Consider the following 60,948-nt stretch of genomic DNA (forward strand, 5'->3'; position numbering starts at 1 on the left):
ATTAGATCTTAACCTATAGCTATAATTATATTACAGTTTTATAGAACTAATAAAACAAAACTAAAATATTTCAATAAATTGTAAAGTAACTCAGGATATTTTCAAATTTTGTATAAAATCTCTATTGTTTAATAAAACTGAAAAAGAAATTCCTGATATTTAAAACTTGTGTATAGTGAATTGAACTTGTAAACTTCATCCTAAAATTCTGAGTGTCTTCACAGAAAACGAGGAGAATAAATGGGGAGGTAAATATAACAGCCCCATAAGTGCAATTATGTACTATGTATGACAGTCAGGAAATGTACTTATTACAATTAGTATTAAACCGTACTGTCAATTCGGAGGATGGGTTGCACGAGAGAGCAGCAGCTGCTGCTCTCTCGTGAGCTCGAGAGCTCTCACAATCAGTGTAGGCATGTAGACCATGCCTACTCTGAGCTCAGTACATCACCATAGTCATTATAAACAATTGATGCACAGAGCAAGAATTTCACAATTTCCTTTGTATGGTAAACGGCTCACATAAATATTATCCAACAGATGACACACACGAGGCAACTAAAGCTGGATGTAAAAACTTGACTTTGTATCTTCTTGTGTGTGTAATTTTCACATTTTTCACACAAAATGTGTTTTGTGTGAATTTTTTCCAGAATGTTGTTACTCCAGTAGTTGCCTCTCTCCTTATTTACTCGTGCTAAGTGGCCACTACCGAGATTTCTCCGCCCATTGAGAGTAATATATATATTACTGAATTTGACAGAAAGGTTAAGAGCGAATCTTCTCTAATTTTATGTACGTGAGAAAAAAGTTGAAAATGAACTCTCCAAAGTTCATTTTCGTTAACTCTTGTTAAAATTACCAAGGGCAGAGTTCGAATGGTTACAACGTTTCCTGCTGCTGGATGAGGGATGAGGTGAAGGATGAGCCGAGGATGAGGTGAAGGATGAGCCGATGATGAAGTGAAGGATGAGCGGAGGATGAGGTGAAGGATGAGCCGAGGTTGAGGTGAAGGATGTGCAGAGGATGAAGTGAAGGATGAGCCGAAGTTGAGGTGAAGGATGAGGTGAGGGATGAGCCGAGGATGAGGTGAAGGTGAAGCACCTCGCTCATGGGCCAGCAGGTGGTCCATTGCATCTTAACAACCTCCTGTTTGCATGATGGCTAAGGGCCATTATGTTCTATGTTCCTTAGTGTTCTAGTATGTTCTGAAGCTGGCAAAGTGTAATTTGGTGTTAGTTGCCTGTTGATAGATGGCTTGGTTTGTTGGATGTATAATGCAAGGCATGGCAAATTCACGGCTTTGCATCAATGTAAAAATACCAATCTTATGTAATCTCACCAGCCAAGTGTACCTTTTTGCAAATAAATTATTAATAAAACTGGACCTATATATTTAGAAAAGTAATTTGTTACAGTACCGCGAGCAACACCTCGCCCGAGCGGCCGCATAACACACACACTATACAAAGTTTGGACAATTGGTTCGAGATACCAAAGTGGGCTTAAAGTGGATCAGCCTCACATGTGCCAGTAGGCCTATTGTTGTGCTTCTTCATTTGATGTTCTTTTTTTTAAAGATGGCAGAGAAGAGAAAGTCTGGGACAGGACCCAGGGACAAGAGAGCAGGAGTCAGGGACAAGAAGACTGTGGGGTAGGTGTATAATGTGTCATGAATTGAATATAACCTTATTGGTCATGATGGCTTCATGACGTGTCCATCCTCTCTACTACCACCACCACCACCACCACTACCACTACCACTACCACTACCATCACCACCACCATCACCATCACCACCATCACCACCACCACCTTCATCACCGTCACTACCACTATCACGATTATCATCATCACTACTACTCCCACTATCACCGTACCTACCACCATCATCAGGAGGTTTCCAATTGGAGGAATGCAACGAGTGGGGTCCCACAAGGCTCGGCTCTGGTACCGTTGCTGTTCCTAATTTATGTGAATAACCTTCCCAGGGGAGTGAGCTCGTGCGTGTCAACGACTGCACAGAGCGCAAAGTTAATGAGGAATCTAAAAACTGAGAAGTACAGAAAGTTACAGGAAAACCCTTAACAACAACCATAAGTGAACAAACAAATGGTTACTAGAATTCATTCCCAATAAGTGCATGGTAGCGAAGATGGGAAAGTGAGAAAGAAGACTAGGAAGTATCTACACCACAAGGGGAAGGCAACTACAAGAATCAAAAAGAAAAGATCTGGGAGTGAAAATAATTCCAGCCCTTATCGCCAGAGGCACACATAAAGTGGGTAACATCGGCAGCATGTGGAAAGCTGGCAAACATTTAAACGTTACTAAGAACCATAAATAGGAACTCTATCAGGGCAAGCTATACAGCCTATGTTAAATTGTTACTTTAAAATATGCATCAAAAGCCTGGATTCCGCATTTTTATTGGTTTAAAACTAAAACTGAAAAAGGCAGAAGTTTGCAACAAGATTAGTGCCAGATCTAAGAGAACTAGGCTATGAGGACAGATTATGGAAGGGGTTCTTAACCTTTCTAAGATTACAGACCCCAGTGGATTACCCAATGTCCTCAAACCCCTTTCCCCGGAGGGTTGAAATCGTCATCATTATGTCCTATAGGTTACCAAGATGACTTCAGAAGATGCCAATAGCTTGATTTTCCTTATATATGGATAGCCAGGAACAGAACAGCTGAAATAAAATCATAGATTGTTTCATATTTATTTATAGAAAAACGGCAAATCACAAATACACAAGCTACCTACTAGTGAGATTTGTAGATTTTGTGCAATCAAAACATGGAATCGAAGAACAATTACTAACGGTGATAGTTAATTCTAATCTAGCAAACCTTTGGTTAAATTGTTCAGAAATTGAGTCCCATAGCTCCATTTTTCATACGTCCCCATTTATTAAGAACCCATGGGTTAGTGAAACTAAACCTCACAACCATATAAGGGAGAAGAAACAATGGAATTATGATCACAACATAACAGATACTAAGGGGAATAGATATGGACAAGGACAATCTCTTTAAATTGAGAGAAAGTAGGATAAGAGGACATGAGGGAAGCTGGAAATGTAAATGATTCGAAGAAATATAAGGAGATACTCATACCCTGTACTTGTAGTCAACAAGTGGAATCCCCGGAAAGAAGAAGTTGTAGAAGCCACCTCTATCCACAGCTTTAGGGTCATATTCGATACATAATTCGAATGTCAAAATTGTTAAAATATAAAGCAGTAAGTACAACGAGGCGGAGTATTAGGCGGCGTGGTACAGCCAGTATAAGGCAGAGCATAAGAAGCTAGACCACACCTCCTCCGGTCACTGATAAGTAAGCACACTCAGGCAAGTACCACGAGCACCACCGTCAGCACAAGAGCGTGTGCCAGAGCCCACTTCCAAAGCACCTGTAGTGCTTGAGATGCTTCCTGTAACCTCAGACAGGTCCTGGCGCCCCCCTCTCACCCACTCCACCAGGCCTTTGTTTCCTCAAGTTTCTAAACCACGTCCAAAAAGAAGCTTTTTCCTGTCTATACGTGCGAGTGCTTCAAGCTGCTCTTGAAACGGGAATAATGATATCTATGTTGATGTTTATAGTGCTGTCGTTCCTGGGCTATTGACGTCTATTGTATTACCGACCTGGGGATGTTGACGTCGATTATATTACTGTCCTGGTCCAGGACACTACTCAGGACAAGGCCCAGGGTACGATCCAGGACAAGGCGCTAGGCAGACATTGGTTGTGTGAATCCTCAACATCACTAAATAAGTAATATATATATATAAACATTCCCAGTGACTGAACCATGATCGTGGCCGACGTACGAAACCAGGCAGAGACCGTGGAATGTCAGGCATGTACTAACAACGATGGTACAATTACTAATTATTCTTACTGCCAATATAAATTACTTTTTGAAGGCCCGGGGGCGCGGAGCAGCTGTGATAAGCGACATCCCGGCTGCCCGCGCCCTCTGCCCGGGCGTCGTCATGGGCAACCTCACGGACTCGCTGCTGTCGGATCACCACTCTACCCTCTCTATACGCCTCCCGTGTTCTCCCTAGTCCATGTTCTGGACATCACACCAAGAACCAAAGGCATAAATAATGCCGGAGACTGTACATGAAGCGTTCGGTCACGGTCGGTACAATACGCTGACCATAAGGGTATCGTTGCCAACAACTTTGTGGGCAACTCTCAGCCTAACACTGCTCTTCAATAAGTGTTAGAATAACTTCGGCTAATACTTGTAATGTTAGAAGGATAATGTGTTTAACATATATCCTCATCCAACTGCGCTCGCGTTGTGCTTCATGTTTGAAACATTAACATTGTTCCGACTTGCAAGTTGTGTAAATATTGCGAAAACTGGTCCTCAGTTCTTTGAAACGCGGGAGCGGGAGCGGCCTTCACATATATTATTATTACAACCAGGGAGTGTCGGGGGCTGACGGTGTTGTGGTCGGGTGAAGAGGAGTGTCGGGGGCTGACGGTGTTGTGGTCGGGTGAAGAGGAGTGTCCGGGGCTGACGGTGTTGTGGTCGGGTGAAGAGGAGTGTCGGGGGCTGACGGTGTAGTGGTCGGGTGAAGAGGAGTGTCGGGGGCTAACGGTGTAGTGGTCGGGTGAAGAGGAGTGTCGGGGGCTGACGGTGTTGTGGTCGGGTGAAGAGGAGTGTCGGGGGCTGACGGTGTTGTGGTCGGGTCAGCAGTGACCTGGTGATTCCACCACCTGTATATGTCCTGTGGCTGCTTGAAGTTCCTTCATTAAAAATATCATCATATATGGTAAACGTACAAATCCACAAGGGCCGTAACGAGGATTCGAATCTGCGTCCGAGAGCATCCCAGACGCTGCCTTAATCGACTGAGCTACGACATGGTCAAAAGGAGTTGAAACCGAAGTTCTACTGAACTTACTGGATCCTGCAGCCTCTCCGAGGAACAAACCAGGTTTTTACACAACTCCCCCCATGCACTCGAGCTATGTCAATAGGCCGTTCTCCCTCTTCGCCCTTACTTCATTACACACAGAAATCACAATTGCGTGATGCATCAAATGAACAAATCGGCCTATTGACATAGCTCGAGTGCATGGGGGGAGTTGTGTAACAACCCTGGTTTGTCTCGCGGAGAGGCTGCAGGATCCAGTAAGTTCAGTAGAACTTCGGTTTCAACTCCTTTTGACCACGTAGCTCAGTCGATTAAGGCAGCGTCTGGGATGCTCTAGGACGCAGGTTCGAATCCTCGTGACGGCCCTTGTGGATTTGTTCATTTGATGCATCACGCAATTGTGATTTCTGTGGTAAACGTAGTGACATCATAGTTAACACTATCATAGTGTTTGGTGTCATTAAATCTATATACAACTTTGTATCTACTACTAATAAAACTACTATCCAATTTATGCCCACTGTTTCGTGTTCTGTCTTGTGTTGATACTTTTAATTCCCTATTAATATCCTCTTTGTTATGTCCATTCATCCACTTGTAAACCTCAATCATGTCACTTTAACACATTAAAGACTATCAGAACTGCAGACTACTTCCGGTTGGGTTAAAGAATTCATAAGCAGAATTGAACATTCAACTGTACAACGCTTGTATGTCTTACAACTTTACAACGCTCATAAGTTGTATATCTTACAACTGTATAACGCCTATATGTTCTTAGTCCTACAACTGTATAATGCTCATAAGTTGTAAGTCTTACAACCGTATAACGCTCATAAGTGTTGTTAGTCACCTTAGAGTCAAAGGTTAGACACTGAAAACCCAACATAAACAGTTGTTTAAATCAAAATGATATCTTCATGTATGCACATGTTCAATATGATAAGAACATAAAACAGAGCATCTATTCTACCTCATAATGTGGCTAGTCACTGTTATTGTTTCTTCTAGATTTGCAGATATATTATGCCGATCTTAAGGGTAATGAACCTATTTAGGCATAAAAAATGTGAATGTGTGTGTGCTTTTGACAATGCAACATTATGTTAAGTAAAAAGTTAACGATTTCTTCGGTTACTTTCAAGTTAAACACAGAAAAACAAATGTCACAGCAATATAAGTATTAAGGTCTTAAGTTACTAAAAATATTGACTACGTCATAAGAGTGAGGGTGAGAGGACCGGCTGGCCACCTCAGCAAATCTTAAGGGATTATCACCCGGGCCCGGCCACCACTCACTCATATTCGTTCACCTTCAACACGCGGACCCCATGGAGACCAGGTTAACAACACCAGCGACTCTCAAACTTCATTATGAGGTTAACGGCAGTGCTTCTACTAATGCATTATGAGGTGAGGTTAACGGCAGTGCTTCTACTAATGCATTATGAGGTGAGGTTAACGGTAGTGCCTCTACTAATGCATTATGAGGTGAGGTTAACGGCAGTGCCTCTACTAATGCATTATGAGGCGAGGTTAACGGCAGTGTATGGGACGAGGTTAACAATGACTCAACTATTGGTTAATAAGACGAGACTCGCTTAACTACAGTTATAAACCTATGATCAACTTTTTCCTCTCAGAGATACTCTAATTATATAATGGCGTATTATTCTTGACTTAGATTTAAATATTCTTTGAAATGTAATTAGTTTTTTTTACATTTTAGCAATATTTTGTTATATCTGAACTTCAAGTTCAAGTATGTTTATTGAGACAAGAAAGAAATACATCTCAAAGGGATAGAGTAGTTTAGGCTATTTCTACCCCCCTATCTGAACTTAATAGAAGCTGCCTCGTATGGGCCAATAGGCCTTCTGCAGTTGCCTTTGTTCTTATGTTCTTAACTTACCTTACCTTGAGGTTACCTTGAGGTGCTTCCGGGGCTTAGCGTCCCCGCGGCCCGGTCGTCGACCAGGCCTCCTGGTTGCCGGACTGATCAACCAGGCTGTTGGACGCGGCTGACAACTTGACACAAAGTAACGTAGGCATTTTAACCAAGCTATTTTATTTCAACCCATCCTCCTAAAAATTAAAGTACTTATAGTGACTATGTGGACGAAAGTACAAATATGTCGTGATGGACCACCAAAATAGTAGACTTTTTGTATTCTTGAATTTGGACAAAACCGGCAAAATTTATAAATGTACGGTGCTAATAAAACCTAACCCAACCATCCTAGGTCTAATGCACGCTATTTGAGGCCTAATATACAGCCCATCCTCCTGTTTTGGTAGTACTTGTAGTAACCATGAGGACCATCGTTATTCCCATCGTTATGGGAGCCGGTCGGCCGAGCGGACAGCACGCTGGGCTTATGATCCTGTGGTCCTGGGTTCGATCCCAGGCGCCGGCGAGAAACAATGGGCAGAGTCTCTTTCACCCTATGCCCCTATTACCTAGCAGTAAAATAGGTACCTGGGTGTTAGTCAGTTGTCACGGGCTGCTTCCTGGGGGTGGAGGCCTGGTCGAGGACCGGGCCGCGGGGACACTAAAAAAGAAAGCCCCGAAATCATCGCAAGATAACCATAGTATATATATACCGACGTACAACGAAATTAGAGAGTAGAAATCTGAACTATTGAGTTGGACAAACCGGAAAACTATTTTGTACTTGTGTTGCTTTGACAAACTAAACTAGCTTATCCTAACCTCCCTAGGCTTAATAACACGATATCTGAGGCCTAATATAGTACATATGTACATATACTAGGAATATGTAAGTCTGTGTTTAAACTTTATTTTTTCCGGACTTTATAAAAAAATGGTACAAAAAGTGGCTTAGTGGAGCTCCATTACTACATGTTGGTACGATTGACTACATAGTTACAAAAGTAATGTCATTTCCGGAGGATGGGGTGTAGTAATTCTTCAATAAAATAATATATTAAAATGAGTAGTCTGAGGTTATGAATAGTTTGTGAGATCCCTTAGAGGCACCACAAAACACAGAGTTAAGCAAGAAGGGCTCCAAGAAGGTAAGAATATCCCGGCCAGCTCTTGGGCTTGTGATGCTCCAGCAGCAAATGTCAGCAGCCAGTTTATGGCTCTTGTATCAACCTAGTTATGCTTTCTCTGTATCTTCCTGTTCGCCGCCCTCTTGTCTGTCTCTCTTCTGACCTATATCTTACTACTACTTAAGCTTAGATGTCATTATCCTTGACCCTTTACAGACATTTACTGCAATACTTGGGTCTGGGGTACATCAGGTGCTGCTAGTGGTGCAGCCCATCCTCCTGAGCGTTCCTAACCTCAATAAACTATATGAACATAGAACATAAGAACAAAGGCAACTGCAAAAGGCCTATTGGCCCATACGAGGCAGCTCCTATCTATAACCACCCAATCCCACTCATATACATGTCCAACCCGCGCTTTAAACAATCGAGGGACCCCACCTCCACCACGTTACGCGGTAATTGGTTTCACAAATCAACAACCTTGTTACCGAACCAGTATTTACCCAAGTCTTTCCTAAATCTAAATTTATCCAATTTATACCCATTGTTTCGTGTTCTGTCTTGTGTTGATATTTTTAATACCCTATTAATATCCCCTTTGTTGTGTCCATTCATCCACTTGTAAACCTCTATCATGTCACCCCTAACTCTTCGCCTTTCCAGTGAATGCAATTTAAGCTTTGTTAATCTTTCTTCATATGAAAGATTTCTATTTTGGGGAATTAACTTAGTCATCCTACGTTGGACACGTTCAAGTGAATCGTACTAGAGTGCCCTTATCCTAACCTACCAGAGGACCCAGTAACTACCCGCCGCAGCACGGAGCAAGGCACTCCTCTAACAGCAGTACACCGTGCAGTAATTAATGCAGCCTAGGGCAATGGCAAACACGTAATTACTACTAAAATCTCTCTAACTCAATGTAAAATTATTCCTAATTACTGATACTTTTCAGTAACAATTGATGCACTAATTAAACACTTGACCTAATTACTAAGTACAAAAGAAACACCGAAGGATACTTACCGCTATCTGAGGAGAGCGGCGCGCCTCCTCGGGTGCAAAACTCACACTGGTATGACCAGGGGGTTTGGGGCTCCTCGCGCCCGGCCGCGTCGCTACACAAATAATTTCATATTAATATTACTAGATACAACTGTATGTCCCTACTGTCAGTAATAAATTATGTTAAAACATGTAATCAAGGAGACAGAAGTATCAACAAATAATGTCATGCTGCAAAGTTGGTCTAAATGAAGTATACGATATTATGTGGAGTCTCACCTGAAATGTCCCTTATCGGGCTGTTGCCACATTTCTCAATCATCTGCCACAACAGGGGTATGCTCCTGAACATATCCTTGTCATTCCACCAGATAATGTTACAGTAGTCACATATATTTAATACCTCACAACATAAACACAAGAGTCAACTTGACTCAATATCTATCTCCACTATAGGCTCCAGACCGAAGACATATTTAAATGTCAGTCAAAAACTGGCACCGTTGCTTGCCTCCCAGACATTGTGTTGTCAACCGACTTGCAGCTGGTCTCGCAGATATAACCGCCCAACTATCCTATCATGTCATTGTATTCACAAACTTAATTACTCTACAATTATTTCCAGAGACACACATGTGAATTTACATACCACACCAACGTTATTAAAATTTTGAGATGAAAATCTCATATGCAAATTTAAATAGCCTAATGCTAATCTCATTACCGCTCGATTGACATCACTATTTCATCTTTAACAAAACCACCTATGTATGCAGATTCATTTCCAAACAGTATTCACATTAGATATGAATTTTAAGGTAATCTCTGATGTTCTATGCAAATTAAAATAGCTTGCTGCTCAACTGATTACGCAGATCCCTGCAGGTCTTAACAATAACACCAGAGAATGAGCATAAATATATGTTTTCTTTGTTCCAGAGATAAAGGTTTACATATAAAAATGTGTGTGGCCATGCGCGGGAAAAAAGATATTCAATGGTTTGTCATTTCCTTCTGTGTCTTTAAGTTCTAACAAGGCATCTATAACGAGACATATTTTCCCTCTCTCTCTCTTGACGTCATCTTGGTGTTGCAAGGTACGCTAGAAAGCTATACAATTTTACCTCTCCGTTTAGGGGAAAAATTAACACTCACCTTTGAGAATTCAGGCAATGAATGGACCCAGTGTTTCCTGCTTTAGGAATCCTGGAGATAAGGTTACTTCTTCCATCGGTCAATAAGCAGCCTTCTTGTGTTTCTTTGTCTTGGCTTTTGTCTACCAATTGAAGACATGTTGTCTCAGAGATTATATTTTGTTAAATAATTTATGTTAACACTTTCTTAATCATATCGTTCTTAGTTACATTATTGTAGCTTATTATTATTATAAGAGAAGTAAGTAACCTGCAGTGATTCCTCAATTTCCAGCGTAATTTATGAAACTTAACATTCCCCCTCACATAAGACTAAAACTGACGTACACAGACGTCAAAATGACCCCGAACAGATATTACTGCACGTGGCACTCAACGTGACATTACTCTGACATTAGACGGTAACGTGACCGTCAAATGATAACCTTTAGTTGGGCAGTTAACATGTTACGTTTGGCTTACGTTTACATGACACTGGACAGACGTTAACGTGAATCTGGACAGGTTATATTGGACAGACGTTAACGAGACGTTGGCCAGATGATAAGAAGTTAAAGTTCTTATTAGCAAGTTAAAGTTGCTACATACAGGCAACATGTGAGATCTGAGGACCTTGAACAATATCAACACATATTCCTTCTGCATATCTGAAATATTCTAAACAAACGTAGAGTGAATGACAGCCGCGCTTGAAGAAACCGGAGTGAGGCTTCATGCAAGACTGACGAATCAATTCTAAAGAGAGTGCAGGAATGACATGTTGAGTGGGTGCCATGGAGGTCACGAGGTACATTTTCTTGCATTCTGCATTAATTCCGGCATACTAAAGGATTTTTTTAAGATTATGCCATCTATTTATGGGCGAAGTGCTGTGTCTGAGCACCCAGCAGGGCAACAGCTACGTGTCTCAGCAGGGAAGCAGCTGCGTGTCTGAGCACCCAGCAGCTGCGTGTCTGAGCACCCAGCAGGGCAGCAGCAGTAGACTCTGCTGTCAAGAGGTGTTGTACAGTACCGTCCCAGACATGTAACCACCTATACATCAGCATGACCCCAGTTCAACTGTTCACCTCTCTCGACTTCAGGCTACTCTTGCAGTTTTCCTTCCATTGACGTGTAACACTATGAACGAGTTCCACCTTATGGGAAAGAAATACATTAATATTTTGTTAAAGGGCAGTAGGAGCAGAGCACACTCATTCCTAGAACTATGTGAATTCGCCATCACGAGAGGTATAGGGGGCAGCCGCGCTTGAGGCCGCGGTGTTGCAATGTGTGTAGTAACGTCAGGGGCCGTTGGCTGCAGGCTTCCAGCGGGAACCCAACACCATGCACCATTAATGCTCAAATTTATAGGACAGGAACGGTGTTTTTTTTGTTTTCCTAATTTTACTTACCTAATTGTGCTTGCAGGGTGGTTGTGCTCTGGTCCTCTTTGGTCAGGTTTGCAAATCTATTAGGCTCTATCATATATACATTTGAACCCCGTTTATGGCGTCAAACTTCCAACACTTCACTTCTTAGATAGTGACTTCCTTTTGTTCACTTCTCTAATATGCAACAATTTATCTATAATGACTATATAGCTTGTTTGAGGTACTCATTTTCCGGCTGTGTTCTCGTCTTCGTGTACCACCTATCACAAATAGTCTGTCCTTGTCTGCCCTATCAGTTCCGTTGAAAATTTTGTACATAGTAATAATGTCCACTCTAGCCCTTCTGTCATCGAATGACGTGATGGTTAATTCAGTCTTTCCTCGTAATTCATACCTCTCAGTTGTGGGGCTGGTCTGGTACACTTAACTCTGGACTTTCTCTAACTTCGTGTTGTGTTTTGCAAGCAGATTTCTAAAGGCAGTTCTTATGCTGACCAAATTAACATATGCCACAGGAACTGGGACATAATCCCCCACACTACATCACCGAATGCCCAGTGATGGGCATTCGGTGATGCCCATCACTGGGCATTCTATGACGTCGAATCAGACCATTCAGACCCGTTGGCATGATGTACTTGGAGTTGTTCAATTACTTTATTCACTCTCGTGTTCTTGAGGATGTCCTCATATTGCACCCAAAATTTGCTAGTGCAGGCTACTGAACATATGGCCCTGTATGACTAACCATCCTGCGAGACGGGAATTTTCAGTATCACTGTTACCTTATTCATTCTTGTATTCATGATGATATCCTCATAATGCACCCAGAGTTTGCCAATGTAGACTACTGATCACATGTTTCTGTATGACTAACAATCCTGTGTGCTGGGGATTTTTAGCATCACGTAGCTAGTTTTTTGACACGATGTACTTCCCCTTCATATAGTCTAGGGTAGCTGCACAAATGAAGATGTCCCTAAATGCGTTAATAAAAAAAAATTGGTAATATCAGTTTGACGTAGGCTTCTGGAGACAGGCTCGATATGATACCAACTCTCAAGTCTTTCTTCCTGATACTTGTGTGTGTGTGTTTCGTGAAAGTTATTAATAAGTGAGTTTACCTAACTCAACACCAACCTCTCCATCATCTCCAGTAAATTTTGTCTAATTGGAAAGCTGTGAAATAAACCTAATTGGCATGCAAGTTAACTGCCATCATTATTATTTATTATTAGTAGTAGTAGTATTATAGTATATATCTTATTATTATTATTATTATTATTATTATACCGTATTACTATTACAATTATTATTTATATTGTTAATATTATTAAAGAATGGCGCGCATGAACACAAAACCAAAATAACTACATTTTATTTTAGTCCTTGTCAGGGATCACAGAAGTTGCGTCACTCAACACTGGAATAAATGTGGGAATAAATATAGGAGAAGGAGGAATGAATAAATCACAAAGTAGAGTGAGTGGTAAACATGTGGAGGACGGAGAGACAGGCGGGGGGGGGGGAGGAGGAGGCACTGTGATGACGTCACGGCATCATGGCAGGCAGCTGGGGTGTCAACAGTCGGGTGGGGGGGGGGCCTCCAGGTATGTTGTGTCTAAACATACACCCGAGTATGTACACACCCTCGCAGGTGGCAAGCTCGGTGAAGGCACAGGTGTCCTCTAGCGCAGTGGTCACAGGGCAGTCGGCTCACAAGAGAATGCAAGCACCAGGCTCGATTCTTAAGCAGCGTAATGAACAGAATTGAGGCGAACAAGAACAACAAAGTGAACAAAAGGGGCTCTGGACCTGTTATCGTGCCAGCACCGGCAATCATATTAAAACAATTTTTGAGCTGTCGCACACGTAACTAGCTTATGCAAGGTTGCTCAACATAAAAATGACCTTTTAGAAATATGAAAAAAAGGACTCGTTCAAAACCTTGTATTCCACATGTCAGACCAATCCTGGAATATGTTGCTCCTGCGTGGAGGTCGTGCATCAGACTAGTTAGTCTTGGAGCTGAGAGGTATGTGTTACGAGGAAAGACTACTAGAATTAAACATCTCATCACCGGAAGACAGAAAGGTGGTATCTTCAATTACAACCCCGTTCCTGTGCCAGGTAAGTCCACTACGGGCTCACCATAGCCCGTGCTACTTTGGAACTTTTGTTCTAAGTAGCTGAATCTAAAAGCAAGAACAACGACAGAAAGGTTACAGGGAGGACATGATTACCACGTACACAATTATCAGGGGAATTGATAACTGTAGATTGATATTTGGAGAAATCCTCTTCCAATTAAACCAAGATGTAAGAGCACTAGTCAGAGGGATAGAAGCCCTAAACAAGAAAATAATCCACACACACAATATGCAGTCACAGTCAGTGTAACATGTCTAAAATGTTTCTGAAGCTCATAACCTCATAAATCTTATGTTTTATGAGGTTGTCTTATGACTTTAGACAACCAACGGCAAAACATACGGAGATCAAGAATTAACAGCTTGATCTTGCAGACACAAATAGGTGAACACACAAACACCAAACTCACACAGTCATACACTAGAATCTCAGAATTTTCTTGGAAAAAAGCTGAGATTCGTATAATTTTCAGAATTACCGCGAGGTGTCAGAACACGACCTAGTAGCCTATTTAGCACTACATTACGAAGACAAGGACATAAACAATGTCGGTTTGAATCGCTTAAACCTTATTATAGTATATGCAAGATCAAGTTCTCTGGTCCCCAGTTACAGGGGTGGGAGAACCTTGCATGAATCATTGAGCTGAGTAGAGAGCTTGTCTGGTTAGTTGCTAGCGGTACCACCATGCAGGGGTCATGGATTACCCATGCATTTTTGTTAATAACATACAACTTCACATCTGCATTATTGTAGCTGCCACAGACTATATAAAGGGTTATGTAGTTTATATCTATGTGATACATAAATCCCGTCGCACAACATGGTTACTTGCACAGGGGCATATAATCACACGTAGCCTCATGTTTGTATTAATATATTTAGGGGCATTTGCATTTATGTAGCTACCCTAGACTATATGAAGAGTTACACAGTGTGTGTCAAGAGCCGGCTATGGGATACTAAAAATCTCCATCTCACAGGATGTTAGTTACACAGGGCCATGTGATAAGTACCCTGTAGTGGCAAACTTTAAATGCATTATCACAGTATCATTAAGACCACGAGAGTGAATAAGGTAACAATGATACTAAAAAAAAAATCGCAGGATGATTAGTCGCTTCAATAATGGTTCACGCTGTAGTTCATGCTGCCAGTTTCAGATGATGGTCAATTATCATAGACCCTTCCCGTTCTCTCTGCCTCCCTCTCCCTTTCTAGCTCTCTCCCGTTCGCTTTCCCAGTGGGCAAAATATGCTCGACTAACATTCAATCTGTTTTCGAAGTTGAATCAACATTATTGACATCGAATCAACGTTATTGATGTCGAATCAACGTTATTGACGTCGAATCAACGTTACTGACGTCGAATCAACGTCAATAACGTTGATGAATCGACGTTATCGACATTGTCAAACACAGCGTCGCTAACATCCATAAAATCTTTGTTAACACTATGGACATCAAATATATACACATTTCAGACTTCATAGGAGTCGCTGGGATTCGGAGTAGGTTCCGATTCTTCTTAAAGAAGAGCATGAGAAGACGACCTCAATCATCCTATGACACTCGCCATGCAATCACTGATCACCCTACGATGTTTGGTGAAGCTAGCCCCAAGCGTCTGGCCCCCAACCTCAGACGGACATTCTCTTATAGATTTTCCACATATTATTTTTAAATAATAATATAGTGGGGTACCACATCTGACTGGAAGGAGGGGACTTACAGCCTCAGAGAAAAGCACAAGCAAAGCATTAGGACACTGCAGGCGTTCTTCCCTCTGGATTGCCACACTGAGGTGCTAACACAAGGAACTGGCAGCTCTTGGGTCTCCGGTGGTGTCAACAAGCCTGGAGCCCAGTTTTTTGAGGAAGCTCAAGGTATTCTTATCCCAGGGTCTGAGCATCTCAGATGCTATGGGAAGAAAGGTGTACTGATTTTCCAGTTGCTTGTACTTGTTTGATTTGGCTATTTCCCTATAGCTGCACCACATGCCCGATCAGCGCTCAAGTGTATATAGGTGTCAGTAAGGGTGGATACACATGTGTAGTCCCACGCCAGCTGTTTGACCTCCTCCAGGGGTATATTATGATGCCATCTAAGCGAAGTGATGGGTCGTCCGGGTTTTGGGCCATTAGGATGTGAGGTTCTCTATCTGCTGGGCACTGAGCTAAGACAAGGCTCCTCTAATGTTGTTATTAACTTCATTGTGTCTTGCACGCCAGCCCTTGGTGCTTCCGCAGTACTGCCCATGCAGACCAAGATAAACAGCGACCTATCTATACCCCTATACCTCTCTAAACCTATAAATCAGTTGTTAGAAATATAATCTAAAAATAACCATGATTTTAAATTTCTGATTGAAATACAGTATTGAGTTTTAAATGCAGACAAAACTTAGTTAATATATTATCATGCTAGCCTAAATTCAAGATCTCGGTGTGATGAAAGCTTTGGTTAGCCATAACACTAGATGATATGGATGAGTCAATGGTGAGGCAGTGTGCGGGAACGTGATATAAGCGACCAGCGCGCCATAACAACGCCGCCATTGTAACCACCTCACACAAGAGGCGCATCCATCCGCAAGACGGCACTAGCTGCTGGTTCTCCAGAGGCAATGCACTCTCATATTAAAAATAAAACACTCAGAAAGAAAACACCAGATGAACTTTTAACTAAATAAACATGAAAGATCTAAAGGATATTGGTTGACACCCAAGAAAAAGGAAATAATTTTCTATTTTAGTCGCTTATACACACACAACACTTAGTCTAATTAATGACTTCAGCTCGCATAATCCTTCGGATAACAAAGAGAGGATGAGAGGAAGTTTTCACAGCGTACAGTCATATACGCATTACTCACTGCTGATGCTTACTCGAGGTCAGCAGTGGTGACAGCCTAGCAACGATCAGGCGTCTGGCGAGACCAATACTCACTACCACTGCCGTATGTACCCGCACCAAAACGCAATATATGTAACATATTATTTGGAAAATATATGAATAATTTTAATTTTTCTGATCAGATGACCTAGTTATACGTGAAATTTTGATTATTAAAGAGAGTTGGTTATGTGTAATTAGGCTGGCTGGTGGTGGTTGCTGGGAGGGCCAACCACGTGATCTGCTCAATGTATCGTGTGGTGAACATTCCTGAAGAGAGTATTCATTGTTCATTCTAGCATGATTAATGACCCTGATGCCGCCAGCTGCGCTTCAGTAAGGGCGCCGGAGCCTGCCAAGGTACTTACCTCATGACAGCAACAATAAACACAAATAAATAAAGGATCACATGATACGGCTAATATAATTTCATAGACAATTACGAGAAGAGTAAAACAAAGACTGGAGAGTTACATTGTTACCCTGTCGAGCGAATAATAAACACGAATAACTAACAAATTAAACAAGTGTTAAAACACTCGTTTTAAATATCCCTCAAAAATGCGAAAACTAAACGATAAGAGTTAAACGATATAAGTTGAGAACCACTACTTTAGGGAGAGGGGCTGCAGAGAGACAAGCAGAGAAGCAGTCACAGACAAGCAGAGAAGCAGTCAGAGACAAGCAGAGTATACATACAGAGAGGCCAGGAAGGAAGCAAGCGGAGAACATACAGGCAGAGGCAAGTAGAGAACATATAAATAATCATGCAGACAGAGGCATGCAATCAGACAAAGAACAGAGGGCACTCCAAGAAGGTGAATGTAGAGCACCAAGTACAGACATTTGTGTAAACGGTTCCTTGGCCTTGAATGTTAACCGTGTCATGTGGGTCACACGCGCCACTGATGTTATCACCCTGCAAGGGTAGTAATCAGGAAACATTTGACGAGTCATGAAGGCAAACGGTTATTGGTATAGCATGACAGGTACCAAATCACCCTGACTTCTCGCTAAATGGTTATGGGGGACCAGTAGATAATCATCACACTCAGTGAACGATTGTGCATATACTTCCATTGATAGTACAAGAATGTAAGCGTGGTGAAGCTGGTCGATAAGTATGCATCTATAAGGCTGACTGGGCAAGCACCATGGTAAAATTAAAGAAGGGTGTTATACATGTTGTCATAGCAGTATGTTATCATACTGATAGTGATGAGTTATCACTCATCACTATCAGGATGAGTGACGCTGCCCAATAAGCTTCCTCTTCGGGACAAATTAAATACAATTAAATCAGCGACTTGAATTTAGAATTGCCTGGGGCACTGCTCCTGTGCCAGGTAAGTCCACTACGGGCTCACCATAGCCCGTGCTACTTGCCTCGCTCCTGTGCCAGGCAAGCTACGGGCTCACCATAGCCCGTGCTACTTGGAACTTGTTCCGAGTAGCTGAATCTATATCAACAACAGAATTGCCAATTATAACTGGAAGAGAATTTTGTAGATGGGAGTATAGCACGATAGTTGTTCTGTGGGGAAAAAATTGCAATGTGGTAGTCTTGCATCGTTGCGGTTGTACAAGGAGGCTTTGTGTACTCCCTCATCAAGCCCTGCTGGGCCTCGGATAAGTTAGGTTAAATTAGAGACTATTGACTGCAAATCTTATTTAGGGCGAAAAATAAGGTATTTCGGTAAAAATACTTTGCCTAGATTCTCTCAGACCCAATGTACCTTCTTGTATATAAATAAATTAAAATAAATAAATAAATAATTATTTTATAATAAACCATATTAGAGAAAAATGGTAAACCACACTAGAGCTGGTACAGATCCCTGAGGGACGCCAGCCGGAATGTGAAACCAAAATAATTGACGTTCGTCCAATACACTCGAGGCCACACAATGTAATGTCATCACCTTAATTAGTGCTCACCGCCCGGGTGCACCAGTAGTTTTAAAGCTGACTTCAGTAAAACAATGTTAATTGGATAAATATGCCAGATTTAACATTGTGCGTTTCAATGTTCTGGTTGTTGACCTTGAAATTTAGAGGGACATGAGTTTTCTCTTTGGGATGGAGAGCACAAATACCTTGGAGTTGGTATCAACAGTGACATTATAAACGATCTACATCGTAGGCTAAAAGAAAGACTTCAATCACTGAAAACACTTACTGGTAAGAATATTGGTATCAATATTAAATATGTTAGACTATTCTATATGATGTTTGTTAGATCTCTCGTTGATTATCATGCCTTACACCTAATTAACTTTCCCGCCTCTGTGTTGGACAAACTTGAAGTAGTACAGAATAAAGCCATGAGGATAATTCTTGGTGCCCCAAGATGCACAAGTATCATCAACATGAGGGAAGAACTGAAGCTTCCAACCATACGCTCTAGTATGGTTGATACTAGCACGGGGGCCTGGAAGGCCCCCTAGTCTAGTCTATCATGTCATTGAATCTCCTTTGTATGGATACCATTACACATAAATATATCCTATCATAATGAAACAGACATTGCAGCCAAATAGCGTGTAACAAAAATGAAGAATTAGATCTAGGTATCCCCATTTCTGCTACCAAAACTATATTGTACCAAACAGGTCTTGTAACACGGGTTTGGGTTCCTCTCTCTTTACTTCCTTCTTTCTACTCCCTCTACCCGTATTCTTACTTTATTTTCTAAACCAAGGGACTCCAAAACTTTTAACAAAGCCAACTCCACGCCACGTGGTCCTAAGACGATTGACCGACTTAGGATTCTACACCCAGTATGACGTGACCTAAGCTCTGAACAAAACCCTAGAGTCACCTCTGCTGCCACCACCAGACCAGTAATACAAGAGCAATGATCGAGGTCTGGATCGATCACGCTAATTAATCAACCTAGGGGCTTGATCCCCACTATAAACGATGACCTTGAGTGTGGAATAAATTACACGGTAATGATAATTCCGATTCGATGTTAGAATCGGCGCCCAATGCAACTCTGCCTCGTGTGGACCACATGACCAGGACAAGTATACACATAAAACACATGGAAACAATAAAATGCAAATTAATAACAAATTTAATTTATTAAAAGAAAACTAAAACAAAATCTAAATGTGTTCACTCCCTATCACTTTAACACTCCCTACTTGACCTGAATGGCAAATGAGAAGACTATCCCTATAATTTACAATAGCAACTATACCTTGGGCGACCAGCTCTGGGTGTTGTGCTGGTCTTGTTGGGGAGAGGTAAGATGTTGACCTCTTATCCCAGCTGCTTCCGTGACCACACTGCTTTGTCCTCGTCTGGCCTAGCCCAGACTAGAACCTTGTATCCTTCCGCCTAGTCAAAGTTTTACCAAGTTACTAGCCAGGTTTAAGTTATAACAATTAACCTCTGTTGTACTTAATTGATCCAGACTGGTTGAATTATTTTACTGAAATAGATTACACAAACATCTAACGGCAAAGCTGTTCCCGATCACAAAAATGGTTATTAAAACTTTGAGAAATAGTAGACCTGTCAACCCCTGATGACCTATGACCGCCGGTCACTCCGCCTCAAAAGTTAGATCTGATTCGTGACGTCACTGATGGTGACTTAAACTCAATAATTAGAATACTCTTGATATTGTATCCAGTACTATTATACAATACAATTTTTATGCAAAATGAATAAAGGCTAATTTTCTCTAAATTACTGAATACTATAGGATGATTCATTATACGCAGATATGAACAAAGCGTCGGTTATTTCCACCGCGAATTCCCCTGGGGTCAGGTCACCATGCGGCTCAGCTTCCCATTCTCTTTTGTCGATAAACCACTCTGGATAATTCTTACAACAGCCTAGTCTGTTACAGTCTGATAGGAGAGAACTTACTAACTTCCAACGACCTGAAAGCCCCTGTAAAAAAGCTATGATTTGTTCAGATCTGAAACCTGTGTTTATGGGAAGCACAAAACGTCCACCAGACTGTGCGACACAGTGGTTGCCAGGATCAGGTTGGGTTACCGTTACCTGTGGCAGGTGGCTACAGGTGACGGATCTCCCAATCCTGAGTACTCCAGGTGCAAACTCTGCGAGCAGAAACTGGGGCATGATCCCCCACACTACATCATATAACGCCAAGTTATCAGACCATTCAGACCCGTTGGCATGAGGTACCTGGAGCTTTGCAATTACTTTATTCATTCTCGTATTTTTGAGGATATCCTCATATTGCACCCAAAATTTTCCAGTGCAGGCTTCTGAACGTATGGCCCTCTACGACTAACTATCCTGCGAGATGGGGACTTTCAGTATCACTGCTACCTTATTCACTATTGTGTTCATGATATCCTCGTAATGCACCCAAAGTTTGCCAGTGCAGACTACTGATAACATATGCCTCTGTATGACTAAACCATCCTGTGTGATGGGGATTTTTAGCATTTGTTGGTAGCTTTTTGACACACTGTACTCCCCTTCATATAGTCTAGGGTAGCTGCACAAATGAAGATGTACCTAAATGTGTTAATAAAAAAAATGTGCGGACAAAACTGCAAACATTTTAAAACTGGTTGAGCGCATCCCCAACCGTTTTCAACAATGAATTTGACTGCTAGCAAACAATGTTTACTCTGCTGGATTGACATTTTATGCCTGCGTAGAAGTCTATACGATAGCAGTAGTCCTAACACCATACACAGCCTTCGTTGACAAAATAAACCAAACATATGTACAGTATATTTATCTTTCTTTTATTTTCTTATGCTATATAGTCGTAATGACTTGGCGCTTTCACCTGATAATTCCCTTCCCTTCCGTGACTGTACTCACCTAGTTGTGCTTGCGGGGGTTGAACTCTGGCTCTTTGGTACCTCCTCTCAACTGTCAATCAACTAATGTAGAGGTTTCTGAGCCTATTGGGCTCTATTATATCTACACTTTAAACTGTGTATGGAGTCAGCCTCCACCACATCACCTAATGCATTCCAGTTGTCAACTACTCTGACACTAAAAACGTTCTTTCTAATATTTTAACGTTAACGTATTCTAATTATAACGTTCTTTACAAGACTGTAATTACCATATTTGTATCCTCACATTCCTTATGTACATTCTTGTATATGCATAAATAAATAAATAAATAAATAAATAAATAAATAAATAAATAAATAAATAAATAAATAAATAAATATCTCTGTGGCTCATTTTGGCACTCAATTTCCACCTGTGTCCCCCTAGTGCGTTTGCGCCTTATGTTAAATAGCCTGTCTTTATCTACCCTATCAATTCCTTTAAGAATCTTGTATGTGGTGACCATGTCCCCCTTAACTGTTCTGTCTTCCAGTGACGTGAGGTTTAATTCCCATAGTCTCTCCTCGTAGCTCATACCCCTCAATTCGGGTACTTGTCTGGTGGAAAACCTTTGAACCTTTTCCAGTTTAGTCTTATGCTTTCGTCTTTAGTCTGACATATGTGATATACAAAGTTCTGAATGATTCCTTACACAAGTTTCTAAAGGCCGTTCTTATGTTGGCCAACCAGGCATATGACGCTGATGTTATCCTCCTGATATGGGCTTCGGGGGACAGGTCTGGCGTGATATCAACCCCCCAAGTCTTTCTCTCTCTCTGACTCTTGAAGAATTTCATCTTCCAAATAATACCTTGTTTCTGGTCTCCTGCTCCCTACCCCTATCTTCATTACATTACATTTGTTTGGGTTAAATTCTAACAACCATTTTTTCTACCATTCCTTCAGTTTGTCCAGGTCTTCTTGAAGCCTCAAGCAGTCCTCATCTGTCTTAATCCTTCTCATAATTTTGACATCGTCAGCAAACATTGAGAGGAATGAGTCTATACCCTCTTGAGAGATCATTTACGTATATCAGAAACAGGATAGGTCCGAGTACTGAGCCCTGTGGGACTCCACTGGTGACTTCACGCCAATCTGATACTGTACGTATCAAGTTAGGCTATCAGTAACTGTTCAGTACATTGCAGCAGGTGTGTGGCGTTACACACTAATCCAACAAGTGGACATATTTCGCATCTAAGTGTTTCGTGTTTTTTTTGGGTGGCATGTGGAGAATACAAATAGTATAAAATCCCATTGTCGTATGACAAAATAATCTCAGAGAACCATGCTACGAGCTATAACGATAGTCAATCAATGTATCTTCATTCTTAATGTCTATCTAATTGATAATTGCAAGCGATTAAATGTTCATTTGGTGAGTACGCAAACATCTTAGGGTGAGTGGATGAGTAAGCGAATGTTGGGAATGATTAGATAAGCCACAAGTTGCTCGGAGGAGTGGAGAAGGGGAGGGGGGGGGGGAAGGTGGCCGAGGCTTCTTAAAGTTTTCGTAGGTCTCGGTCTCGGGTCACTGCAAACTACTCCCATGTCTAACAGTTTTTTACCCGTGACTATTACTGATGTGGTATATAGCGTCGTAGTCTTCTCCTACGATAAGGAATTTGAATTTGTCAACATTAAAACGCATTTACCACATATCCGTACAGCACCGGACTTTGATTATCAGTCGCCTGCAGCTCATTAGTCTTCTTTTGCATTCACTGCACTTTGTATCGTCTGCACACTTACCAGTATAAGCTGTCACTCCTGCACCACGGTCGTTGGTGTAAAAGCAGTGATCCAGTATAGAGCCCTGCGGCACACCACAATAGACAGACTGCTACTCATACTTCACTCCATTTATGCTCACCTGTTTTGTATCGTTCAACCAAGTCTGGATCCAGTTCAATATGTTTCTTCCGATGACATGTTCTTCGACCTTCCTATGTTGATATAAAGTACATAGCATAGCACATAATGTGTCCCTTGACACGTGGTATGAAGCATTACAAGTAGTATGTTGCATGACATGTAATATGTTGCTTGACACGCAGTATGTTGATTGACGTAATAGATATTGCTTGATACATAATACGATAATTTATTGTATTTAGTTTGACACATGTATGTATGTCTGTAGCTTGATGCACATTATGTAGCTTCATACATTTCATGTTGCATGACATATTGTGATGCTTGACACGCAAAAAGTAACTTGAGTTTGTTGCTTAGCACGTAACATGCAGCTTAATTTTGTAGCTTACTGTTTAGTGTTGCTTGACACTCGACATATAGTTTACACATTTATTATGTTCCTTGACATGAAGTGGGTAACTTGACATACAGTACAAGTTGTTTGGCGCGTAGTATTTAGCTTGACACGCAACGCCACGTATTAAAATGCAACGTTGGAAATGAGATTTTGGCGACAGTCTAAGACACGGACTATCCTAATATTAAAGTTGTTGTTGTTAATTCAGCTACTCGGACCAAAAGTTCCAAGTAGCACGGGCTATGGTGAGTCCGTAATGGACTTACCTGGCACAGGAACTCTACGCAGTACACTAGTGCATTTACCACACTTAGGTACTTAGGCTTGAAACTCTACGCAAAGAACTTGAGCTATTCTGGAAAAAGCAGCCTTTTCATCGATGATTTATCGAATTTAGGAAACAAAAGTCACTTTGAATACCCGATATTTCTTCGTGATCAATTATTTTTATCATTTCATATTCTGTTGCTTTATTTAAACTGTTTAAAATATATCTCCTACAGGTCTCCATATTGCAAATGTCTATTTTCCTTATCTATACATAGCTCCTGTTTCCAAAACCCTTTCAATGAGCTCATGCATTCCGTAACATCATAATTTGCGCCTCCTAATAGCGTCCCTTGGGGGAATAACCTTTTTATGTTCCTTGGGTCAGTGGGTCAGGTACCCCAAGTGCCACTGCCTCTACCTCACCCACTGGTACCTTCTCTACACACACTGTGCTCAACTAACACTTACCTCCTTCCTCTCTCACTGTGATGTGGCACGTATATATAGTAACTATATATATTAAAAAATGTCTACCATTCACGTTTATCATATATTTCGTTGCCTAAAATAGTTTATCGTGTAACCGGAATGTACTCGGTTAAGATCACATTAGTTGACAAATACATTTGTTTTTGTATTAAATAATATACAATATAAACTAAGTTCTCCAAATATCTTACAAAGTAAAAATAATCATGGCCACGACAATCTACTTCCATGGATAAATGAGGGTTAAAACAAAGAAAGCAATGAATCTTATTGTAGAAATGTGAAGAGTTCAGTGGCGCAAGGTTCTATCTTGCAACCAACGCTTTTTATCATATAACATCAATGGCATTGATTAGAATAATAAATTATCCATCAAATTTGTAGATGGCACTAAGATCTATGGTAAAGCAGGATGTGAAAACGACATTGAGGCCTTACAAGGAGATCTACATGAACTCCGCAAATGGCCCGAAGTTTAGCAAATGCTTTTCAATGTTGAAAATTGCAGGAACTTGCATGTAGATTCAGTACAAGTATTGTAGAACATAACAATACACATCACAACTCACAAAACACAACCATGCAGCAGATTTGTGAAGAAAAGGGCTTAAAGAGCTAGAATCCACCAGTCATTAAACAACAAGTCGGAGCTGTAGTAAAAAAAAAAAAAAAAAAAAAAAAGTCAAACGACTTCAAGGAAAATAAATTTGTAAACTGTCCAAATCGCTGGAGCGGCCTTATCTGGACTACTAAGTTCAACACAGAGCGACAAAATTATCCCAGAACTACATCAATTCTCATAAGGATCGTTTGAGGGCCACAGGCGTAACAACGCTTTAGATCAGACATGTTTGTTGTTTTAGATTCAACTACTCGGAACAAAGGTTCCAAGTAGCACGGGCTATTGTGAGCCCGTAGTGAACTGACAGGGCTAGTTTCATCGAGATCTTTAAAACATTGATAAATTTGTAAGTCCAGACAACTTCTTTAAAAGGTCAGATGTAACACATACAAGGGGCAACAACATGAAAGATCAACAAGCCAAAATGTAGGATAGAAAACAGGACATGCTTTTTCACCCATGAAACCGTAAATGCCAAGATATTAATGTACTTCAGAACCCAGAAAGAAAAAAAAAGTACTCAGGAACTATGAGGAAAGGGGGGGGGAAGAGAGAGGGAGGAAATTATCAGGGGAAAGCGCCTAGCCGTTACGACTGTATAGCCCTTGGAAGGAATCAGGATAAGGATTTAGGATGGGACGGGGGGAAGGAATGGTACCCAATTACTTAAGACATCCGGGAATTGAACGCTGACCTGCATGAAGCGAGACCGTCGCTCTACCGTCCAGCCTAAGGTTGTGTGTTGAAGGCGTGGCTTAGGAGCAGACGCTCCCCAAGTTAAGCCCAGCAAGGTGAGCACGCTCACTCTCCTCACCACTTCAGCAGCCGATACCTTACTCAAAAGCCCACTTCAGCAGCCAATCCTCGACTCTTTAGAGGACGAGGTTTGAAGGTCACATTTATGCAGCCTGACTCTGGCATTCCTCGCACCATTGTCTAAAGCAAAGTTAGATTTATAAACCTCGATATAATCCTGACTAGTATATACTGTATGAACTGGCTGCCTGTCTCCAGACAAAATGAAGTAAATGATTATCGTTTCAGGCATTAGTTTGACATATACATTAATGTGTTTGGGAGGATATAAATAAGAGCTGCCTTTTATCAGCTAATAGGCCTTCTGCATTTCTTTACTTATTACGTTTTTTGTTCTTATGCTGCTAGGTCACATTTATAGATGCACTTATGACATGTCTTCCTAGTGATACAGAGCTTGCATAACCCTGTATGGTCATACCAGATTACTTTTTTTTTAAGATCTATACAAGAGTTGTTACATTCTTGTACAGCCACTAGTACGAGTAGCGTTTCGGGCAGGTTCCTGGAATACGATCCCTACCGCGAAGAATCGTTGTTACAACCAAGTACACATTTTACTGTTGCGTTAAACAGAGGCTACAGTTAAGGATATTCCCCACCATTATTGCATATGATTTAACTGCAATGCCAAACCAGCAAAACAGAATTTGTTTTTATATAGTTTAGTCAAAAGCAATTACTGGCCAGACGGCCCCTGCAGTGGGGAAACACTTACAGTGTGCTGGGCATCATAAATCACTTTGAGTTTCTTAGAAGCATTAACAAAGACACTTATTCTTCAGGATGAGGGATTTCCTCCTCAGGTCGAAATGATCAATAGAGGCAAGTGTTTATGCCTTGGTTACAGCATGCCTTGATACCTTCCTTGAAGGTTTCACCGCCTTAGTTTAGTTACAAGTTCCCCACATGTCTGGTCGAAGGTTCGAGTCTCCTAAAGCCTAGGTGAATGGAATGTTTATTTCTCCCCCGGAAGTGTGGATGACAATTTATAATACAGTACATGGGGAATCATTGCAGATGTGTACCAAGAGAATCCTGTAAAAAAGACCATCCTTGCAGAAAAAGAATGGAAGAAGAAACAAGGTCCACTGGAAGGGTTGTGTCAAAGTATGGCACAACTTAAAATTGGGACGACATAGGGACCACATGAAGTAATGAAGGCAGGACTGATTATGACAGTCCTGTAGAGACAAAACACCAGTTTCATCATATAAATTCTGGATAGGGGATGAGTGAAAGACACCAGAGCCAAGGTGCAGAGTATCAAGATGATGAAACGTTTAGGGTGAAGCTGAAGATTTCACAGGGTAGCCATAGTCTAGTTAAGACAGAACGAGCACAGATAAAAGCGCATGTGCCCGTCAGCCCCCAGGAAGTATGGGGACAAAACTTTAACTAGGTTAAGAGCCTTGAAGTATATAATTCAGAGGCATGTTATGTAAGGTGATCAAGGAAACTAGTTGTCAAAGATCAACCTTAAGAGTTTAGTATTATCTTTATACGCAAGAGGATTTCCATAGACCAACAGGGATGGATGAAGAATGCTATGCTTCCAAGTAAAAGTCATAGCACAAATCTTAGTTTTTGAGAAATTGAAGCCATGACTGGTAGGCCAGGATGACATACTGCACTATTAACTGCAAGTTGGAGTCAGCATTGTATTAAGGGAGAAATCATCACAACAACACTAGTCAAAGAGCAGAAAACATTTGATTCAGAGGATGATAAAGGAAGATCAGGAAATGAGTAATGCTTAAAATGCAACATTGGGGAACACCTTTATACTGTTGAAAAGTGTCGGAGATCAGGTAGTGCTATAAACATTTTCCAGGTCAAGAAGACCCACTACAATTAAGGTATTTGTAGCAAAGGCAGAATGAATATAAACCTCCAAATTCACCAGGATGTCACTCCTGTTATGACACCTGTGAAAGCCAAATTGAAAAGGGAAAAAAAGGCAACAATGATGTTTTAAAAGCCACACAAGACAGACACTGACCAAGGGGCCAGGACCTCCATAGAAGATTTAAGTGTAAGATGGGCTGCCCATTACACAAGTTCAAAAGATGAAGAGTTAGACAAAAATTCACAATAATTAATAAAGTATTCATGTCCCTCCCTACCACAGAGCCCAACAAGAGAGTGGAAGGGAAAGCAAATATGAGCGGCCCTGGGGCTGTCGGGACTCTGGATAAGCTAATTCTTGGTGCCCCTAAACATGTTTCAAACTTATACTGGATTTACAGCACAAAATCAAAATAGTTAATGTAATGCTAAAAGGTATAACCACATGGATTAATAGTTGGGTGATGATTAATAATAATATAAATGAAAATGATTGGCTAAATTTATCAATGAACTGTATGTACAAAGACACTATAGGTAGTATTTTAAAACTGTTGACTTTGCATTTGGAAGTTACCAAACACTTGACAACACTGTTGGCAATTGCCCAGCTTGAACTTGCCTTGAGTAAATGCAGGTTACCATTCAGAAGCCAGACAGTACACTAGGGACTAATCAATTCATCTGAGGCCATACTTACACTCTCCTCACCTTCCAAAATTTGTATATCTCATCACCAAAGAAGCTTTTAGTCCCACAGCCCACAGGAATCCCATCTTTATGGGACAGATTAAACTCCCAGACGAAAGGAAATGGGGAATATGTCATGTAAAGCAAAAACACAGATGGAGATCACTACAGGCCCAAGCATTTATCTTGCTCCTCATCTTAAGCCACAAAATTAGCTTCATATTCTACCCTGTACTGCCATTTGGTTCATTGAAGCATTTGAGCCCCCCTCCCCATGACAAAAGCACCAGTCATGGAAAGGAAGGGGAGAGGGGAGGGATCTTTGCAGCACCCACTGGTGTCATGCTAATATTATGTTTCAGTTTTATATTCAACAGGGTAGACAAACAATTTTTAAAGAATACCCACTATTACATCTTCAAATACCTTTTAAATACATCAATTTCATGAATCACAGATATAAAAAATCTTAACAAATTGGGCATACATTTCAATACTTGTAAAACTGTCACTGGCAACAAGAGCACAAGAGCCAGGAAACAAATGTGTAGCCTCTTGTGGACCATCAGCAACTACAGCAGGTCATGTAACAACACTACAGGGTGATGCTTCTCACGGCCACCACACAACTCCTTAATCATTCATGTGAGGTAATAAAGCTCTGAATAATCACTGGAATATTTAAGTGCACAAACAAAATATGATTAATAAAATTAAAGTCTAAATCTCATGCTTGCTGATTAAACAGCATTTGAAAACTTTAAGTGACCATCAATTAAAATGAATTGAGCAAAAGATCTGTATGAGAAGTACTGTGCTGAAAATATGTAAGAAATATGAAAATTACCGATTGACTGCTGGACTGTGGACTCTTTTTCAGGCCTTCACAGTAAGCCCTCAATAGCAGGTTGGGAAAAATAAAATCCCTCAACACAACATATGGACGTCACAAATATTAACTATGGTAATATGTTTATATATGTGCAAAGAACCCTATCTGAAAATTATATATCAATATTTTATTGAATAGCAAATTGCTAATATATATATGTATATAAACTTGTATATACACACTGGATGTACAGTAACTCTGAGGAACACCATAGGAAAATAACTGATGCTTTGCAGTAATATTATTGAAACAGTTTATCCTGAAACTTATGCCTCAGTATACAGACAATGCTTTACAGCATCACAGGATATGAAGTCATGTGTTAACTGGAATAAGCTGGAACTACTTGGACTTGACCCAGTACGTCAGAACTGTAGCAGCTGCTTTAAGTCATCCCTACAATCCCTATACACAGGGTAAACAGTCAACCCCCTATTTTTCTAACCACACTTTTTTTTTCTTTGGTCAGAAATATCAGCTTATCAGAATTCCATACACAGTAAATTAAAAATTTCATACTAAATCACAATAATATCTTTTCAAATTTTTTCCTACACCAGTACAAATTTAAGTTGATTTACCCGTTCCAAAATATGTTCATAAAAAAAAAAAAAATCAATAAAATGCAGCTGTCTTTTTTTTAGTTTATAGTTCAACACTTATGTTTTCATTAGTATTATATTAGATCATAAACACTGTCTTTATATTAACTATCATTCATCACAGTCTTCAGTATAGAATATGTATCCATGAACAGTAATCATAAATCACAGCAGTATTGTCTTTCATTTCATGTCCAATCCACATTGGCATGTGCCAATATCACCTTGCATAACAAACCTGCTAAACCATACATTTCTGCAGTGTCAACTTGTAATACTCTGCAAATTCGTTTTAGTGCCATCCTGCATGGCACACATACGGAACCTGGGAACGTGCGTTTGCAAGTGTGCTTCCTGTTTTCGTGTTCTACCTTGGTGGGAATATTGTCACTCTTCTTCAAGGGCTTGTAAGCAGTTCTTCAGAAGCTGAGCTTGTGCCTGAACAGCAAGAATTAATGCATTGCATTACCAGGTCAATATCCCAACGATACTTCTTATATCTAGACACTAGCATTATTATATATCAAATTTAATGCAATGAGTCTATGCCAAAATAAAGGCACTAAATTTTGAACATTATCAAAAAGATGATACTTAAAAAAACTCTAAATATATAGAGAGAATCAAAGAAAAAATACAATGACCAATAAGTTTAATTTTAAAACTTTTGTTATATTTACTCTGCTGCTAACAATGTTACTTTATTTTAGTGAAAATAATCATTAAACTTTAGACTGAAAACTTTAATGTTAAAATTAATTATTAATTAATAATTTTAATTAATTAACGAGGAGCTGAGACACAAGCACTACCCAGGACGAGGTCCCTTGTGAAGAGACCCCACAATGAGACAAATTTCAAAAGGCCAACAGTTAACTAATGCCTAAAGCTCAAAGAGCAGTCAGGTACCCGGAGGCAAAAACACTAAGTGTGTAAATAACTGTGGTGGCTGGCAGTGCCCCTCAGCCCACCAGGGTTGCCATCTTGTGGTGAGCGAGTGTTGCTAATCTTAAGTTGGACCTGAATAACAAGTACATAATTCTCATCCTGTTACTGCAAATGGCAGTTTTTCTTTGGTTCTGTGATCTTATACTCTGATTCCCCTTGCCTGTGCTGAAAGGGTCACATTTTGATACTGGTCTCCACTAAGTGTTCTTCTTTTGTTAGAGACCGGAGTGGTACAAGAGGTTTGAAGGTTACCAGGTGAGTAGCACAGGAAGTCCTCCCAGAAACATCTTTAAAATGAAAGCTTTGAGAGGTTAAGTCTCCTCAGCAAACTAGAACATTCCAGTCATTGGGATGCATCTCCCCACCTCCTCTCTCGCTCACACTAATGATAACAGGTACATTACCATATATCCTTGGCAGACATGTACCTATCTTTTTGACAATCAAAGAATACTCAACCAACAAGTGTATGACATACTTTAGTATCAGTCCCCTTATCTGAGACATTCAACTTTTCTTCCAAACTCTTCTATTCCTGTTCCACCCTATCTATCAATGCTGGGAATTCATTAATTAGTCTTAAACCTATTTATTTTCTGCATGTCACTTCCCTATGTTTAAGTCAGATTAACTATGTTGTATTGCACTATAAAATATTATTTTTTCTCTGATCCAGTCATCTGGCTAATTTGTAATAGACAAAACATTTTCAGCATTTAACTTGTTGCTAGTTGAAGACATATCTTTAACATTAGGATTGTTAGTCCACGTACATGAGAACCCTTGATCACCTTTGACCCACCTTTCCCTTGCCTTTAAGTATTATTTCCAGAACTGTCATCCATCCACTTTATATGTCCATCTCATATGTGAAACAGTTAACATAAAATGAAATATTAAGTTCTAAAAGTTATGACAATCCTGCATAGTTATGAGAAACCTTGAAAATTTACTTACTAAATACCACTTATCTATACACACCTTCGCATGTTTTAGTTCTAGTTCAGCAAGTTCAATCAAGTTCTTCCTGAAGGCTGCCACACGACGCGACTTGAAGTCACCCAGTTCTACAGGTATACCATAAATGGAACAGACTTTAGAAAAATGCAAATGTTAATAACATAACAAGAGAAATCTGTAAATTTCATTATGTGACAAACAGCCAGCATACAGTCTGTGTGGTGTATCTAAAAACATATATAATACATACCCTCCTTGGCTCTTGATGACATGTGTTCAAACCTCTCGCAAGCATTCTGTTGCGCTAGTTCCGCCTAAAGGAGAGAACACACACACCATACAATAATAAACAACAACAAAAATTTATGCAATAATTAGATCCAAAGTTAAAGTGAAAATTAAATGACAATTATACAGATTCAATTAAGATATTCTGTCAGTTTATTACACCACTATTAAATGCTTCAGTTATTATCTACGAATGCTGACAATTGTCATACTGAACTCGTCACCTCGTCACGGCCCTTGTGGATTTATTTATTTGTCATATTGAACTTTGACACATTTGAAGAACTGATAATAAACAAAACATCTACAATTTAGTAAACTACTATTTCTTAAAAGTACCTTTTGGAAATCAAGTGAAATAAGATCTTGAATCAATAGGCCTGGAGACTAATTAATTACTAAACAGTACTTGAAATATATAACTGCATGACAAACAATATACCAAATATACAGCAATTTTAACTAGTACTGTAGGTGCAGAAATTTGTAGTGGAAGGTGCATTTAAAATAGAAATTTTAATTTTGCCAAGGTTTGGCAAATTTTAAATTTTCATGGTTTGCCTGGGCCATTGTGATAACACATCAAACATACTTTATTTGTATACTTTGTGTGCATGTAATAACCATTTAAGAAATTAACATTAATTATATATATATGTCGTACCTAGTAGCCAGAACGCACTTCTTGGCCTACTATGCAAGGCCCGATTTGCCTAATAAGCCAAGTTTTCATGAATTAATATATTTTCTCTACTTTTTTTCTTATGAAATGATAAAGCTACCCATATTCATTATGTATGAGGTCAATATTTTTTTATTGGAGTTAAAATTAACGTAGATATATGACCGAACCTAACCAACCCTACCTAACCTAACCTATCTTTATAGGTTAGGTAGCCGAAAAAGTTAGGTTAGGTTAGGTAGTCGAAAAACAATTAATTCATGAAAACTTGGCTTATTAGGCAAATCAGGCCTTGCATAGTAGGCAGAGAAGTGCGTTCTGGCTACTAGGTACGACATATTATATATATATATATATATATATATATATATATATATATATATATATATATATATATATATATATATATATATATATATATATTATATGAAAGTTATAATAATTAAAAGCAAGTGCAATAGGAAATCAATACAGTATACAGAAATCCATCTTTAAATTCATATCACACAAATTTCCACAAGCCATAATGAAGCCAATAAGAATGAGTCGAGAACACATAAGTAACACACCAAGTGAACACAACCCTCCCTGTTAGGCTATAATCAATTACTTATTTATAGCTCAAGAAAATTATGTGATACAGTATCAGTTTTTTGCTTACATTAACAAAAGTGCCCATGGACAAAACTTTAAGGGGTAATAATTTTGTTGAAATAAATATTAGCTTTAAGTTGTTTTAGTGCAAGAGTGCCAATGTTATTAAGGAACAGACAGCTTCCCTGGAGTCCTCTGCCATGTAAAAATATTATTTGTTTATAAATTTGTTGCACCTTCCCTTTACACAGGACTTATATCAAGTTCAATTAGACCAGCCAATTTAATAATCACTACTGTCACAGAACCATGCTACAGTGCAAAATTGTGGGCAAACAATAGGGTTTTTGTTTACTGTAACTTATTTCCCAAAATAGCAAAGAAGCCAATGCAAGATATCCAACAATCAAAGCAGTCTTCTCACACTACAAATGCCCATACATGTGAACAGTATTACTGGCCAGTCTTTTCATAGTACACTATATTTACTTATAAACTGTATAGATAGATCTTACTTTGTCTAGCTTGCAAGCCACAAATTTATGTATACTATATACTTAACACTTTCGCTCAGTAATGACGCAGCATTGCATGCTAAATTTAGTACACGGACTTCCGGCTTCCGAAGCAGCATTGCGTCGTCCATTAAAAACTGTGTCCAGCATTTGCACTTGGCTGTGGGAGGGGCGCGCCGTGGTTTTGGACCTTATATGCCTTATATATAAAGTTAAAAAGAGCATACACATTTTATTGTGCTTGATTAGCGCTCACGGAGGTAATGCGATGTCACTTTCTTTGTTTGCTGTGGGTGGTATGCCGGGATTTTGGACTTTATATGCATTTAGTCCTGTAGAGAATTCAATTGAGAACACACTGATACCAAAATGAAAGACCTATGACGAGAATTGAGGTGACCAAAGTGAAAGAGTGTTTACACATTTCACTGCTTTTGCACGCTCCCAAATAACTCGCTCTCACTTTCTCTGTTTGCTGCAGGTGGTACGCCGGACTTTTGGAATTTATATGCAATTAGTTCTGTAGAGAATTCTATTGCGAACACATTGATATCAAATTGAATAACCTAGGACGAGAATTGAGATGACACAGTTGAAAAAGAGTATAAACCTTTCAGTATTACGCGCTTTCTAATGGAAGGCCAGGCGCCCCTTAGGGTGGCGTGGCGCTCTCTTCCGGGTAACCTTGGCCTGCTTTCATCACATCAGCGGGTGGAGAGTGCTGCGGTTTTTGACATTATATACATATACTCCTGTTGGGAATTCTATTGCAAACACATTGATATCAAAATGAAAGACCTAGGATGAGAACTGAGGTGACCAAAGTGAAAAGAGTCTACACATTTTATCGCTCCTACGCGCTCCCAGGTAACACGCTCTCACTTTATCTGTTTGTTGTGGATAGTACGTCGGGCTTTTGGACTTTATATGCCTTTAGTCCTGTAGAGAATTCTATTGTGAACACAATGATACCAAACTGAAAAACCTTGGACAAGATTTGAGGCGACAAAATTGAAAAGAGTATACACTTTTCAGAATTACCACGCACTCCCGTGAAACGCTGAAACCCAACTAGGGTAGTGCGGGGCTCGCGCGCACAGTGAGCGAAAGTGTTAACGAGTTAATTGCTCAAGGTGTTACTAATGAATGCCAAGATCCCAGCATTATGGAGGTGGGTCAAGCTCAACGAGGTGAAGCTGAGCTTGATCATAATGCTAAGCCCCAACAGTAGTGATGAGGCATAAAGCACCATTGTAATAAACATGGAAGGTGTTGCATGAGGTGATGAATCAGTAGCTACAAGGGATGTGGAAGATATCCCTCCCACAGAAGTGAAAGGATCAGAGGAAGAGCTAAGAACAATGCCAGATCAGGACCCAACACAGCAAGAGCCATGGGGCCAGGAGGAAGTACCCCCCTTGGGAGAGGGATAAACTGATCCTTCTAGGCCAGTCTAACTAGAGAGCCTGGTTGTCTACCACACAAGGCTGAGAGAGAGAATAGCCCAACAAGTGACAGTAACAAAGAGGGGTAACAGGAAAGTATATGTAGGTAACCAGAGAAGGGTCCAAATCAGCTACCAAGAGACTAACAAGGATACTGAACCACCAATGCCCAATTAATCCAAATAAGGATACACTCACTAGTTAGACTAACTGACTGATTCAATTGAGCAACAGGGAACTTCCTGATCTACTCCTATCCTTCTGCTAAAGAAGTGTGTTGCCCCCAGGACCTGCAGCCGCTGGACACAAGATGTCCAGATGAAGGGAAATGTATGGATGGCTAAGCCAAAGGATATATTTCACTTGTGCACTGCCACAGTAGGCTAGAGAGGGAAGCAGAAACCACTATCACCCACTCGTGGGTGAGGACAAGAGCCCTCGCACCACATCAAGGCAGCACCCATTAGGAGGTGACCCATCTAGGTGAACCAAGTGTTTCATGGAATGTGGGAGTTTTGTGAGGAACTGGGGTTAGTAAGGCATATTCTATCCTATAATAGTGAGGGTGCCATAACAACAATAAAGATCGATAACTGGCAATGAGCCAGTTGGAGATCTCTGGAGATGTCCCTGCAGGGAAAGGGAGAGGATCAAGAGTCAGGGACTGGTCCATGTTATGGCCAAACAAAGCAAATACTGTAGAGCCAGCAGGAAGCTTCCCCCCCTCATGAGAGGAGAAATCCAATCTTCTAGACAGTTCTGATTCGAGGACCCAGTCACCCACCACAAAAGACAGAGAAGCCAAAAGTTTAATATTCAAAATAAGTGTGAAAGAAGAGTGGACCCCAGAGGTATGGGATACCAACTACTAAGGCAGCAAGGGATTCCAGGAATAAGCCAATGCTGGACAGGCTTTGTATCATTCCGAACAGTGCTCCCTCTTTTTAACAACAAGACCTACAACATCCTACAAATCTCTGATGCCAGTGTAAAGAATCCCTTACCCCATGCACCCCAGTCTGGACACCTCATGGGCAACTCCTTCAGTAAGTGGTCATATGACCTTTACAGGGTTCTAAACTTGGTGAGTGTCTTAGCTTAAATGCCATTCCAAGAGGCAGGGGGGGAAGGGGAATGAGGCCAAAACTACCTACAGCAGCCCAAGGCCAGGTTATGGGGAGCCCCTCAACAACAAGCCAGCACCCACGAGAGTTAAACAAAATATGAATTAGATTAATGTTGGTTTATGTTAATAATATATTGTCAAACTTCACATTTTACAGTACATTATTTATATTTATGCACAGGTAATTAAAATTTTGGATTTGAAAAATAAAAATTCTTAAAAGATCCTAATACCTGAAGTGCTGTTATCACACGATGACTTAGGATTTGTGCCACTTTTTAAATACTGATGTGACCCATATGGTTCCAACAGCTCAATAGAACCTCCCAGCAGTCATGGGGAGCCACAAAATCATTTATTTGCTAGCCACATCTAAATAATCTTGAATAAAGAAACTTACAGTACTTTTATTGTGGATAGAGCCAGGCTTCAATGTACAGTACTGTGGGAAATAGATTTAGCAACTACTTGGGCAAAGAATTGACATGGTAACCTCAGCTTATGACTGTAGTATGGTACTGTATATGGCAGCTATATTATTTATATCCTAATTGTGATGTTACTCATAAAACATTAAATATTTTATAAAATTATAAATTTTATAACAAATATTTTGATAAGGCAGTAGCTCTCCATGCCAAGCATCATACTTACATCGGCAACGTCCACGGGCTGGTAGTATTGGTACGGGAAGACAGGAAGTCGTTAGTAAATACACACAAGTAAACAAGGGACAACACCACCACCACTATTATAAAGAACAAAAAATTGGCAATTGGAAGCCTAAGAACTAAAGCAAGTGACACATGGAAACCAAGACTCTTGACAAATTAGTAGTGCAATAATTATCACACACAGGAAGCAGCATGAATGGTAGAAGCATAATGTAAATAAATTACATAAATACACTAAAAAGAGTTACATCATGAAATAAGCATTTTTTAAAATTTAAGTGCTCTAATAATCCTTCCAGATAAATCTTTACTCAAATTGTTTGCACTCATTACACATACACAAGTAAACATCTGCAGAAACACATCTATCAAAGCACACACAAAATGACCCATCCAGCATTCACATGGTTAATTGTATTCTCCTATATTAAACATATTTTAAAGTGTATTTTATACACCTAAATGACTGATAAAATGGTAGTGCTATCTGAAATTTTAAAAAGTATTCTCCAAAAAGTTATTTTATCTTGATAAAATCAAAATCTATCTGATGACAGAAGTGAAAACTAAAATTGTTGCACTGAATAACAAAAATAATTATACTGCTATTTTAAATAAAAGTGGCTACCTCACAGGAAAGTTGTTAATTTTGTCTGCTACCATACTCTATAAACTAAATCAACCAACCTTTATCACGTACCAAAGCAGCTAATACTAATTACAGTAGTATATTGCAAACCATAAACCCTTAACAGTTGAATTTGTCTTGGTATTGTACATCGAGCCTAGTTACTACTTGCCATAAGGAATGCATCAGATCTTCCCTCATACCAATGACCAGATTTTCCCAGTTGAAGCTTTGATAGAGGACAACTTTATCAACCCTAGTGGAGCAGTCTTGAGATGTATACAGTATTAAATTACTTAATATAAGATTTCTCTTGATCTCTCACAGACTGACAAAGCCAAGGTGGTTCAAACTGTAAACTTATCCACAACGTCACCAGTTCAAGATGTCATTAATATTAAAAATAACATCCACACTATGTTTTTTTAAGCCTACCGAAGTACTCTTGGGTGTTTAAATACCCCCAAAATTTGTATATTCATATTTCAGTAAGAAACAATGATATATCTATTACAGTATTTTTAGTACCTTCCTGAATCACCGAGTGTCATAAGCACCAAAGTTCCAGCTATCGTAACCTAGCTCGCGTAAGAGGCAGAATCATTTTCTTCCTCTAAGGGTGTACAGTCACCCCACAGCAAACATTGTAGGTACATTGAAGGTCAACACAATTAAATTAGTTTGTTAATGATGCATTTGCCAAATTACCATTCGTGTTTGTTTCATCATCTCAAAAGTACTCTAAAAAAATTGTTTTATGTAACAATGTGTCATGCATGATACAAAATATAAAATCACTATCAGATTCTATATATATACAGTATAATAGAAAAAGAATGCAGACCCTCAAAAAATTATTAGACTCAAGATACAGTAGTGGAAAATCAATATAAATTTATGCTAAATTACATAAATGGCTATCAAGTGAGTTTTGTCCCCCTGGAAATTATAAACTTCAGAGGAGTACTAACAAAGTCTGGACACCCAAGGGCACTAACTGAATAGCTCAATTTCTAAAGATGAATTTCAATTTCTCATAAGTCCTTAAAATTTAACAAAATATCCTTGGTACAGTACATGAAATGCTAAAATTACTAGCCCAGCTAAGCAATTAACAACTAAAGCAATTGGGAAGCAATACAGTATCATTAAAGCTTAACATTTATAAAACAGTAAGCAAGCACTATAATTATCAAACTATTGTGTACCTAGCAGATAAGTGTTGAAGAAAAATGATTCACGAGAGCTGTGGGAAAGCTCTTAGCCTGCAAGCAAGAGGTAGACAATTTGTCACCTTTATACTACTCTTGTGTAAACAACAAAAACAATGATACATCTACCACACCAAGTAATGGGTCTAAACTTGTGATCCGTGCACAGGAGGTCCACAGTACAGTAGAACCAGCTGTATTGTATTACTACTGTATGGGTAAACTAATATTTACTTAAAATGTCCACTAAACTTAAAACCTGAAATATTAAATACTCACTCTCTGCATGTATGTGTACCTGCCTTTTTGTGCCTGCAGAATCAAACTTCAGCTCATGGATCCCACCTTTCTAGCTGCTGGTTGTCTAATACAATGACTCCCTGACCTAATTTTCTCATCAAACCTACTTTTGAAATTATAAATCAAGTTTTCTTTTACAACCTGGTCATATACTTTATTCTAATTTCCCTTCTACTCTTATGCTACAAAAAGTCTAATGTCAGTTTTGCTAATCTGTATTTCAACCTTCCATATAGGCCCTCTGGTTCTATCAGTATACATTGTCAACACCATTTCTTTCTACTCTGTCAATCCTTTAAGTATTTTATAAGTGCATTATGTGTGTGTCTCTCTCTGTCTCTTGTTGTGTGTGAAAGGAAATTCCATCCAAATACTTTCACCTGATGAATGAGATCTGCCCTGTCATGCCTGGTTTGCAGTGTTGTTAGCCCTGTGGCCCTCAACCGTTCCTGATACAAGTATGCACTGTATGAGCTTACGTACCCCGCCCTCCTCCTCTACAGATAAAAATCTCCCTTCCCTTTCACTCCACACACACACACACTCGGGCTGGACGGCAGAGCAACTGTCTCGCTTCATGCAGGTCGGCGTTCAATCCCTGACTGTCAAAGTGGTTGGGCACCATTCCTTCCTCCCCGTCCCATCCCAAATCCTTATCCTGACCCCTACCAAGTGCTACAGTTATAATGGCTTGGCACTTTCTCCTGATAGTTCCCTTCCCTTCCCTTCTCTCTCACACACACACACACTCTTGCACATACACTCGCAATCACAATTTAAATGCAAAGTATGCATGAATTACAACCACAGACGTATTACTACCTAAAATGGCCCACATACAAAGTACTGTACAACACACAATATCAGGTGCTCTTAGCCGAGACACCTACTACACTCACTGCATGGACATCCTTGTTCTTGGCACGTGCTCGATCCAAGTTTTTATTTGCTTGTTCATAGTTTGCAAGACATCGAAGCCGACGATATAAGAGGTCCTTCGCTGCACTCCCGTCTCTAACATAGTATCGAAGGGTATCTGAAAGCTTCAAATCTTCGTCTGATGCTACTCTGCCTTCAACTTTCTGTATGAAAATTAAGAAGTGCATATGCTAAAACTGTAATAAATATTTAATAGTTTAGCTTCACAATGTCACCAGTTCATTTATACCATATAGTCTAGAAAATATTTCATTGTTTAAGTTTTACCAGTTTTAATTCTGCTGTAAAATATTCATACTTACCCTAGCCTTTTCAAAAGTATCAGCAACCTTGTTAATAAATTTTTCTAGTCTAGGGCCCTCAATAGTTCCAAGTTGTGATAAGCCAGTTGAGAGTTTGATGTACGAGTCAGCCACATCTGCCGGCAAGTTGCTCAAAAGTTAATGCATGCCGACAATGATGTCAAGTGACCTCTAATACACAAATTTTCATCTGAACTTTATTCCCCCCAACAATATTTTCAACACCATGTTCACACTTTCAGTTCAATAGGATGGGGAATTCTTCAGAAATAAAGAACAAGAAATATTCTGTAGCTGCCATTGAGCTGTATACCCTAACAAGAAAACTTAAGTTTTATGATCACAAATAACTGCTGTAGGTTTACATTAATATGATGAGGCTTCCTGAATGCATCAGTTACATACAATAAATAACAAAATATTACTATGGAGCTACATTGCTAAATTTGAATAGGCACACTTTTGTTCCAACTTATGATGATGCACTGCATGCCAAAACTGTTGTAAGAAAAATATACGACAATCATAAGGTATTCCTACTAGAATATTTAATTCACATAAATCTGTTCTAAAATAATGCATGTTTGATTAGTTTTGTGAACTCACTTTTGTGTGTCTGTGTCATCTTGTCAGCTTTTATGGTTGCATCCTTGATGGCTGTGTGGTACTCAAGGAGGAAACCTTTCTCCTTCTCAAAGTAATCATCCACATCCTTCTGGGTGGCTGACAACAGGATCTCATCTGTTGACTTGTTGAAACTCTTGAAAAGTCCTTCAACTTTTTCTTTCTTGTTCTTTGTTCTCACTGACAACTGAAGGTTTAGAGAAGCATTTTTTGCTACTGAGTATCAACAGACAATTTCTGTATTACAAAACTAATCAATTTAAAGATTACATAATTACATTAAAAGGAAAATATTTATGTATCTAATACCTGTTTTCTACTACTGTACTAATAATGTTTTCTTAGATAATACCAGTACAACACACATGGCACCCATTCAGATAATGCCAGTACAACACACATGGCACCCATTCAGTAACGCAGCATCACAGGAAAAAAAACAAAAATACACATCTTCTACTGTTAGAAAGATGTCTCTGAAGATGTTTCTTGCACAACTGGTGATAAAATATATTTGTTTGAAAAATGCACATGAAATTCAGATAGGAAACTGCAATGTATCCTAAAATAATGCCTAAGTCTAATACCTGATATGTTATCTATGATAATTAGCAAGTTAACTGGAGCTTTCATTTATAATTGCTTTCCAATTTGCATTCAAATTCTGTGTTTCCTTTCAATTGACAGAATTATCCCAAATATTTTAACTCTGATTTGAACTTACATCTTGTTCATATTCGAGGAAGACCTTGAAGTTGTGATCAGTCCTAAAGACAGGATGCTGAGCTAGTCTGGTGAGGAAGACTTCATGCATGGCTACCGTCTTCTTGAAGGTTGCCAGGTACTCACTGAGGACAAAAACTTATTATAAACCTCAGTGCATTTCTGCTTTTACCATAATTATTAAACATTACAGAATGTGTGTAATTACTTAATTGTACTCCAATTAATTGGTGTGCAGTTTGCTGAAAATTGGCCACCACAGGTGGATGGCTAATTTTCTGCAAACTGCACATCACAGCTTGGGCTGTATTTCCTGTACATTGAAAGATTTAGAACTCCTGTGGGTACGTGGGGCTCACATCTGCAATCTTAGATCTCCAGTAAATAGATGCTATTTTGAGAAAAAATCATGGACACCATTCCTGGATGTGAAGACATTAGTACTGAATAAGCAACCAAGGGTGGCACATGCAGCACGAGCTAGCAGCACCACTGCTCAATTGTGTCCATGGCATCGCTTAAAACTGATGAAATACGTAACTGCTATAATTTTCCGACAATAGTATTAAATAACATTTTGACTATAATAAAGACTATGTGCCGTGATCAGATCCATTAGTGAACACAATGCTCTTGATGTTCACAGCATGATGCAGACAACCACAGCACACTACCATTGTTTGGGGCATCTAAGCATCATTAATTACCACATTCTCCTTTATAAAATAAACTTTGTACAAAATTATTCATATTTAGGATTTACTGACCAGAATGCTGCTGATGATAATAGCAACAATGTGCCTAGAGTAGTGACAGGCATATTATATTGGAGGCATTATACAGAGTCAGGTAGTGAGACAGATGGTGTCGTGTCAGTTGACTACCGTGTTGATGCTATACCGTGTGTGTGTGGGGGGAACCATCAAACCAGCTTAATGGTACATTATAGTACACAAAAATGCAGATAGTTATATATATATATATATAAATGGTGTATATGCAGTGTAATAATAGCAAAAGTACTGTTTTCTTGTTCTAAGACTATAATAATCATGTCACTAATATAATTGTCATATCTTTGTGTATATAAATTTATCAAATTATGCACTACTGTTATCAGAATGTTGATAATAGCAGCAACATTGTGCCTAAAACTAGCAATGTGCATAGTATACTATGATGCATTTTGCATTGTCTGCTGGACGAGGACGAGAGCTACGCTCGTGGTGTCCCGTCTTCCCAGTACCCTTTGTCATATAACGCTTTGAAACTACTGTCAGTTTTGGCCTCCACCACCTTCTCACTTACCTTGTTCCAACCGTCTACTACTCTGTTTGCCAAAGAAAACTTTCTAATATTTTTTCTGCACCTTTTGATTTCTTAACTTGAATCTGTGTCTTCTTGTTCGTGAAGGTGCTGGTTTCAGGAATTCCTCGGTGTGGTATTATGCTGTCCTTGGATTTCATTATCATACCCTCCAAAATAGCTCAGTGGTTCATAATCATGCATGAAAATGTACAGTTAAATATAAAGTATGTTTACAGTAAAATATCACCAAAAATATAAATATTTTCTTGTCCTTTAGCAAATAACTTGTAAGCATTACTATTGCTAAATAAGCATTGTAAGACAGCATCACTGACAACTAGAAAAGCACAATGAAACATTCAGCATTAAGACAAATAAAAATAAAAAACAGTAACAAATATAAACAAAACGGACAAATCAAACAGTACCATAAGAAATAACACACTAATGAGAGATTGACTAAATAAAAGCAAGAAAAAAGCAGGCAGGAATAATAGCGTTCTTGTAGATCCAAAACAAGAGTACATATGTCAACAGCTGACACATGCTGACAAACTATAGTATTTCTTATAACCAAATGGTAAAAATCTTAAGAAAATTTTGTTCATAAATACGTACAGGATGGAAATACATTGTGTATATAGCTGTACCAATTTGAAATTATTTAGAATAAAAAATCAGTTTACTGATTAGACAATTATACTAAGTGTCATTTATAACCTTTATCTTCTATACAAGACTGAGTTATAGCTTTCAAATGATTACAAAATAATTTTTAATATAATTTGCAGAAAATACTTCTAAAACTCTTCTTTTAATCACAAATAAATACTTATCAATATATATTTTTAGTATTGCCATAATTCTTGCAACCACCCAGCAGCAACGTGACAGCTGAAAAGTAATACAAAAACCCCACACACACCTGATATTGGTTTACAGTAAAGAGAGGGGAAAAAAGAAACTCACTATTTGAGTTCCTCCTTCATGATGGCGAGCACATCTTGAGATATGACGGGGCCCTTCCCATCCCTATGTTTGGCTACTTCCCCTCGCCTTCTGATGCGGCCCATCAGACTCAAAAGCCACCTTTGTACACAACAGTTCTCATATATAGCAACTCCAAGCATTACAGCAAAGGCACATGAAAGAGCAAGAATAATAAAGGCACCATTGCTCAAATACAAGAATATACCATTTTGATCTCTTCAGGGTCCATCCAAAATATTTTATAAATTGCCTATGAACAAGCAGACAACCCAGCTAAACAGCATTTAGATATGCAGTTCTTCACTTTATAAGAAGAATGGAACTGGAATTTATTAAAAATCTGGCCAGTGCCTGGAATGAGAGTGTAGATGTAGTGATGTAGAAAATATTGCTGCCTTGTGTAATGGGATGAAATCTGGGTTTGTACCAGCAGACATGAGATTCATTCTGCATTAACAAAATAACGGACTGCATCTAGAAATAACTGAATAAAGCAGAGTGGAAAGTGAGAGGTGTGCACATTTGAAGGATGTGCGGAAGATGTAGTACAGTAGTTGAACAATAACATGGACTGACCAGGAAGTGGACTTGAAGGCCAATGAAGAGAAGAGCAGAGGGGAGGAAGAGAGGAGGGTATAAATGGAAAGAGGGGGATCAGAGAAGGGAGGGAGAGAGGGAGGTAGGAAGGAGGGGGGCAGGAAAGGAGCAGATTTTAGTGGGATTGCAGCACCTGGCCAAAGAGTGCCTGGCTGAGTTATTTCACCACTGTCATTTATGAGGAAGCACTGATCTCGAGGCTTCTTGATGATCATTGCCACAGTAAAAACTGTCTAACCATGATGCTCCTGACTACCACCAGGTAACAGCCCAGGTCACCTGGAGGCCAGTGCTTAGCTTGGGGAGCTACTGAGGTGGCCCTCTCGTAAAGATTGCTATGAAGAAGTTATTCACGTTTCAGGTCAATGTGATGAAGCATTCTCCAGATACCAAATTGAAGCCTCATAATATGAACCTAAGAAAGTATCCCTACTAGGGAATACCTAACAAACAAAGGAAGAACTGTGCAATAGTCAATAATTCAGGCGTAATATTCAAGGAGGATTCTAAAAGACTTTACAAAAAATAGTTGAAAAGATACAGGTTTTCTCACCAATCCTGTTAATCAGGAGTTTGTCTGAACAAGATGAGAACAATGTTCACAGGTGACACCTAAATATAAGGGCTAGTACTGTCAGAGCAGAGATAACATTAATGAAGAAAAACTAATATTTTCTAAGGACAGTATCACAGACAGCAGGCACGGCCAGCAAGCGGAAGAATAGTATTACTCTTCATTGTCTATACAGCATACAGTATATCTTTGATGCCATCCTCCCTCTAGATAATCGCTCATGAGATGGCTTCACACAATCTCGCTTAGAAATCTTTATTGCAACAGGTGTTAAGACACCTAAAGGAGCATTCAATCCTTTAGCTTATGCTTTCTCACATGCTGGTTTAACTATCACGCTAGTGAAGCCGTTCCCACTTGTGATAAACGACAAATCACATGCAGTAATTTAAAAATACATGCTATGATATGATTTACAAATGATGCATCTACAAATCAGCTATATGCAACATGGAGAACAGGTATGCAATATGCAAGGTTTCTACAAAATTTACTATGTAAGAATTCTCTACATAATGAAACATTCCCGAGAACAGATAAGTCCCAGTACATACGCCTCCAGCTCCTGTTTCATCTTGCTGAACTCTTCTTTAGTCATGCTGCCTTCTCCCTCTCCCAATTTTTGGAGTTTTTCCCGCGATGCATCGAAGTCGGGACGAGGCGGTGGTGGAGGGATCTAATGGGAAGTATGGAAATTCTGTACCTTATCAACTTGTAGCTTATGCATTAATACTTTTATCTACCTTTATAACACACTACTTTTATGTATAAACTGTAAAGTTAGGTGGCACTTACACAATTTGTCTTAAACAATCTAATTTCTTATCATCACCAGATTTCTACCAAGGATTTAAACCCCCCTAACTGTGCATCCTAAATTATGTTGATTTCCTGGTACATATAAACAAATTATATATTTCTTTTTTATAAACATTGTTGTTTAATCCTTAAGCTGCTAAAGAGTCCTGAGGAGATTTACACCCCTGTGCACAAGAAAAAAAAATCTAAAAAATTATTTTGTCTTTTGAAAATGTTAATTTGTGTTCCCTGAGCACGGGGAAAAAAAAAATCGTAGGCGACATATTTTGGGTGCAATAGGCCGAGGAAGTCTGGCAAAATGTGGGCGTCGACAGAGCGGTCATCAGAGCTGGTCAGCCTCACCCGAGCTGGTCAGCGTCACCCGAGCTGACAGGTAGGAGTTGCCACAAAGATATTATTACCTAATTATTTCAATGTCTCTGATTTTTTCTTAGTTTTTTGCAGTAATATTATTCAATAGAGTGCATTATGATATATTTATATAATAAAAGGGGTGAATCATTGCTATACTCAAAAGTATGGTATGCATATTAGTGATACAATTATTATGTTCATACAACAATAAACAAATAGTTTTGCTGTTATTACACTCTATACACAGGTTATATATAAGTATCTGCATGTTTTGTTCACCATAACAAACCACTAAGTTGGTATTGTGAGTCGAAAAGCAACAAGGAGTGACTGCCACACACCAGCCAGCCACTTGTTACAACACCTCACTCGCCCACTTTCTCCTCCCACCATCCTGTTTTTTATTTTATTCACTATATACATACGTTATATATAAGTATCTACATGTTTTGTTCAACACAACTGTACAACTAAGCTGATATAGTTCAGACACTAAGAGTCGTTGCCACACACAGTCAGCTGGCGGCTGCCTCCCTCACACATTCAAGGTCACACGTACTAAATTTCTCCCCAACAATACTGTTTGCAGTGTTATTACACTATATACACACATTATATATAAGTATCTACATGTTGTATGCACTGTAACTGTACACCTAAGCTTGTAGGGTGCTCAAAGAGCATAGTGGCCACCCTCTACACAGCTAGACAAGTCATGCAGACGACGCCACCTCCGTCACCCAAATGGCTCCTCCCAACATAATCCTTTTGCTATTATTACACTAATACACACATCATATATAGGTATTTACATTTGTGTTCACCGTAAAGAACCATTGAGCTGGTATGGTGAATGCAGACAATAACAGGTGGCCACACAGTCAGTAAATGATGCTATCTCCCTCCCTCCCTCAGCATTACTCCTCCCACAGCGCTAATTATCACAACAATCCTGCTGTTATCACAATTCTGGAACATTTTTATTACAGCCAGGGGTCATCTATAATACTGTCATCGCTAAATAATAGCAGTTATATATTTACTTTGACATTTTTTGGCGATGCTGTGGTCACAAGCTGAACAGCAATGCTGTTCGCTCATGCTGCGTGCCTAGCCTTGGTTGTTCCAACAGTACTGTGGCTCTCACATCGGAGAATATTGCCCACAATTTTAAAAAAAAGATGGCGTCTGTTAACAAGAGCCCTGAGGAAGCTAATGTGAACCCCATGTAGCCGCAGGCCATTTGAATCGTGCCTAGCACCCTATGGCGTATATATACGCCATGCGCACAGTGGGACATGTTACTCATGGCGTATATATACGCCATGCGCAGTTTAAGGGTTAATATCAGGAATAATAATAAATTCTAATAATTTTAGTTTGTAGTGAGATGAACACATGTTAACATCATATTCTGAGGGATAATTTCAAGTTAACTACAGTATACCAGTACCTGTGATACTCTCTTCTCATCGCCAATATCTTCCAAGTCCATAAAAGTTTTTGAAATTTTGCATGGCATCAAAAGTTCCTGGCAATGATATCAGCAAAATATTTTGGTTTAGGGATATTTCTGCATGGATCCTAAGCCTCTGGCTGGCTCACTAAGTATTACTTGTTTCTCATTTCTGTCTTACTTAAGAAGCGTACGAGTATTTATGACTCGAATGGTCTCTTTAGTATGATTATGTACTGTGTGCTTAACAACAACTGGTCTGTTAAATCTCAGTTGAAATCTTATTTGGTTTGTAACTCTGCACTGTGTTAGATAATGTTCCAGTGGTCTGTCAGGCATTTCTTCACAATGCTGATATTACTTCTCATCTTCTGGAATCTACAAGCCTATTTCATCATGCACATGGGCATCCAAGACTGATGCACTGTAAGTGTACTTAGGTTTTCTATTGTTACCTTTCATCAAAATAAGTTGTTCATAGTTGGTTGAACTCTTGTACCACCCGCAGATCCTGATGTTACAGCTACTGTGTTGTGGTCACTGTACATCTGCATTCCTCTATCTCTAATTATTTCTTTAATCTGTGTTAGACTCTGTGATATGTAAATGTCTACATTTCTTCTCTTAGTTGCAAATTTTGCAGCTTCATCTGCAATGTCATTCCCTATTATTCCCACATGACTTGGCACCCAGTTGATAAGTACCCAATGACCTTGAGTTCTGAGTGTTTGCATTAATACCATGTCATTTATGGTTAGATGGCTGTTGCCACGTAAGTGTTCTTGTTGCAAGGTTTCAGTTGCAGTTCTCGAATCTTTATATATGATAACACGCTATAGTAAATGACATGGTGCCCATCTTTTAACTAAGGCCTTAGGTTTAACTAAACTTAAGGATCTCAGGATTTAAGTTTTAAATACAGGTATAGGAAACCATTACCAGAGGTTTCTAGTGTCAAATGCCATCCACATAGAATCTCTAGGACTTAGGATGTGCTTTGTAATATTCAAATCTCCTACAGGTGATAAGTGGGAGTCTATATCAAGTCTGTTTATCACTTATGGGAGATGGAAGCCGTGCAAGAGTGAAAAATACTTTAAATACAAGTTTTTCTTATTCACATTTCAACAACTTATAATATTTAGGTGAAATTATAACCAACAAAACATTTTTCACCTTTCTTCCCCTCTGTTTGCACCATAACAAATTTTTCATAATTTCCTCATAAGCTACAGTATTAAACATTTAAACACTAAACAACTTACAATATAACCTGCATAGTCCTCATTTTCGTCAAAACGGTCATGTAGCCAAATGAACTCTTCATGTTGCCTAACTACCGAGAACTCTGGCTTGCTGTACTCAGGAAGGGTAGTCTGAAAGCATAAAACACACTTAATTCATACTAATGCCTTTATAAATTACAAAATCTTTCTCAGTGCTACAACAACAAAATTATTATACTAACTTTAGATACACCAGGGAAAGTATTTTAAAAGTCGATGCCTGACCTCTATGGATTACAAGCTGCAACTGGTGTTGCAGAAGGAAAAATTAAGTACAGCAACGGCAAGTGAATGAAGTTATTAACATAAAATAACCTGACAGCTGAGTGTGGTGGGGGATGCCACAAATACATTTTTACATAATTATTTCAATGTCTTTGACTGCTTTTATATCTAGTTTTTTTTGCTGTAATATTATTTAATAGTGTGTAATCTAAGGAATTTATATACTGTAGTTAGATGTGTGGAACATCGCTATACTGTACTCAAAAATATGGTGCTTTGATTGATTGGATCAATCAAACTGTTTTTGCCATTATTACACTATATATACACACACACATTATATATAACTACCTGTATCTACAGTTTTGTTCACCATAAAAACCACTAAGCTGGTCGGGTGAGTCCAAACAGCATAGCGCTACCACACAGAAGTCGGCTAACAACGCTACCTTATTTAACAAGATTCCTCCTCCCACCATACTGTGAACATCACTAATTCTGTTATCAGAATTCTAGTCACTAAATCCTGTAAATTAATATTTTCCACAAGTTTATTTTGTAAAGGAAATTGAGCAGTCATTTCAAGATGCTTAGATGAACCAAACAATGACAGTGTGCTGTGGCTGCATGCCAAGCACTCTGAACACCATGAACAGCATTGTCTTCACTGATATCTGAACATTGTACACAATCTTTATCAGTCAGGCTCTTCTATAATACTATCATAGAAAAATAATAGCAGTTACATATATATTTTGTCATTTTTAAGCAATGCTGTGGTCATAAGCTGATTAGCAGTGCTGTTAGCTCCTGCAACATGCACAAGCCCTGGTTGCTCACTCGGTACAGTACCGAGACCTTCACACCCAGGAATGGCGGCCATGATTTTTTTTTTAAATGTTGTCCGTTTACCGAAGCCCTGAGAAACCCAATGTAAACCCCATGTAGCCACCGAGTTTTTAAATCATGTGCAATACTGTACTCTACAACAAATATACAGTAGACTGTATAATATGCACCCTCCAGTCAGTTAGAACAAAATCATATATGATTTGTGCCTTGGAAGGGTTAAACAACAGAGCACAACTTTTTCCAACCATAATTTACAACCCTTTTGGTGACCACCCGATATCTAGCATCAAGTCTGCTCTATGATAACTTTAACCATCTCAAGTTTCAGGGAAATGTATTTAACCTACAAAAGTCCTAGTGCCTTATTCTCATTGTGTTACAGAATGACCTAGCTCCGTCACTAGGTTGGCAGACAATATTGTCTAGAGCAGTATTAAATGTTCCAGATTATTCTATACTTTTGGAGGAAGTCTCTCAGCAGTAGTTGTCTGTAAATAAATTATATAATTTTACCAACATTTAACAAATTTCAAGAAGGCATTCAAGAAAAGGTCACAATCCTGGAGCTTACTTTTGTATGGACGGTAAACTTGACTTTTTCTCTTTCACTCAAGGCATCAGAAATATCCACTTGCAGTGAGCTGTCATTGAGATCCACTGTGTCAGATCTCCCACTCTGAAATAAACATATAGTACTAGTATTAACGTGTAAATATAAACATTTATATAATTAAAATAGAAACCCCATTACTGGAGGAAACCTAGCAACAATTTTGCTAGGCTAACTTAGCCTAATTAAATACTGTATTTCCTCTTGGTCTGGGCTGATATAGCATCCCCCAGCTCCTTGTGCCTCCTAGTAAAACAGATACTGTCTTTGGTCTCCAGAAAGCACTTATGACTCGCAAGGGCCTGGCTGTGCACCATACGCGTAGAACTATCGAGGTGATTAATGCCAGCTAGCCACCAAGGGGTTCTTCCCAGAAAAAAAATTGCCAGTTTTCCTATATCGATTTTTTTTTGCATAGTATAGTACTCATTTTTTTCAATTACTTCATTAATTATTAAAACAAATTATGTTTTAACACAAGTATTTTATTATATAATTAATCATTATAGCACTCGTGGCAGTGAAAGTCGAACAAGAAAACATTAACATACACACATTTATATTACAATAAAAAATTCATCAGCAGGCAAGTAAATTTACTCAAATATGCATAATTATATACGGTTGCTTTTACTCATTTCACAGTGAACAATACTGTACAATGTAACACTGTCAAGAAAATCTTGGAAATACAGTACTGTACGTGGAAATGTGAGGATTTGAGGGTGATATTCCAAGTGACTTTTGTGCTATCAAAGTAGGTTACATTTGATTAACACCTGTTGTACCAAGTCCAGGGGTCAATATTTTGACAGCTAGAAGGCCTGGTTGAACATTACAGTATGTGCAAACTTTTCTGAGAACTGTACCTGATCACAGTCGCCATTCACACTCACAAGCCAAAAACTTCTGATGGACGGCAATTGTTTCTTACTGCCAAAGGGTTAAACAAAGAAAATTTGATAATCTCATCTTGAAATTTTTAGCAGCTGAAAGATGCATTGCAGTAGTGTAGCAATACAATCTTTGATAAGGATTTCCAATTAGCCATTAGCCAAGATATCATCTACATGATGTCACATTATGCAATTCCATGTTACACCCTCTGAACTGCATGTTTGGGTATTTATTGTCCACTACTGCTGCTAGTGAAGCATTCCACTGAACCACATTTTGTAAAACCTATTAAAAAAATTGTCTCTTTCACTGCTTTACCTTTTGGCTCCAATATTTGACTATTAAGAGAAAATACCGAGACAATGTGATGGATCAAATGTATCCCTAGACATCACACTGACTCAATATTTTCTCATACATACATAAGTAAGCGTGATTTAATTGCGCATTTGAATGTATTCACGAGATTCATAACTAGTTTAATGTTTCAGTGAATTAAATTAAATACCACAGAGTTGAGTTTGTATCTTGAGACAAGTTATGCCTGGGTGTGAATGGAAATTTACTGTAGATATTCTATCCCTGGTTACAAGAAATTGGTTTAATTATTATTTACCTGATGGTGACAGTGGATGGGAATGTTTACAACCCATCCGCAAAAAGCCTAAATTAATTCCATGCATCAGTCATTTCGTATGTTTATGAATCAAATACCTGTACTTTAAAATGACTAACTAATGTGATTTGAGTTTTGTTTTCAAAAATAGCTTCCCTTACTTCCGATATTTGGAGTACATATGCCAAAACAATCCACACTTCTGAAATCAATTCATGCAACTAAAGGGTTAAATTTTATTATCTCCAAAACTACAAAAGATACTAACATGTAGCCTGTATGTTCTACCTCATATCTTCTCTACAACTTCTCTACATTTTATAAAGTCCAAACAGAAAATTATCACACCTACTTTTGGGTAGGATTCATAACTACATATCTTTTAAAATGGTCCATTTTTCTAAGAAATGCAGAACAGTGCCAGAGCAATTTTTGAGGAGCCTACCATAAATGATGTGTCCTTAATGACTGACTTGCTTTCTTTACAAGTGTATCATGTAAAACTATACCCATAGGAACATTTAATATTGTATAATTACAAAATTCCTTTTAAATAAATCAATGACTTAATTATCAGCAACTAAAATCCCAGGCAGGACAGAAACAGTTGGAAACTTTTCCTATAACCTAATGCGCCTGTTCACCTAGCTGTAAGTAGGTATCCAGGAATTAGTCAGCATATTGTGGGATTGCATTCTGGGAAGGATCAGTAATTTGACATTCAGGGAAAGGGGGGGAAAGGGGACCTTCAATATAAGACTTTATATTAATTTTAAGAATATTTATTTATATTATATTATATTTTAAGAAAATATATATATATATATATATATATATATGCAAATCGGGCCTTGCATTGTAGGCCGAGAAGTGCGTTCTGGCTACTAGGTACGACATATATACATATATATATATATATGTCGTACCTAGTAGCCAGAACTCACTTCTCAGCCTACTATCCAAGGCCCGATTTGCCTAATAAGCCAAGTTTTCCTGAATTAATATATTTTCTCTAATTTTTTTCTTATGAAATAATAAAGCTACCCATTTCATTATGTATGAGGTAAATTTTTTTTTATTGGAGTTAAAATTAACGTAGATATATGATCGAACCTAACCAACCCTACCTAACCTAACCTAACCTATCTTTATAAGTTAGGTTTGGTTAGGTAACCGAAAAAGTTAGGTTAGGTTAGGTTAGGTAGTCAAAAAACAATTAATTCATGAAAACTTGGCTTATTAGGCAAATCAGGCCTTGCATAGTAGGCTGAGAAGTGCGTTCTGGCTACTAGGTACGACATATATATATATATATATATATATATATATATATATATATAATGTCGTACCTAGTAGCCAGAACTGCACTTCTCGGCCTACTATGCCAGGCCTGATTTGCCTAATAGGCCTAGTGATTTTCTTTATTTTCAATAAATTGTTTCCAATTAGATTATTGGAATTATTATTATTATATAATATTAGGAACATAATTTATTGACTTAGTTGTGTTAGTTTAGGTTAGGTTAAGATAGTTTAGGTTAGGTTAAGATAGGTTAGGTAGGGTTGGTTAGGTTCGGTCATATACCTACGTTAGTTTGAACTCAAATTTAAACAAACTCATGCATAATGAAATGGACAGATTTATCATTTCATGAGAAAAAAATTTGAAAAATATATAAATTCAGGAAAACTTGGCCTATTAGGCAAATCGGGCCTTGCATAGTAGGCTGAGTAGGACATTCTGGCTACTAGGTACAACATATATATATATATATATATATATAATTACTGTACATACATACATACATACATACATACATACATACATACATACATACATACATACATACATACATACCCACTGGCTGCCTGTCTATCAATGCAATGAATTGTAGTTAATTAATAACATCAATCATGGTGGAAAAATGACAATTTGTGGGTTAATTTTCAGAAACGAAAATGCTTTACTTTGGGGAAAGACAGCAATTTTATATACCATATCAATAATACAGTTGTGAGTAGATCAAATCGTGAGATTTGGAAGTCATGGTTAGGACCAAGCTGAGGTCGAGACAGCACTGCATCACTACACAAAATAAATGAAACAGAGATTTATAAGCATCACACCTTCAGCAACAAGCAGTATGAATATTATCCTTCAGCTATATCTAGGAATGGTGAGGCCTCGCTTCAGAATTGCACAGCAGTCTGCCGCCACACTACAGAGTGGACAGATTATAGAAATTACAGACAGCGGACAAGGCTGATACCTACAAAGACAAACTGATATGAACTCAGAGAAGACGCACATGACAAGGGGAGGATATAATTGAGATTTTCAACTGGATTAGGGGCATAAATAAGGTGATATAAACAAGGGTTCTGAAACTGTTAAACAGGTCAAAATCTGCAGCAATGGGAACAACCTGGCAAAATTTTGATTTAGAAAGTATATTGGGGAATGATGTTTGGGAACAATTGCAAATGAGCAGAATGCATTACCAATTTAAACTATTGACAGTTTAACAGGTTTCAGGAAGATTGGGTTGGTATGTGGGTGAGATTGGAGAGGACAAGATTTATTGGAACCCAACTAAAATGGGCTATTAATGCTGTGGAGGGAGCCACATTTAAATAACCCAACGGCAGGAGCATTTTCCTCCAGGTTACACCCGACGATGATTGGGAGTGCCACCCCGGGGCCGCATGCCTCTGGCAGAAAAGACCAACCATTCCATGCAGTTGACATCCTGTACTTTCCTGCTAGATTTCTTGGCCTGTATCTACTTGATGGCTGTAACTGGAGGATTCGCCTACCTCTTCTCTTACCCTATATACCTCCGAGGCCTAGACTTGCTTCTGCCTGTACGTCTGAAGACTACAGACTCGAGGAGAGCCTCCGTCATTCCTGTAACTCTTTCGCTCACACGTGGTGAATTCGCCATAACTAACATGGTACAGCTACCGCTAAAGTACTTTTGTAATGCACCTCAATTCTTATGGGAAATTTATCATGCCTGACTATGAGCTGTTAAGAGTAAGTAAATTAATCCAACTTCCAGTTCATTTACAAGTGGGGTGTTGAGCTCAACAGTTTTCCCTACTGAAGGCTCCAGAGGAGTCAAACTCTTAGTGTTTTCCCCAGGATGAGACTCCTTGGGAGTCAAGCCAGTGTCACCAGCAACTGAGGCGCTAGAGGTGTCTAGCCCTCAATGGAGGGGGCTAGATCCGTCCCTGGCTGAGGATCCAGAGGTGTTGAGCCACAATGTTTATCCTGGCTGAGGCTCAAGGGGTGAGGAGCAGAGCTCATGTGACTATCACTTGCTGTCTATCATCCCAACACCCTTTCCCTCTCTCACCTTCGTTCCATTTGTTTCGCTGTGAAGCACCTCTTCCATTCCGTCCTGTAACAAGAGTGGTTGATTTAGCTCGTACAGTGCGAGTTCAGAGCTTAATAACCCAATATATTATGTAATTACAATTGTAATAAGCGGAGAAACGCCTACCATCATGGCTGTGAAATACAATAAGTGACATAACCGCTGCCCATCAAGTGTCAGACGCTGATAGGAGGAGGAGCTCGGGTAAAAGAACATCGTGTTGGTGGTGGCGGCGAGAGGAGAGTGGGGTCGGAGGTGGGGTCTGGGCCTCGGGAGTAGGGTCGGGTCCCACGTCGTGTCCGGCACCGCTCCTGATCCTCCTCACTCGCTCTTCCACCGTAAACAAACCCTCTCACCTTATTTTCACCAGATGATATCAACAAGTACATTGAATTGATACTAATTTCCACTTATGAGACGAATTCGACCATATCACCTTCAATTTCACTTACATAAGATATAGCGAGATATACAAACTTATATTATTAAAACAGGTAAACTAAGTGAGCCTTGCAAGCCGGGTGAAAATAACACACGGTGTAAACAAAAGAGATAAGAAATAGTTATCAACAAATGTTTTGTAGAGAAACAAGTGATTGTGTAGCAGAAACTTTACAAGAAATGAGCAGCGGCATTAGCGTTAAGAAGGTGGAGCACCACGAGCAGCTCGAGCTGTGCCAGACCAGAGCCAAGTACAGGCAGGGCAGGAAGCTGACAGCCGTCAAGGTCTACACTGTCAACGACGAGTCCAAATACCTCATCGTCAACGGTGTTCCGGCCATCAAGATTGGCAGTGAACTTGAGTCGCTGTGTCTGAGATACGGAGACGTCCAAGTGTTAGACATATTGCCCGATTATCCTTGTGAGGAGTACACGGAGGTTTATTTGCTGAAATATCGTAATATTAAGAGTGCCAGGTTTGCCAAGATTCAGTTGGATGGGAAGTCGTATTACGGCGGGGTGTTACACGTGTGTTATGCGCCTGAGCTGGAGACCCTAGAGGAGACGAGAGAGAAGCTCGCAGACAGAAGGAAGACTGTTGCAGCTCTTACTAGGTATAAACAAGACCCGTCTCTGGTAAATCCGTCAAAGAGGAGGAACAGCCAAGTGTTGAGTGGAGCAGCTGGACGGTATCTTGTTCATTTAAAACCAGAATTAAGGAACATAAACCAGGACTTTGTAAATAATTCACCAATAATGGGTGGACCATCAGATGAAGGTAGAACAACAAGCCAAGCTAGTGTCGGTGCCAACTTCAATACATCATGTCCTTCAGAATCTTGTGCCTCCCTACAGCAGCCACCTATTACTTTAATTCCCCGAACAGTTAAAAGGCAAATGAATTTTCCAAGCCCTACAGTACCTAACACCAAAAAAATAAAAGTTTTTGGTAACAAGAATATTCTAGCATATAAATCAAATGGTAAATAATGTAATTGAGATCATATTCTGTAATTAGAGGCAAGAGATTACTATTCAGGTCTTGCCTGAGTACTTGTCAATTCCTCACTTGTTGCAGCTGTCTTTAGCATATCTTATTTTTGTACAACAGTTATGAAATTATTTAGAACCTAGTGTTCAGAGTTTGTATGAACATTTAGGAAAAGTTGCATCAAAATGTTATGAAATAAATATTTATAAAAATATGATACATATATTATGCTTTCTTGAATTCATTACTAGCATTAATACTAGAAATGTGACAAATAAAGATTTCAGCTTATGTTGTGATTAAATTGAATTTACTTGGATAGAGATCACCCTCTCATTGTCACTTTCAACCACATACAAATTTGGTATTTTTAATCATACATTATGAAAAAATTAAGGGAATGTAGGGATTGAAGGTGTCATTAATATAATCAGTGGGTGCTACATTTTGGCTTCATAATGTGGTAGTCGGGGACAAGAAGCCCGTTAAGTTTATTGCAACTCAACAGTGGCTAAGCTCTTGGGTACCTTTTTAGTGCTAGGTAAACAGGTGTATCAGCTGCAAGTTAATGTTGCCCAAGCATACTGTCTTGCAGTAATTGAACCTGGGACTTTTTAGCTGCAACCTGCCATTGCTTACCACTGCACCACAGGACCTTTGTAACATCACAAGCACAGTACACGTACTGCACTAGTAATTATCAAAAGGTGGCACCAACCCCAAAATATTATATAGCAATGTCACAGAATATTTACAAGCTCCAAGGTACCCTTCAGGATGCCAGTGTATTGTACGAGGGCAAAAAGATGATCTACATCAAAAGAATTGGGTCCTGTAGCTTAGTGGTCAACATCTTCGGCTCTCAACCAAAGGTTCCAGGTTTAATTCTCATGATAGGACAGAAGGCTATGCACTTTTTCTTTCACCTGATAACTCTTGATAGGTGTAAAAAAGGCAAGTAATTGTTGCGAGTTACATCCTGAGATAGATCAGTAGTTGGCCTAGGGGATCCCTCAGTGAGAGCAACTACTGTTTGTATTCAGTAATCTGAATAACACGGTGGAAGTAAGTAATTATCAAAAAAAAGGCACCAAGCTGGGAAGGCTATGTAGCACCGTCAAATGTGAAGAATAATCAGACAGCGCTAAATGTCACTAAGGATGCCAATATGAGAACGAACACACAAGGTGAATATCAAAAGTATTTGATTCACCAAGATTTCTATCGAGGGAAAAGTGACCGTGAGGGACGGTCAGAAAGCAAGAGACACGCTCGTCCTGGAAGTCAGGACATTCAACAAGGATATGCACGATTAAAAGAATGCAGTTTGGACAATGAGGAGCAGGGTGGTGCTCCATTAAGTGTCCATGAGTTAAGCGTGTGTGGCCAATACGCAACCTTGCCAGAGCCGTTTCCCACCGTCGGTTACAGTGGTAGGAGGAACGCCAAAAGGACACACTACTCTCAAGAGTATGCAGTTTGTTACCAGTAACATAAAGGTTTTCTGTGGATGGTTCCAGATGATATTCCGATGACTAAAATGGGAATTCTCTGGTTATGGGTGCACTTAGTTGCCGATTGCTACAGCAACTGAGGGGCAGACAGTCACATCTATTCGCCTGGAAATGACACACAAGTAACTCATCACACCAAGGAGGGGTACATGCGAGTGTGATTGATCAACCCGTCCTCTTACAAATTACATCACTTTTCACTCGTATGCGCACTCAAGCTTAAAAAAAAAAAAAAAAAAAGTAATTAAAATATAAAATGTTCATGAAAAATGTACTGTCCCATTTTTTGTTCTCGGCCCTCTGGCTTAGGGTGTTAGGTTAACAGGAAACTTTCAATTAACGGCTTTCATGACGTTTTGAAACTTTAGAACTTCCTGCCCTTTTAACTTAACCTACAAGAGGACCCTTAACTTGCTGTTTTGGAAACAAATTTTAAAATTTATTTTCAAAATTATGGCCTTTTCTGGCTGTAACGCATACAGTACGAGCGAAAAGCGACGTAATTTGTAGGAGGACAGGTTGGATTGATTGATTTATTAGATACTGTAGATATAGAGGGATGAAACCATTCAAGTGTTTCTTGCAAAGAAAATAAAATAATTTAGGAAATTTGAAATTAATGTTTAGGTATACTGTACTTAATGTGACACTCAATTATATTTTTTGTACATAGAGGCCTAAATACTAAACCAAATTTAGTTTTGCTCTTCCAAATGTTTGTTTGTGAAAGGTGATTGTCTGGCCTATTTTCATATATTTTTTAATTGGATTAAGTTGCAGTACGATTAATTTCAAGCAGCAATATTTGTTTGCAGAAGATAATAAGAGAAGGGGTAATTTGAGATATATACAAGAGTTGTTACATTCTTGTACAGCCACTAGTACGCGTAGCGTTTCGGGCAAGTCCTTAATCCTATGGTCCCTGGAATACGATCCCCTGCCGCGAAGAATCGTTTTTTCATCCAAGTACACATTTTACTGTTGCGTTAAACAGAGGCTACAGTTAAGGAATTGCGCCCAGTAAATCCTCCCCGGCCAGGATACGAACCCATGACATAGCGCTCGCGGAACGCCAGGCGAGTGTCTTACCACTACACCACGGAGACTGCTGTTACACCACGGAGACTGCTAATTAATTGATGTAAAAAGAGGCAATCAGTGATGAAGCACCAATGGGTTGTAATATAGCAAACAAATGTAGAACTGATGCCAGCACTGGCCCTCATAGATGATAGCAAACATAATATCTTAAAGTTTGCTGCTAATAGTGCTCAACACTGTATGCACATTCATATAATAGTATAATATGTCTGTTGATTATTTGAGGGTGATAAAGGAAATGGACCTTCACTGCAAATGTACAGGTACTTGCAAAATACTTTTTTACATATTGTATTTATACACCTGTGGGATTTTACATATTGTATTTATACTTCTGTTTATACACCTGTAATTTATTAGTAATGAATATATATTTTTTTTTAAAGCAAATGCCATGTGCAGAAATGTGGGATGCTGCAGATGGGTTGTTAATTATCCTCTTCCATAGTGTGATCAAAACATATGTAATGAATTAAATGTTAATTTAAATCCACTCCAGCCATAGATAAAATTATATACTGTATTAGCATTTATTAAATCATAGCAGCATTCTGCATACAAGCCAGATTACAACTAATAAATTTAGATCTAACTTGGGAAGTATAAACCACGGGAAAATGTTTAGACAATTTTATTTTATAGGCAAATAACCTGGCAGTATTTATATCTTACTTGATAATGGCTGCATATTACTCAAAAGCTCTGCATTAGGTCCTCTGCTTACTGAGTAATATACTTTGTCCATTAATCGTAAAAGACTGCCATAAAATTATAGGTTGTAATCTCTCCAAAATACCCTTAGATATAACTATATATCTAACTACATATTATATATATTATATATATATATATATATATATATATATACACATAAATGGAAGAAATTATAAGTGCCTCATAAAAATATGATAATGTCATGTCTTGAACATTGCTGAGACTATTGTAATACTATATCTCTACACAAAATTAATTAGGAATGTGTGAAAATTAGTCATAAAATGCATATATAATGTATATATACGAATTTTTATACAATAATATATTTCTGTACAGTACATACAATATAAACAAATGAACTAAATACAAATATTACCTCGGCAAAATATTGGCTAATTCAATATTAAT

At 39.0% G+C, this 60,948-nt stretch overlaps 3 protein-coding genes across 4 annotated transcripts in view; 1 reads left to right on the forward strand and 2 right to left on the reverse strand.

Annotated features, from left to right (window-relative positions):
* The window catches only part of LOC123765163 (uncharacterized), a 71,646-nt gene extending 62,651 nt beyond the window's left edge, over positions 1-8,995 (reverse strand). The window contains exon 1 of the mRNA XM_069333411.1: positions 8,953-8,995. The gene's annotated coding sequence lies outside the window, so the exon portion shown is untranslated. The remainder of the gene's footprint in view (positions 1-8,952) is intronic.
* A 19,754-nt stretch (positions 8,996-28,749) lies between these two features.
* LOC123764999 (sorting nexin-6) lies at positions 28,750-56,099 on the reverse strand. Of its 2 annotated transcripts, XM_045753309.2 has the most exons (13): positions 55,903-56,099; positions 55,756-55,800; positions 50,845-50,949; positions 49,176-49,286; positions 45,836-45,957; positions 41,814-41,937; positions 41,072-41,276; positions 40,466-40,581; positions 40,124-40,306; positions 37,066-37,083; positions 32,012-32,075; positions 31,783-31,868; positions 28,750-30,291 (listed from the first exon to the last, which is right to left on the reverse strand). In XM_045753309.2, the coding sequence occupies exons 1-13, from the start codon at positions 55,990-55,992 to the stop codon at positions 30,241-30,243; spliced, it is 1,320 nt and encodes a 439-aa protein (XP_045609265.1). In that variant the 5' UTR covers positions 55,993-56,099; the 3' UTR covers positions 28,750-30,240. The 2 variants fall into 2 exon arrangements, with proteins under 2 accessions (XP_045609265.1, XP_045609266.1); XM_045753310.2 differs by lacking the exon at positions 37,066-37,083 and having other exon boundaries at positions 55,903-56,097.
* Positions 56,100-56,209: 110 nt separating this feature from the next.
* On the forward strand, positions 56,210-57,422 carry LOC123765000 (RNA-binding protein 48). The gene has a single exon (XM_045753311.2). It carries the CDS (start codon positions 56,350-56,352, stop codon positions 57,205-57,207), a length of 858 nt encoding a protein of 285 aa, XP_045609267.1. The 5' UTR covers positions 56,210-56,349; the 3' UTR covers positions 57,208-57,422.
* The last annotated feature ends 3,526 nt before the right edge of the window (positions 57,423-60,948 follow it).

The sequence above is a fragment of the Procambarus clarkii genome, chromosome 29 (genome assembly GCF_040958095.1).
Source record: "Procambarus clarkii isolate CNS0578487 chromosome 29, FALCON_Pclarkii_2.0, whole genome shotgun sequence".
NCBI lineage: Eukaryota > Metazoa > Arthropoda > Malacostraca > Decapoda > Cambaridae > Procambarus > Procambarus clarkii.

Bases quoted from the DNA above. Each gene is read 5' to 3' on its own strand.
- LOC123764999 (XM_045753309.2), bottom strand. From the start codon at position 55,992: ATGTTCTTTTACCCGAGCTCCTCCTCCTATCAGCGTCTGACACTTGAT. The intron at 55,801-55,902 runs GTAGGCGTTTCT...CTCTTGTTACAG, and splicing joins TGTATTTCACAGCCATGATG to GACGGAATGGAAGAGGTGCT. The intron at 45,958-49,175 runs GTAAGTTGTTTA...ACTTCCCATTAG, and splicing joins AGGACTATGCAGGTTATATT to ATCCCTCCACCACCGCCTCG.
- LOC123765000 (XM_045753311.2), top strand. From the start codon at position 56,350: ATGTTTTGTAGAGAAACAAGTGATTGTGTAGCAGAAACTTTACAAGAA.